This window comes from Cryptomeria japonica, chromosome 10, assembly GCF_030272615.1.
Source record: "Cryptomeria japonica chromosome 10, Sugi_1.0, whole genome shotgun sequence".
Taxonomy (NCBI): domain Eukaryota; kingdom Viridiplantae; phylum Streptophyta; class Pinopsida; order Cupressales; family Cupressaceae; genus Cryptomeria; species Cryptomeria japonica.
In genome coordinates, this window is record NC_081414.1 from 824,185,776 (window position 1) to 824,257,864 (window position 72,089).

At 35.4% G+C, this 72,089-nt stretch overlaps 1 protein-coding gene across 3 annotated transcripts; it reads left to right on the plus strand.

The window, feature by feature from the left end:
• Positions 1–24,681: 24,681 nt before the first annotated feature.
• Positions 24,682–44,825, plus strand: LOC131076864 (glutathione hydrolase 1). 3 transcript variants are annotated; one of them, XM_058014201.2, is made up of 8 exons: positions 24,682–24,815; positions 25,000–25,072; positions 27,680–28,035; positions 28,451–28,966; positions 29,063–29,298; positions 40,607–40,871; positions 44,188–44,325; positions 44,427–44,825. In XM_058014201.2, the coding sequence occupies exons 2-8, from the start codon at positions 25,066–25,068 to the stop codon at positions 44,682–44,684; spliced, it is 1,776 nt and encodes a 591-aa protein (XP_057870184.2). In that variant the 5' UTR covers positions 24,682–24,815; positions 25,000–25,065; the 3' UTR covers positions 44,685–44,825. The 3 variants fall into 3 exon arrangements, with proteins under 3 accessions (XP_057870184.2, XP_057870183.2, XP_057870182.2); XM_058014200.2 differs by having other exon boundaries at positions 24,794–25,072; XM_058014199.2 differs by lacking the exons at positions 24,682–24,815; positions 25,000–25,072 and adding an exon at positions 26,593–26,814.
• The last annotated feature ends 27,264 nt before the right edge of the window (positions 44,826–72,089 follow it).

The window sequence follows — 72,089 nt, forward strand, 5'->3', positions numbered from 1 at the left end:
TAATCAGGTTTCTTGTGCTTTTCTTGATAACTCTTGGTTTGTTCTCAAATACTGCTATGTGAATTACTTCATTAGAGGTCTGTGCTAGCTTCTAGTGGTATAATTGTTTGACCAGAATGGCACCCAGAAGAGAATTTGTAGGGAAAGTGAATTACCAGGACCGAAATATCTGTGATGATTTTTTAGAGCAATTAACCATGTCCACCAATGTTGGGGCTAAGGCCAAAGAGCTAGTACCTAAGAACCCATGTCTAAAAATTGGAGATAGCCTTTATGATAAGGGTAATTGGTTGAGGGACCCTGAAATAGGATTGTTAGTGATGCTTTGCAAAAAGGATTACAAAATCTGTTTGATGGCAACACACACAAGAGCACAAGAAACAAACGTTAGTGTTAGCAACAAAAGATTATCCTAAACAGGCATATCAAGAGAGATATTAAGCATGAAATAGAAAGCATATAAACATAGAATAAAATAGCTAATCAAGATGCTCATAGTTGCTCCTCCCTTGTTCCTCTCCTCTCCAAGTCCCAAATGAGTGTAGCTCTCAGCTTTTAGCACTAGCCATGGATGCCATATGGAGATTCAAGATAGTTGAATATGATAAGCAAATGCTATGCAAGTGTAGATAGTGATGCTATGAGAAAGCTCTATGCTAATGCCAGTATAACAACAATACTCTAATGCTTCTCTTTTTTTGCTTGAGGAGAAGGGTTCTATTTATAGAAGAAATGGGGAAATGAAGGGTTAAGATTGAATGGTTTAATCAAGGGCCAAGTTTGAAAGTTGGGGATCCATGTGCACAATTGGCACTAATAAAATGGTGACAAGTGCCAACATAGGATTGGGTTGAGAGAAGAGGTTGGAGGCATTAAAGGCCTGAGAAGACCTCATGGTTATCTAGAGGCTAAGGGTCAAGTCCAAATTAAGATTACCCACTAGATTAAGAGTTAATCCAAGGATAAACCTTTGTGCAAATGTTTAAGAGATAATCATGGTCAAAGCATTAATGGCCTGATGAGACCTTTGGGTTGGGTAGAGGTTGAGTCAAAACAAATGTTTTAACCATGTGGGAGGGTTTGAGGTAACCATTAATGGTTATTGGAGACTTTGGGGATTAAGTGGTTGAAGGTTGAAAGCCTTTAATGGTTATCAAAGACTTTGAGGGTTTGAGAAGTGACTTCCCTTTTGCTTAGGAATGTGACAAAGTTTAGAGAAGGGGTTAGGTTATTTAGAAGTGATTAGAAAATTCTAGAAGGGGTTTAGGCATGCAAGTGGATTTTGTAGGAAAATGCAAGTGGGAGAAATTTTGGTATTTTCAATTAAAGTAAAATCATTTATTTCAATTAAATGGTGTAATTTGCATTTGGATAAATATTCAAATAAATATTAATTTATTTAAATGAGAAAAATGAAGATAAAGCATTAAAATGCTTGAAGACTTTGAGGGAAACCATTAAAGGCTTGAAGACTTTAAGGAAAACCATTAAAGTCTTAAGAAGACTATAGAAGGAAGCCATCAAGTTTGAAGACTTTAAAGCCATCAAGTTTGAATACTTTAAGGGAAACCATTAAAGGTTTCAAGTGGGTGAGGATAAATAGGATTTTAAATAAATAATTTATTTAAAATAGTTGTGCAACTTGCTTTTGTAGGAAAATACAAGTGGGTGGAGGATAAAGGTGATTTAAATAAATTATTTATTTAAAATAATTGTGCAACTTGCATTTGTAGGAAAATGCAAGTGGGTAGAGGATAAAGGTGATTTAAATAAATTATTTATTTAAAATAATTGTGCAACTTGCATTTGTAGGAAAATGCAAGTGGGTAGAGGATAAAGGTGATTTTAAATAAATGTTAATTTATTTAAATGTGAGAGGTGGGATTTTGGGGGATTTAAATAAATATTAATTTATTTAAATGTGAGAGAAGATTTAATTAAACAAATATGATTTATTTATTTAATTAATGGTCTGAATTTGGTTAAGTGAATTAAATCAAATAAATTGAATAATTTATTTAATTAATAGGAGAAGAGGGTTAAGATGAATTAATTAAATATTAATTTAATTAATTCATTAATTGATGGTTAAATAATCAAATAAATACTAAGTATTCATTTAATTAAGTGGACAGATTTATGTGACTACAGTTAGGCTTAGGACTCTTCAAAGTCGGTTATGGGTAGAGGAATTCCCCAGCTCCTTTGAATGGCATATGGGAGCAGGATGTAGGAAAGCTTGTGGTCCCAGGTGTTTTTATGGATGTAGATCTATTAGCCATGATTGCACAGAATTATGACTCTGTGGCAAGATACATCAGGAATATAAAGGGATCAGTCTTGATTGAGATAAATGAAGATGAATTCAGGAAAGTGTTTAAACTCAGTGAGTCCTCCAATTTGTTAGAACCTATTGACTTTGAGTTGTTAGCCTAGGTTCACAACACACAAAGGGATCATCTTAGAAGTGGCCCATTGAAAGAATTATTTGTAAAGATAGGGGGGTTAACAGTTGTAGGCCCCAGTACAATGGAACCATTCTCTCTCAACCTATTCACTCTGAGAGCTAAGGGTATGTATTGGGCATTATGCTAGATTTTTGGAGAGGATGCTGAAAAGAATATTCCAACCCATTATATGTTAATGATTGCACAAATTCTAAACCGCTCCCTAGCAATAATAATTGATTATACCTCATACCTTGCTGATGCAATCCATAAAGGGCTAGTAGGAATAAAAAATGGTAAGGTGGATAGGCCATTTGGATAGTACTCCATGTTAATGCATATGTTTCTGTTCAAAGGGACTGATTATTTTGGAAAGGAGATGGACCTGATAAGGTCAAGGATAAAGAGGAGATGCCAGTGCAATTGTGGAGTACTCTTCTATCTTGGGATAGAGAAGATGCAAGTTATTTAAAGTTTGATAGATGCTTTGCATCTAAAATTAGGATTCTTCTATGCAGAGAAAACCCTAGAATTCCTAAGGCTCTTTTGGAGTTTCTCAGACCAAAGGAGTTTGCAGAGGATATCAAGATTGTTCACAATTGGGGAGACATGTATTTGTACCCTGTGTCTACTATTTTTAGAGTGTTTGGATTTAGAGGCACCCCCTTTTTACTACCCTATTAGGTCCCATTGAAGATAGGGATTGCATAAGTCCTGAGACAAATTGGGGGAGTATAAGAAGCAGAGCTAACCAATAGAGGTAAAGGGACTATTTTCCCAACTATTACCATGGATCACCATTTTGTGATCACTAAGGGTGGATGGAGATTTTTTGAAGAATTCTTTAAGCCATATAGGTTGTTTACTACAGTGTCAAGATGTGCAGACCTTGAGGATTTTTTCAATGGCATGTTCAGAAAAAGAGCAGTGTGCAGAGGTAGGCCGCATCAATTTTAGTTCCCAGAAGATCTAATTAGAAATGAATTCAGCTTAGATGAGAAAGAACTGAGGAAGGAGAAGTGGGTGGCATATAAGAAAGCCTTTGATTTTATCGATCAATTTGACACTAGCTATGACCCCCTTTCTAGCTTCAATCCATTTGAGGACAAAATAAAATTCCTGATTCTTTATTTTGAAGATCTCATGCAGACCTTAAAAGAAAAGAGGGAGGCCATAATGCAAAATGAGCCTGATAAGGCTAAGATGGTATTGGCTAGGCCTGCCTTTGCTAGGGATATCCTACGTGGTGACTATGTAATGCACAAAAGGTCAAAGTACACTGTGATAATGCCAGTGACAGGTGAGCCTTCCACTTCAAAAGGGAAGAGGAAAATTGAAGATGTCATTGACATCCAGGATTCCCCTAAGAAGCAGAGAGTGGGAAAGGAAATTGAAACTGATGAGCCTCAATATTCTCCATCTTAGTCTCCTATCCACATTGGAGATGAACAAGTTGTGGCTGAACAATTATTGCAATTAGGGACTCTCGGTGAGATTGCCTATACCTATGAGGAGACCCAAGAGGGGATGCCCGAAGAGCCACCTAATGCTAAAATGGATTTGACTGATGGTGAGTTAAAGGGCCAAGAAATGGACCTTACTGTTAAGCAATCTAGTGAAAAATTCCTGGCTAACAGTAATTTTGTCACATTAGGAGCTTTTATACAGTTTCTATGGAAGCAAAATATTGATCAATTCAAGACTAGATGTGAATAAAGGAAAAGTGAACAACCTCTTAAAAATACAACTTAGGTAGAAGAAGAGGTTAAGCAAGAAATGATGGAGGAGTTCAAAGCAATCACCCCTGAGAAAGGAAGAGAAATGGTAGCAAAGGCTGGTGTGGTGATTCTCCCTGAATGGGATATAGCCGATGCCTTGGTGCTTCATGTAGTGAGGAAAGAAACAAAGCCTATGGAAGGAGTGACATTCAGCAAGGATAATACTGCTCTTGTCATGTGGTCTTTAAAGAAGGATGAAAACAAAAGAAGGAAGGATGCATCAGATTCTAGCCTCTTAGGAGGCATGATAGTTAAAAGAGTCCAAGACATAGGGGTAGTGGAAGCTACAAGCACAGTCCTAGAGACTACAAAATTTAGTGTTGCGATGGCAGAGAAAGAGGCACAAGAAAAGGCTAATCTCCAATTGAAGTTGGAGACTATTTTAAAAGCTTACAATGATGCTAAAGAAGGAATAGCCAACAGAGACAGCATAATTGCTAGACTTCAGAGTCAACTGGCAGGTCAATACCATCCCGATGAATCTTCTACACTCATGATAGCCTCCTCTCCAGCAAGACCCCCTCCTACTAGTCCCATCATTGAATATCCCCCTTCTCCTATGCCTTCTAGTTCCCAATTACTTGAAAATGTCCAACATGAGTTGGAAAAATTGAAACAAGCTCAAACATTGTATGCAAACAAATATGAGGAGAAGGTGAAAGCCACCATCTTGAAGTTTGTTGACTCAGTCAAAACCTCCAATGTATACATAAATATGAAGAGGATTCTTGAGATTTTGATCAAATTCAAAGAAGAAGAAGCCACTTTGGAACCAATCCTAAATAAGTGGGTGCCTAGAGGTAAAGAGTTACAGCTCATGTGTTCTTCCCATCCAGATGCAGAAGAGAATGACAATCTAAGGTCCACATGTGAGTTTCTAAAAGAGATGAATATTCTTTTAGTGGAAGGAGCAAGTATAAAAAGAAAAGCCCAACTTTATAGGAAAGAATATTCAAATCATAAATTTGAAATGTTTCTAGGAGGTTTCATTGGTCCTGTCCAGCTAAAGGAAGAGAAGACTTGGTTAAAGGAGGTGGACCACAATTTGTCCCTAAGGATCAATCAGATTATTAGTACTAATGACACATCCTTATTTGTCCAAACAATTGAGGAAATTGAAAAAGTGAAATCTCATTATGGTTTCATAGAAACAGAGATTGGACATGTACGAGTCACTTGGAAGCGGCTAGAAGATATGAAACGGAAGGTTGCTAGTTTTACTTGGCCTAGTGATGATGTGTATCAGGAGTGGAAAGATAAGTATATGGGATAGAAAGAAGATGCTCAGGAGCAGTTATAGGAGGTTGCAACAGAACAACAAGCAAAGGAAGCCGCAAATGCTGAAAAGGACTTATAACTGCTTCTTGAAAATGACCAGTTGTTTGTAACAAACTTTCTTTTGAAGGGTCCAAAGCTTGTATGCATCCATACTATTATAAATGGATACCAGGACTCCTAAAAAAATGATCGCAAGTAATTGTAAGAAAACGCTGCAGAAATTTATCTGAGCATTTTTCTAGTCTTATGGAGAATACTTTGAGTTTTGTAATATTTTCTCAAAATTAATATCAATATATAGACTATCAACTTTCGAGCCTAAATTTTGTGTTGTCTTTTGGTCTACTTGCAAATATTTACTATTTTCAATATGAGTAATCTAGGGTTATTCATTTGAGTATGGATTGTAAGGCAATCTTAAATAGAGGTGTTTCTTAGCTTTTCTTTCCAGGAGGGAAATTAAATATGCATGAAGCATTTCTATTAGTAAATTCCTTGTGGGAGATTTTGAATTTGATGAATGCAGTCTAGTTTGATAAGGGTAAATTCTTATGTATGTCAGGCATATGTGGGGTTTTATAGAAGCTGAGGTGATGGGATATGTGGAGATATTTGATTGTGGGAGTATTGTTTAAACTTAGATGACTCTGTGGCCTAGATAAGGCACTGGTATGCATACAAGAAACATCTAGTTCTATTAAGGCACAAGCATCAAACTCAGAGGTTATGACTAAGATGTTTATAGAAAATATCATTGCCTACAAAAAATTCATGGGATCATTAGTCCAAAATGAGTGATCATAAAGTAAATTACAATTAGAGTATATATAATAATAATTTTAAAGTACCTGGAACCTTTTGTATCTTTAAGGGAAGCATTTCTTTGTCACTCACCACGAATGTGGCATGCAATGTTCCCGTACTAGCAATACAAGAAGATCCAGGAAACGATGCTATGTTATCAGCAGTAGTCACCTGTGGCACATCCTCATGTGCATCTCCTCCTACAAAAAATGAATCCACTATGAAATGGCATCTACCATTTGCAAGTTTTCTGCTGTCTTATACAATAAACACATGACAGAAGATAGAGCAAAAGAGGGATCTACCAACAGTGGGACACACACTAGAGGATGTCTGCATGCTACATGTTGCTAACATTGCAGTCGACAATACAAGTGAGGGTGACCTCTGATGAGGTGGCGTTGACATTTGCATAGTAACATTGACATCACCTAAAGAATAAAACATTAAATTTATGAAAAGTGCAAGAATTGTAAACAAGGATGAACATTTATTTTGAAAATTGACAGTATGACGTATGATGTGTTTTGGGTACTCAGAGTGATAAGCCAAGCAAGTGATAATACAAGAAAATTGTCATCACTTGATCTTGTAACACCCTGATCGTAGGAACGACTTTCATGAGGGCGAATAAATTGCCGTAAAAACAATACGTACATATTTTAATTAATGACATAAAAAGAGAATAAAATATAAACCATTATTGAACTTTTGTTATAATTAAAGCTTTCATTATTGCTTACTTGCAATTTTTCTGTTGTCTTATACAATAATTCCACCCTCTGTCGTATCTCATCAGTGGTAGGATGCACGGCTGCCAAAGCAACAATATCTTTTCTCATTTTTATAAGAGGCATTTTAAAGAATTTCACAAGGTCTGTGGGATCTTCAGGGTCATCATTGCTTAACCCTAACGATTCCACATCCATAGAAAGGTGCTCAGGTACTGCAACTCCCTTTCCCTTTCCCCGAACATCCACCTGTGTCAAGAATATCATTAACAATTACAAAATTAGTATAAATCACTAAAAAAAGGAACATAATAATGTAATAGTTTGCGTCTACCTAATTTGTACAATTACAATGAGGTTTACCTGCTCAGTAGAAGTGTTGCAAGGTACATCTCTGTCTGTGATATGTGATGGATCCATGTCGGCCTGTGACAATGAAAAAATATATAAAACGTTAGCGAAATTACATCATACACAACATGAACAACATGAACTTTTGTAGACAAAAAGAGTATTAAATATTAAAAAGATGTTGTCATCAAAATCATTGTAAATTTTTTAATTCCTTACCTTTACTTTATGTAGACTATGCAGGATCCTCAACTAAATGGTCACATAAATAGTCACATAGCTAATAAACAATCCAATTTCCATAAATAAACATAGTTTAAAAATTGTCACATAAATAAAAGGTGCATCATGAATTAATTATGTAATGGCATTAGAATTCAAAACAAAATGAATTAATTATGTAAAAAAAATTCTATCAAGAAGTCAATATTAAATAGATAATATAGTAATCGCATTCCTCATACATTTCATTCTTCATCATCATGAACATCAAGGTCATCATCACCATCATCATCATCACCATCATCATCATCATCATCATCATCATCATCATCATTTCATTCTCATACATTTCATTCTTCATCATCATGAACATCAAGGTCATCATCATCATCATCATCATTTCATTCTCATACATTTCATTCTTCATCATGAACATCAAGGTCATCATCGCCATCATCATCATCATCATCATCATCATCATCATCATCATCATCATCATCATCATCATCATCATCAATGTCTTCGCCATCATCATCACCACCACCTTCTTCTTCTTCTTCTTCTTCTTCTTCTTCTTCTTCTTCTTCATGAAACTGTCGATCGTGATCATCATCCACTTCATCTTCTACTTCTTCGGTATCTTCTTCTTCCATCACATTATACTTTATCAGCGTTCCTCTTGGATCATGTCTAACAACAAATGACCAACCCGGTTTATGTGGAACCTCTAAGTAAAATACTTGCTCACATTGTTCTTCTTCTTCTTCTTCTTCTTCTTCTTCTTCATTGTGAAACTGTCGATCGTGATCATCATCCACTTCATCTTCTACTTCTTCGGTATCTTCTTCTTCCATCACATTATACTTTATCAGCGTTCCTCTTGGATCATGTCTAACAACAAATGACCAACCCGGTTTATGTGGAACCTCTAAGTAAAATACTTGCTCACATTGGCTTGGAAGAACATAGGGCTCATCCCCAACTGGTTCAAATGACCTTGTATTTAGCATTATAAAACCATTATCATGTTCAATAACAGTTCTATCAGGATCATTTTTATTCAATCGTAGCCTATACCATTTGACGACGAACAAAACTAATTTGAAGGAATTAAAGTCACACTCAAGTATATCATCCAAAATGCCATAGTATCGATTTTGAGACTGTTGAAGATGAATGTCATTTCTTGATGAAATATTTGTCACCTCAAAGACTGCAGTGATGCCAGAATCACAAGTTTTCTTTGTGTCATCCAACTTTTTTATGCGAAATTTATGACCATTGCAGCACATAGCGTTGTGGTGTTTGACCTGCGATATGTCAAACATGTAAAATTTATTGCATTGTGAGTTGATAAACATATGGGTGATTAATAAATTTATACGTACCTGTTTATCTCTTAAACCATATGCTAAATCAATTTCCCTTTGTGTAACATTGGAATCTCCATTACGATGTGCTTCTTTAACCAATGAAGCCACAGCTTCCCATGTTAACGTGCATCCAGAATGTTGACAACATTCAATCCATACCCTTATCCAATCAAGATTGTTTGCAATATACAAATGTAGTGCATCCCACTCTCGACCAGCTGTACAAAAAATAAATAGACGTCTTACAATCGATTTATTTTGAAGATTAAGAATTAATTAACTACAATAACATCTTATAATTACCTCTCACTTTCCTCAATCTACCTTTCCCTGTCAAGTACTCCCCTTCAAATTTGTTAATGGTGTTGGGATCCCAAATGCGATCCACGTGGATCTTTGATGCAAACTTAGGAAGATATTAAAAAATGTACACCATAGTTTGGTATACCATATATCCCTCCACCATAGAACCCTCAGGATGTGCTCTTTGTTGAACCAAAGCCTTCAAAAATTTCAAATGCCTCTCAACCAGCCACATTGATCTAGTGTGTACAGGTCCACACAATTCAATCTCCTCAACTTGGTGTATGAGGTAGTGTTCTTGTGCATTGAAAAAAGCTGGAGGTAGACACTTTTGCATTTCACACATTAAATGAGGAATTTTTCTCTTCCAATATTTTATATCGTCTTTATGGATTTCTTTACATGACAACCACCTACAAGGTATTCAAGACGCAAAAAAATATATTACATAAGAAGTAAAACAAATCGCAAATATAATATCTATACAACGAACTAAACAAATATCACTACTTACCTCATGTATTTTCCAAGATCATATATGACTTGCTTGACATTATTGTCGAAGTTGTCTGGGAGAGATAGAGGTAGAACGTACTGCAACAATTATAAAACTATCTTTTCATTTTTTGTAACATAATGAAAAGTACATGCATGCGCAGTACTTAAATACATACTAAAAACACAAGAACATGAATTACCTTAATGAAGGTATGCCAATCATGCGTTTTCATCCCTGGCCCAAATTCACTTTTCTTTGATATGAGATTGTTTATGTTCGCAGCAAATCCTGTGGGAAATTGAATTTTTCGTATGACTTCTTTTATAGAATTGCTTTGCTGGTCCGTTAATAACCAAGGAAGCTCACTTATATTAATCTAGTCTCCATGGCTATTTGATTGAATGACATTTATCATTGCATGATTGGAATCATGAATGTCACTACATATTTTGACAATTTTTTCTTTGTCACGCCTTCCATCCAATATTTTCCATAATGTCTCTGTTATATTCTTTCCAATATGCATACTATCAAACAAGTGAACAATTTGTAACTGCTCGTAGTAGGGCAACCTACTAAATTTTTCGGGATAACTTTTTATTCCCTTAGGAAGGTGGTCATTTATGCCTTCATGACCTTCATGATCATCAATCACATCATCAGCAAACAAAACAAAATAGAAAAGGTGTTTTATGACAAACCAATAGATGGAATGGCATTACCTTGATGATTAATTCTATTATATTCCAACTTCCATAGGTGAGGTGTCATTCTTCGTGGCTTTGATGTATTCTCTTCTTTCCCATTGAAAAGATGTTTTTCAGTATTTCGATACTTATGATTTTTGTGGAGAAAGTGCCTATACTCATAAAACACCTGCTTTCCTAAACTTTTTGAATGACGAGATTTCATCTTTGGACCACAAACAGGACATGCAAATTTTCCCTTTGTTTGAAGACCTACAAGATAATGTATAATTGGATTAAATATGATAATTTTTTGAATTATAATGTTCATGCACAACTTAAACACTATAACATACCACAAAAATGTGTTAGCCCTGGGGCATCGTGTATTGTCCATAGAAGCATCGCATGGAATTGAAATTGTCTTTGTCCTATTAGTCTAGAGATGTCATACATAGTGACACCATTCCATAACTCCAGCAACTCGTCGATAAGAGGCTCAATATATACATTCATATCTTTAACTTGGTACTTACCTAATTGAATGAACAAAAACATTACATAATTATTATGACCATTTTACTGCAACATTTATAATTAAATTTAGACGACTATATTTAAATGATAAAATACCTGGAACAATCATTGCCAACATTATGTGCTCCCTCTTTATTGACATCCATGGAGGAATGTTATTGTTGATAACAAAAACAGGCCACACTGAGTAAACAGGTCTCATCTCTCCAAATGGATTGACATCGTCCACTGCCAATGAAAGCCTGAGATTACGAGGTTCTTCTTTAAAGTGTGGCCACTTTTCCTCTATGTCCATAAATCTTGAACCATCCGCAAGCATTCGAATAATGTCATCTCGACTTCTATTGTGTGCATGGTAATCTATAAATTGTGCCAAGCTAGTGCACTTGAATAATCGTTTCATATGTGGAATAATGGGAATATAGCAAAGAACCTTGCGAGGAACCCTTTTTGTTATTTGATCTGTTCGATATCTACTGATATGACATTCAGGGCATTCAGTTTGAAATTCATGTTGTTTGTGATATATAATATGATCATTGGGACAAGCATCTATTGCTTGATACTCCATTCCAATATCTTTCATAACGACAGATAATTCTCGGTATGAGTGAGGTAGAATATTTGATGGTGGTAACAAAAACTCACCTATCAATCTACAACAACAAAATATAATTTGTTATAATAAATAATATTAATGGTACAACATGATTCACAGTTTATTATGACATATATGACATGCCTTAACATACATGACATTGTTATGTTGGATAAACCATTCATAACCTTCAAGTTCACCAACAGCAATACATCGAAGAGAAGAGTTTCTTGTGAGCCTTCATAAAGGGCCTCAGATGCCTTCTTAAGTAGAGGGACATCATGAACAACATCAAGGTCATCTTCATCATCATGATCAGCTACGTGATTACTAAATGAGTCATGGATCAATGTATTTGTACCGTCATCTTCAATTGTGTTTTCTGGCTCATGATCGTCGATATTCACACCTCCATGTTTGTCCACTTTGAAAACCATATTCTCAGGGTTGTGTTGATCCATACCATGTGCTCTGGGGTGCTCGGCCTATATAAAATTGATATACATAAATAAACCATGATCATGATTTCATCATCACGTGATTTATTATGTATATAAATTGTCAAAACGATAAAATGAAAAACTTACCAATGGATGATAATCATGTCCACCTTCAATGTGACCATGCAGCCTACAATGTTTCTTCATTGTTTTGATTAGAAGTCTTCTAGTCTTTAACCCCTTACAAATTTTGCACGGACAATAACATTTTCCATCACCTTTTCTTTTCAAGTTAGACCACAATCTAGCAATTGTCTCCTTATTTTGTTGTTCGCTGATATTGTCTGACATGGTCTTTCTTCACAGGCAAGAAAATAGAAATTATTGTCTGACATGGTCTTTCCCTTAGGAGCTGGCAGATCCTGCTTCCATACTTTAATTCTATTTTCTCAAAGGACAATCCTAAAAATCCATGCATTGCAAACAACTTTTTACACCTTTGTTGGTTGTGGTGGCGTCACAGAGAGTTTGCATCAATAAATGAAGAACATGCCAATGCTTTTAATGCAGTAGTAGAAGTCTATCTCTTATTCAATATCTCTAGTGAAACCCCCATGATCTTTTGTTGGAGTAGAATTTGTTATATTCTAGAAAGGGTCTTGTCCTTTGTTGATGGGATATTCATCTACCTCAAGAAATAACTGTTCTTTTCTCCAACAAGAAGTGGAATTAAATGAAGATCTAGCACCATGAAATTAATCCTCAAAAGGATTACTATAGTTAGTTTTGGTAGATAATGATCTGGGTAAAATACTAATGTGGCTTTACGAAACATTATGTACTAGCTTAGAATAATCTAACAACTTTGGTGCGACATGCTACATCCAATTAAGTCTCCATCAGTATCTCTATTGTGTTTATGGATTGGGATTCAATGCACTCTTTTTATACACAGATTTTACATTCAACTGAGGAGGTTTGTATGTAGTTGTCTTTCGATTGTATCCCTATTTCAAGAATTTCTTCTATCAACAAATCATTTGTTGTAAGTTGTACAAGTGGAAGCTTGAACATGCCTTCCATGCTAGCCTTGTTGATACATTCAACACCATATTGTGCAACAAATCTTTAGAACTCCATTTTTCCGAATTGAAGAGTGAGTAGTAGGGACAATCTAGGACACTTACAGAGGTTTTGCAAGAGAGATAAATAGACCTAAATATTATGGCTTAATAATGATCAATAGGTAAATAGATAAGAAACTCTCAATATCAAAATGACTTTCTCAATTGCCTTTACTAGAAATGGATAGATCTGCTAATAATGGCTTTATGACTATATGTCAACTTTAGAATCAATCCAAGAAGAGCTAGAACTAATATGCGATATCTAGATTTATGATCTCTATAATATAACAATCCCATAATTATGTTTCTACACATCTATACCACAACACAAACATCATGCTAGTGTTCAACCATAACAATTGATATCCTAATTATAGAATGTGAAATATGCACATAACTATGAATAAAGATTAAGAAAAACAAAGAAAGATGCTTATTGCAAACATAAATGACTAATGGACAAGAATTGAATTCATTGTAGATAGTTTTGAATATCAAATTCACTTATTTGTGTGCATTTAGTAACTTATGTACTTGTGGCCAACCATTTATCTCTTTCATAAATTAAACACTTATTAATAACATTAAATGGCTGAGTAATTATGTTTTAGTTGAAATTGAAAATAAAATATTTTATTCCAGGACAACTCACACTATTCCCTATCATATTTTAGACTCTCAGTTTTGTTAGTAGTGGTTTGATGTCTTTGGAGCTGATCATTGCATTTCTTTAGTTACGTTTGCCAACCTACTCCCAGCCTGTGCCAAAATGGGAGCTTTGGAACAAGGTATGGACATCCATCAAAGCATAAAAGATAAAGGAATTTTGTCAGATGTAGTTGCAACTGCACAAAATGGATTTGTTGAGAAGGCTTTAGAAACTTTCAAGCAAATGCAATCGGCAAGTGTAAAGCCAAATTCCACGACCATTGCTACTATCCTCCTTGCCTGTGCCAAAATGGGAGATTTGGAACAGGGTATGGACATTCATTGAAGCATAAAGGATAGAGAAATTTTGCCAGATGTTGTAGTTGTAACTGCCTTGGTAGACATGTATGCAAAATGTGGAAGCATAGACAAGGCACGTGAACTATTTGATAGAATGCCTGAAAGAAATGTTGTCTCGTGGACTGCAACAATTGCTGGATATGCACAAAATGGATTTGTCGAAATGGCTTTAGACACTTTCAAGCAAATGAAATTGGAAGGCATGAAGCCAAATTCCACAACCTTTGCCAGCATCCTCCCTGCCTGTACAAAAATGGGAGCTTTGGAATAGGGTATGGACATCCATCAAAGCATAATGGATAGAGGAATTTTGTTAGGTGTTGTACTTGCAAATGCCCTACTTGACATGAATGCAAAATGTGGAAACATGGACAAGGCTCGTGAATTGTTTGATACGATGCCGCAAAGAGATGTGATCTCATGTGAACAATCAACACACGCGTATACAGGTGGAAGGGATTGCTGATACAAAATTGAACGCTCACTCCTCAATCACAATTCTATGGTTTTACGAGATTAAACTTTGACAATTAACCACCACATGTATATTTTTTGCAACATGAAATTAAAAACTAGGGCAATTTGAATCTACCTCATGCATGGGATTGCCTTCGACGCGGATTTGATGTTCTTGGGGGTTGAAGTTGCCACGCCGCCTACGCGGGATTGCAATTCACAAATGAATTCCCTACCTCTTTTTTATTTTGTAATGGCCGCTGTCGTCAGAATTATGACAAATGCGAGCACTTTTTTGAAAAAAAGAAAATTCTCATTGCTAATGCCTTCTTCGTCGAAACCAAATGGGTAATTTCTGTTGGAATTACGACGAATGTGGGCATTTTTCCAAAAAAAATCAAATTTGGCCACAATATACCTTCTCCGTCGGAAACCTCAGTCGAAAATCTAGTCCAAATGTATTAGTGTAATATGAGCTTGTTGCTAATCACAAGAGGCTTCACTTAGTGAACCTAGGTTATAGCATGTGCGTTCATGGCATACTAAAAAACCCCCATTTTTTCAAAAAATATTGCCCTAAACTCCTTTTTTGTCACCCCCTCCCAATACTCAACCCAAATTAAAAGCCCCCATATTTTCACCAAATATTGTATTTTTTCATAGCCTGAATTAAAAAACCCCCTATTTTCACTGATAGGCAATATATTGTACCCTCATTTTTGGGATATTAAAGCTCCCAATATGAATGCACGTGATATAATATTGCCTAGCCAGTGAAGCCCCCATGTTGCTAATAAAACTTGATTATCTTCTCAATTCAAAGGTTTCATTTCAGTTATGATTGAATCCTTGTAAATGGATGCATAGTTGATTTTAAGCTATCACCTCTCAATTAAGTCCTTTGTTGTACAAACAACGATGACCACAAATTGACCTCATGCACTACACAATTTTTTCCAAAAAATAGACCAAATTTTTTCCAATTGACCTTCCACACCTCTTTGGCATACCCATTGCACACCAAAGTGTAATTACTAGTTTATATTATTTTATTAAAATAAGAGTTGTAGTTAACATTACATAAATATAATTATTCTAATATAATTTTAAAATAACAATGAAAAAATTGTAATAATAAAAAATTCAAATATTTTTATTACAATTCAAAATTATAATAATTAAATAGTCTCTGCTCTGCTATTTGGCGAAATGCGAAATCAATACTCAGCGAACTTGGCAAGGTTTCCGGCGGGGGGTTGCAGGCAAGTCTTCGCCACGCGCCCGAGGAGCATCACGGTCTTCAGTCCGCCATGTAAGGGACATCCTGCAACAAACGAAAGGCGTTCGGTTTACAGAACGGGCGCATTTGGGAAAAACGAAGAAATTAGGGCAAAAAAATCCGAAGTCTTGTCACTTCCCTCCGACGGAAATTGGCAAGTCGCTCGATCAAAAATTGCCAAGAAGAAGATGGGCGAAAATAGAAAGTTGTCTTCAAACTTCGATAGGCATAAAACCACAGCCTCGAACCAATATCCGGCAACTGGGGCAAACATGGTGCCGCTCGGAAAAGTAAGATATTTTGTGCCAAAACCCAGATTAAGACCGAGGCGAATTTGTAATATCCCGGAAGATTTAATGGAACCCCAATTCAAATTATATAGCGAATGTGGGGTTTTTGCAAAATGGGCTGGAATAGGAGAAGATGCAGGAAAAATTATCAATTGGTGGACGGCCCAATACCCGGGACAGGTAAGTATCTCTATCTTGGAAAATAATTTTCTTTCAATCTTATGTGATAATCAAAACACAAAAAATGATATTCTCCATGGGAAGGTAAAACTGTTCAAAGGATATGGATTTTTTAGATGTGAATGGGAACCGAATTTTGATCCATACTCACAGAATGTAAATAAATGCCCTAGATGGATTAATTTGGGTCCTTTACCAGTCGAATATTTGGATTTTAAAATCTTAGAATATATCGGGGAACAGTTTGGCTCTTTTCTGGGCTGTGAAGGGCTAGGAAATGAGGTTTCAAACAAGAATATCAAAATATTAGTTGAAATTGACATTAAAACCACGGTCTTAGAACCCACCATGCTAGTATCGAGCAGGGGGGAATGGAGCATTCATCCCACCTTCTATGATGGGGTTATAAATGAAGCCGATATAAGACTGATAACATGCCCAGTTCTGATTAATAGTATCGAACATACGGAAAACCCTCTTCCAGAACAGTATAAAAATATCACTTCAAATGCGTCCCCCACACATGATAATTGCCCTCCTGTGGCTAACACTGAGGTAAATAATAACAATAATTCCAGTAACATTAGTGATCTAGATAAAATTATAGATGAGGCAAATTCTATAAAAAATGATGCCCTAATGGAGATGTCAAAAAGAATCTCCGATTCGGTGGATTCATTAAAACTTCCATCTGAATCAAAGTCAGTCGAAAATCTGGGACAAGATAATGAGGCAGAGCAAGATGAAATGACCTCTAGAATGGCTGTTGTTCTTGAGGCATTCGACAATAACGTAGTTGAAAATCTTTCCCCGGAAGAGGAAGCTGAGAAGAGGTTCCTAATTCAGGAACTCTTGTCTTCCATGGAAGAGGTAGAAAATATTGAGAATAGGGTAGGAGACATTACACCTATTCCTGTCAATGAATTCACAGTAGCTTAGCCCCAAATGGGAGAGGATGATGGAGATGGAGTGATAGTCTCCCAGCAAACCTTAGGGATAAAAAATATATATGACGGGAAAAACCTTCCTGACTGCGCTAGAGAAGCTAAAAGTAGAGGCAGAAAATCTTTGAGCGAATTAAGATTGCAGGATGGAAATGCAAAAGACCAAGGCAAGTTAACTGCCTTCTTTGATGCTGGGAAGGGGAAGGGCCTTCCCACGGCCCCATGAAAATCTCTTCATGGAATGTTAGGGGCATGAATGCCCCTAACAAACAGCGTCTAATAAGACGCAACATTACAAAATGGAAACATGACATCGTTCTCTTACAAGAAACTAAATTAGCCCAGGTTGAAGCTGAGGCTTTTAAAAGGAAATTAGGTCTTCTTTGCTATGAATTTGTGGAAGCCAGGGGAGCTTCTGGTGGTATTGGAATAATTTGGAATCCGCGGAATATTATTTTTCATCCTTTAGCAGGTAATAGAAATTGGCTATTAGGGAAGGTAACTAGCAAGCATAGCAATCTCACATTCACCCTAATAAACATTTATGGCCCAATCCCGGATGTCGAAAAGCGCAGGGTTTGGTCAAAAATCTCGTTTATGATGGGGCTAGATATCTCCTCCCCTGTTATTTTAGGAGGGGACTTCAATGCCATCCTGAATTTATCTGAAAAAAGGGGTGGTATTCGTAGGGAACCGCAGTCCTTAAAAGACTTTAGAGAGTGGGTTGCTCATAACAACCTGATAGATATAGAAACAAGTAATGGTGTGTATACCTGGTACAATAGAAGATCAGGATTTACACAAATCGCTGAGAGATTAGATAGATTCCTTTTTAGGGGGAACTTGAGCGATTTAGCAGTCAATCTATCAGCTTTGCTTCTCCCATCTTCAGGATCTGACCATTATCCTGTTATTCTTAATATTGAGGGAGAGGCTACACCACGATGTTGCCCTTTTAAGTTTGAAAAAATGTGGATGCAAAATCCAGAGTTCTATGATCTCGTCTCCAAGTGGTGGTCTGAGGTAAGTTTCCAGGGATCAAAGATGTTTTGCCTGGTAAATAAACTGAAATATCTCAAGAGCAAGTTATTGAAATGGAATAATGAAGTTTTCGGAAACATTTTTGAAACCAAAATATCATTAGAAAAAGAAATCGCAGATCTCAATGAAAAAATGTTTAGACTTGGAATGGATCAGGATAGCTTCCTCAAAGAAAAGGAGCTTCTCGGGAAATATGAGGATACGTTAACAAAAGAAGAAGTATTTTGGAAACAGAAGTCTAGAGAGAATTGGCTTCAAAATGGGGATAGGAACACTAAGTTCTTCCACAACAGTACAAAAATCAGGAGGAACACTAACAGTATCCTCAAGATCATGAGTAATAATGGTACAATTCTGGAAGATCAAAAGGATATAACTACTGAAGCGGTAAACCATTTTAAAACCCTGTTCAGTTCGAAATCTTCTCCTAAAGATGCCAATTTAACTTTGCTTAGGAATATTCCTAAGATTATTACTGAAAACCAAAACAAAGCGCTTAACAACAAATTCTCTGAATCAGAAGTTAAATTAGCATTGGGGCAGCTTAATCCTGATAAAGCTCCCGGCCCGGATGGCTTTCCCGCTTGCTTTTTTCAAAAATGCTGGCACATTATTGGCAAGGAGGTTGTGGAAGCATTGGAAGCGGTTAGAAACTCTGGGAGTATTTTAAGAGAGATCAACAACACTTTCATTACCTTGATTCCAAAGAAGGAGGAATCAAGTATTTTTGAAGACTTTCGACCTATCTCCTTATGCAACACTATTTACAAACTTTTTACTAAAATTTTAGCGAATAGACTGAAAGGCATCCTTCCGTGCATAATTTCTGAGGAACAGACAGGTTTCGTACCAGGTAGATCTATCTTTGATGGCATTATTATTGCTCAAGAAGTCATGCACTCGTTACAACAGAATCGATCAGCTGCTATGATGATCAAACTAGACATTAAGAAGGCATACGATAGAGTCGATTGGAGATTTTTGTGTAAATGCTTAGAATCCTTTGGTTTTTCAAAACAATGGATCAATTTAATCTTCGAATGCATCTCATCTCCCAGGGTATCGCTACTTATAAATGGATCCCCTGCTGGCTTCTTCCAGATATCTAGAGGGATAAGACAAGGAGATCCTTTATCCCCTTTCTTATTTATCATAATGGCAGAGGGCCTTGGGAGAATCATTACTCGTGCTCGGATGAATCAGATTATCAAAGGCATTAAAATTACTAATGGAATGGAGGTCATTACCCACCAGCAGTTTGCTGACGACACAATGCTGATGGGATGTGCGAATAGGTCTGAAGCCATGGCTTTCAAAAGGATTCTTGACATTTATGCATTAGCTTCTGGTCAGGAAGTGAACAAGAATAAATCGGAAATATTCTTCTTTAACACCTCGCAAAACATAGAGACAGATATTTGTAATATATTAGGGTTCAATAAAGGGAAACTTCCTTGTAAATATCTTGGGATTCCGATGGATAAGGGAAACAATATAAAAGCATTATGGAAAGGAATCCTTGAAAAGATGGATCTTAGGTTGGTCTCTTGGAAAAACAAATGTCTATCTTCGGCTGGGAGGATTACATTACTAAAAGCTGTTATGGCGGCTATACCGATATTCCAAATGTCATGTCAGCAACTACCTAAAGGTGCTCGTCTAGAAATGGTTAGAAAGATGAGGAAGTTCTTTTGGAATATGAACTCAGACAAAAAGAAATTTGCGTTAATCTTGTGGGATAAAATTTGCCAACCTATCAATAGAGGGGGAGCTGGCATCAAAGATTTGAGGGTTCAAAACATGGCTCTGGGGGCGAAGTTAGTATGGAAAATGTACTCGGAACCGGATCTTAAATGGGTAAGGATCCTCAAAGCTAAATATCTCACTAATTCCAATCCTGATAGTATACTAAGGATGGAAATATTGCCAAAGGGTTCCAAAGTTTGGAATTTTATGCTAGAATGTAGAGAGGTGATCAGAGATTTTCTAACTTGGGATATTGCGGATGGATCTGAGGCATTGTTCTGGGAAGACTCGTGGGGGGGTTATTCAGCCCTTGACAAGTCAGGAATAAGCGAAGAAGGTATAGAACTTTGCCAATCGATCAGGGGCAGGTTTGTTAAGGATTATATCAAGCTTATTTCCAATGACCCCGCTTTGGGCTGGGAGTGGAAACCCCTTGATGAGTTGAACTTAACAAATGATGACAAGGAAATCTTGTGGAATAATTTGAGGCATAGGTATTTTTCATTACATAGTGGGAAAGACAGGATTATTTGGGCAGGTAGTTCTTCGGGCATTTATAAAGTCAAAGAAGGTTACTCACTTTTGAAATGCAGAAGAGCTGCAACCAATCCTATTATTCCGATTAGCCTTTGCTGGAATAACGTGGGTCTCCCCAAAGCTGGTATCTTCTCATGGGCCGCTTCCCAAAAGAGGATTCTTACGTCAGATTGGTTCTTAAAATTTGGTTTCATGGGTCCATCGAGATGCCCTCTTTGCGAATCTGAGGAAGAAAATGTGGATCACTTGCTTCTAAATTGTAGTTTCAGTCAGAAATGTTGGGATTGGCTTTGCTCAAGCCTTGGATGGCCGACTCCGAGACCTAGGGATATTTCAGAATGGCTGATTAGTTGGCAACCTCCCCACACAAAGGATATTTATCACTTAGTGTGGCAAATAGCGCTGGCAATTCTCATATGGGAAATTTGGAAGGAGAGAAACAGGAGGATCTTTAAAGAATCAAAATTGAGGGTGGAATCCCTTCTAAATAAGATCGAGGCAACAATTGTGGAAAAAATCAATAATAGACTTAGACATGTACAGGAAAAGTCTATTAATTTAACCAGATGGGATGAGGTTCTTTGTGCTAAGTGGAGGGGTCTGATAATCCCCCCGTTTATTGGGAGAGGAGGTAAGCTGGCTGAGATAGATAGAAAGCTAACAAAATGGGTTCCCCCCCGAAAGGGCTGGGCCAAGCTAAACTTCGATGGTGCCTCTCGTGGGAATCCTGGTTTAGCTGGTATAGGGTGCGTTATTCATCAAGATAACAGTGTTCTGATTGCTAGCTTAAATAAGCCTATTGGCTTGGCTTCAAATAACTTGGCTGAGTTTTCTGCTCTACGGGAGGGATTGATTATAGCCAAGTCACTCAAGATTAAATATTTAGAAATAGAGGGGGATTCGTCGTTAACCATAAATGCAGTCAGGACTAGGGAAGTATCAAACTGGAAATTGAAGGCGGAATTAAAAAGCATTCTGGATTTGATCAAATACTTTGAGGAAACTTCGGTTAATCATATTTATAGGGAAGGCAATTATGTAGCTGACAAGTTAGCCAATTTAGGGGCAGATGGTAATTCGAATGTTTTTAGGAAGGATAGTCTCACGGATTAAGTTTCGGCCGTGCCACCCCTACATATCACTCCTCTCCTAGTCCTCTCCATTTTTCACATTTATATGCTCTAGGATGGGAGGCCAAAGCCGCCTTTTATCAATATATTGGCATTCTAAGGTTCAGATATATATATATATATATATATATATATATATATATATATATATATATATATACATATATATATATATATACATACATATATATATATATACATACATATATATATATATACATATATATATATATATATATGTACTCACATATATAGATATGTTTATATTTATGTCAATCCCATATTCATCGGATTGATTCATGTTATATGATGCATTCACATATATAAATATATGCATATATATATATTCATATATATAGATATGTGTATATATACACAATCATATATATATATATATATATATATACATATATCCATATTCTCATATATATATGTATATGTGTGGGTATGTATGGGTATAAATAGAATATTACACTTTTGCATGCACGCATATATACATATATAAATACAGAATTTATATATTTATGAGTATATATATATATATAAATATATATATACTTATATATATACATATCTGAATCTTCATATATGATTCTTTTTTCTGACTGTTTCCTTGACTACCAAGTCTATGAGTGAGTGCAAGGGGTGTTTCAGTCGTGTAGAGGGGTGATTGGTAGTAGTCTGGTCTCTCTGTTTTGGTTCGTGCAGGTCATCCCTCCAATGAATGAAATATGAATTATGAGGGTTCTGGGCTGCGAAGGTATAGTCTCTATTAAGGAGTAAATCATATCTTTCAATGGCAAACTGGGTCTGCCAGGCTTTGTGTCTTTGAGCTTTGGTTTATGATTTTTAGTTATTCGGTTTTCAAGATTATGCATATCGGTTATAGTTGATAATAATCCTATTTTTGGATTCATGCCTTGTGGTTAAACTGGGACAGTAATTTCTGGTTTCTGTGTCATGGTTTGCTGGACAGTAGAGGATCTTAAAGAACAGCTTAACATTCGATTTGTCTCGTTTTGAGATACCCTGTATATATAGTGTTGGGTCCATTCGGTTTCTTTCAATCGATAGATGTATGGTTAGCAGGTCTTTTGTTGAAGTTATGTGGTGGGTGGTAGAAGTTAACTCTGAATTTTCATGGTTTCAGTTAATTAGTAAGCTCTATTGATGTAAACATCTGGATAGACCCTCTGCCCTTATGTTGTTTCACTCCTTTCTCATGGCATATTGATTTCTGGGTACATCTGTATATTCTAATGATTCTAGCAGACTCATTGATAGTTTTTTTGCTTTCTGGCATTTAAATACAAATACAGATGCATATGAAAATACTTACGTTTGGGAGAATCTGATATCTGCAGAGTTAAAAGTAATTATGAATCTGAAAGAAATTGATCCTTTCCATTAGTAGGTAGAATTGTAGCCTGGATAATCTCTTAAATTGAAACCCAAAAGGTTAAGATGGTTTCAAGCTAAGGGATATCCAGGCTACAATCCTCTTACTTAAATAGTAAGATGTAACTATTCATTGTATGATTACAGCAAATTATTATGTTTACTATGCTTCTAACAGTCTGGCAAAGTATGTTGCTATAAGGTCTTGCAGATTCGGGAAACAGGTCAGAAGTCAATACTCGATGCTTTTGTGGATTTACCAATGAGTGGATGATGGATTCAACCGGAAAGTGCTGAAAGATTTAATGTACAGAAAGAATCTAAAATGTCTTAATATGTCAGCCTCCTACCTCTGATGAGGATTTGTAAAAATGTATAGTTGGCTATAATATCTGATCCCAGAAGGGATCTGGGCTAGACCGGAGGTTTTCTTATCTCCATTCTTTCCTACCGGTGCCCACACTGAATGGAGATGTAAAATTTTTTATAAAATAATAATAAAATTTTGGCTTCGGCCTTTTATCGATCAAAAAAAAAAAATTATAATAATTAAAATTAGAACAAATATTTTTATTACAATATTATGATGGGAAGTACTCGCCACTATGTGACATTGTTATAAGATGAATTGAAAAATAAATAACCAAGTACAAACCACACAATGAAAACAAAAACCAAAAGAATCCAAATAAACATGATTTTGTTCTATGTTCTTCAACATTGGGAGCTCATTCTAATCTATTACCTTTTCCAAAAATAAAAAATGAAAAGATGTTAACTATGAAAAAAAAAGTGTTCCTCTATTATTAATTTTTTTTTCCCCTTTCCCTAGAAATCCGGCCATATCCACTTCATTTGTAGACCAATGATATGGTTCATAAATAATTTTAAATATTATAAAAATCATTTATCTTTATTTCAAAAAGATAAATATGAAAAAAATGATTTATAAAAAATTTATAAATCTAATTGGTACCAAATAGATATATTAATAACCATTATAATAATAATAAATATTGACTTCTTTATATTTAAAGACAAATCAAAGAAAACAATTTTTTTTGCCTCTAGACTTTAAATTTAAAAAATTAAACTTTTAAATATTGAACCATTCAAACCACCACATGAGAAGGACGAACATAACATTTTGAAACCAGAATAGCTATAGTCAAAGAGACAAAACTTACTCTAAAAAAATATACTTATCCAATTAAAAGAAAAAACAAAACAAAACAAAAACTGGAAGGATACAACTAACTCTACAAACTACACCTATCCCAATTTAAAATAAAAAACTCACACAAAAAAACAACAACTATAAATCTTTCTGATAATTCACAGAAACTAAAATCCTCAGTGGGCAAAGCATATTAAGAAAGAATCTTGAAAGCGTATGAGACACTGCAAACGCTGTTAAATAGATCTGGACAAATTGATACAATGCTCACACGCAAAGTTTAATTATACGTTACATTATTTAGGTCCAACAATTCTAGGCAACAGCAAATAAGAAATCCGTTCTGGTTAACATGTCCAAAATGGGCAACACTTACAAAACCATGTTAAAAACATATAAAATATTTGCATTTGATGTACAGGTGAGGAAGTCATGTTCGTTTCATGGCTATGCAGGTAAATAAATTCAGTTGTGTTTGTTAGCCCACATGTTTTGCATTGAATTTAGTGTGAATTCATGTTTTTGTCTGGTTTTCTGCATTGAATTTTGTGTCAATCCATGTGTTTGCCTGGTTTTTCGCATCATCGTCAGAGATTTTGACTAAAAGTTTTCTGCTACAAATCTCCATGAATGTTAAAGCCCACTATAAAAAGCAACTGATCAGGAGAATTACTCACAAACAGATTCAACTTCGGGAGAATTACCATGACAAGTGAGTGATCTTAGCCTTCAATTCTTATTGATATGATTTGAATTGTAAAATCGTTGATTGGTGCTACTGTACACTTTAGTGCATGCATTAATTTCACTTTTTATTTAGTTAGATCTTTTCTAACTATTTTTTAGATAATAAGTAATGTTATTCTGTATAGATCAGTAATGATCTACTCTTGAGATGCTGGCTCATTTTTGGTTTATGGTGTGATTTGTTTCTTCAAACAGTTTAATGGAAGATGCCGGTCCCTCTTTGATTTATGATGTAATTTGTTTTTAAAAACAGTTCAATATACAGAAGTAGTTAACATTGATCTATTTTTTATTTTTAACAGTTTGATAGACAGAAATAATTAATTTTTATCTATATTTCACATACAGAAACAGTATTAAATCTTTGAAATGTATTAATGCATAAATTATAGTGTATGAGAGTGATTTATGCATCAGTGGATACCATTTCCAAGATACTGATCCTTTCTAATTTATAATGTGATTTTTTTCATTTTAACATGTTTTTCATTGATAATAATATAAAAATTATATTAGGTTTGATATATGATGTGATTTATTTTAAAAAACAGTTCAATATATAGAAGTAGTTAATATTGATCTACTTTTTATGGTGTGATCTACTAAAAATTGACGTCATCTCCTAAAAAACTTAGGGCAAAATGCAGCAAAAAAGCTTGCAACAAGGAAATTGTAGACTTTTTGAGAGGACCGATTTCTTATCATTGTAATAGTCTAAAGAGAAATTGCCTTTGCTATTTAGCCCACAATATTGAGTGTGCTCGGCATCTATATTACCTTACTTTCACTAAACAATTTAGACTGGCTATGGTATCAGCAATATAAGCAATTTTAATTTCAATTTTTGTTCAATTTTAAAGTTAATGTTAAACTTTATCACTGTTCTTGTTTTCAAAGTTAACTGTCATGATATGTTTTGGAAATTATTAAATATTATTTATTAAAAAATTGGTGTCTCCAAGTCCCAGTGTCTCCTATTTTTGAAAATTAGTAGTACCATTACCAGTCTCCTGAGTCTCCAAGTACCCCGTCTCCTGGTAACCTTGTTTTAAACAGTTTGATAGACAGAAATAATTAATTTTTATCTATTCTTCACATAGAAATAGTATTAAATCTTTAAAATGTATTAATGCATAAATTATAGTGTATGAGAGTGACTTATGCATCACTGCATACCATTTCCAAGATGCTGATCCTTTCTAATTTATGATGTGATTTTTTTAATTTTAAAAGTAATTCATGTTTTTCATTAATAATAGTATAAAAGTTATATTAGGATTAATATAAAGAGGTATAGGTCATGATTTCAAAAGTAAGTAGGTAGTGACATTTCAACATTTTGATTTGATTAATCTGACATTTGATTTTCTCATTTTTTTAATTTTTTGCTCATAAGGAAGGTAGGTCAATAATTCATAATTTCATATTAATAAAAGAAAGTAGTTTTAATAGCATATCAAAAATAAAAGATAAAAGTTTCTATTTTCTGAAGAATTAGAAATCTTCATTTTCTTGAACCTTGGTATGAACTGCACATAGAGACACCATTTGATTTTCTCATTTACAATAAATCAGAAGTTTCTATTTTCTGGGGAATTAGAAATCTTCATCACACACTGTTCAATAGCATATGCATGGAAATTTTAAGGAATCGTACAATTTTATAAATGCAGAAAGCTTTGACCAACCTCCTATTAACATACCCAGGTATGGCACCCAGCTTGCTTTTCTTGAACCTTGGTATGAGCTGCACATAGAGACACCATTTGTGCTTTCTTGTAGTTTACAATTAAGGCTTGAGGGTAATCTGTTCTGCTACAGTTTATTACGGTTGGCAACTTATTTTATCCTTTATTTTGGTGCCTCCAGATGGGGGAAGTCCCTACGAGTTAATTCATAATAGTTTTGGCAGAATTTGTGGAAAATATAATAATTGACCAATAAATTTTCGCTGAAATGGGTGGAATTAAGATCATTTCAAAAATGAGGAGAAAAATTTCATACCATGTCTATGACTTTAGTCCATGGAATTCTAAATTGTGCAAGCTGTGTGGCGAATTATTTGGACTACACCTGAAGATATTTGATCTCAATGTATGAAAGACCCCAATGACGTTGATGGCTCTGCCGACAGATCACATGGCCTCCATATTTCTGAGCTTACAGTATTGTCTACCTTAAAAGGAATGGCAAGAATTTAATTTTATATTTTCACTGTATGATGATACCTAATTACATAACTTGTATTCCTGCTGATATTATTCCCTTTTGCATATAATGACATAAATGTGTGTTAATTTTGACGCGATCAATGATATCCATTAAAAATACACTGTTGATGTTTGAAATTGTAAATCTGAGCTATTTGTTTCCACATCACACAGAAATATCATGCATATAATTTAACAGCATTTAATCAGAACATACATAAATTGGGTGGCTTTAATCTGCGATTACTTCTGAGAATTTGCTAAACTTTTACCATAACCATGATCACATTTTACAAATTGAATTTCCTCACAAATTCAAAACCTCTTTATACTGTTTTTAACTTGACTCCATCTAATTGCAGAACTCCTCGAATCTTTTACCTATATAGCCATCTTATCAGTTGTACTTTGGGGTTTGGAACCATGCCAAGCCAGTGTCAATGTGTACAATCATATTTCATCTGGAAGACGGGAGGTAGTTGAAGCACATAAAGGAGCAGTTGCTGCGGATGATGGCCGTTGTTCTAGAATTGGAAGGGATGTTCTCAAGGAAGATGGCCATGCACTAGATGCTGCAGTTGCAACTGCTTTGTGTTTAGGTGTGGTGAGCCCAGCCTCAAGTGGTATTGGTGGAGGTGCTTTTATGCTCGTAAGATTGGCATCTGGTGAAGCAGAAGCTTATGATTCACGAGAGACAGCCCCTGCATCAGCCTCGGAGGTAGATTTTTCTTCTTCCTAGTGAAATTCAGCAAAAAATATCAGTAATCAGCAGCATTCTGTTGTGGCATGAGAAGTTAAATTCTCTCTATTTTTCAAGAATTTGCTTAAATTTGTTTGCTGAGGATATTTTTATGAATCTGGTATTGCTTGAAATTTTGCTGTAAAATGCAACTGTAAGTTTATTTTGCCTGAAAAATTATGGTGAATGCTGAGCTTCCTCAAGTATTATTTTTCAAGTCCCGAGTATAGCATCAGGAATGTTTGAAGACTGTTTTGCTAATCTTTTGATTTCTTTGAAAGATGGGAAATATTGATTCTTGAAAGGGCATCACAAATTTTGGAAGTAGGATAAGGTAGGCACAAGCCACAAAGTCAAACCATAATTTTTTTGTGGCAAATCTATTCTTTTGCAGAATATGTATGTTAACAACCCTCTTTCAAAATCAAGCGGTGCTCGTGCGGTAGCTGTTCCAGGTGAGCTTGTTGGCCTTTATCAAGCATGGCAGAAATATGGTAGAATTCCATGGAAGAGACTCGTCCTTCCTGCAGCTCATCTTGCAGAGAGCTTTATTGTCTCTCCTTACCTTGCATTTCAGATGAACGATTCAAAAGCAGCAATATTTGCAGACAAAGGACTTCGTAATGTTTTTACATCTAATGGAAAGCTCTTGCAAGCTGGTGACAAATGCCACAATTTTATGCTGGCAAAGACCTTAAAAGCCATTGCTGAGTATGGACCAAAAGTTTTCTATAATGGCACTGTCGGAGTTAATCTGGTAAAAGATGTGCGAAAAGCAGGAGGCATTTTGACTTTTAAGGATCTACAAAATTACAAAATTAGAGTACAAAAGCCTCTTTCCGCAGACATCATGGGATATAAGATATTGGGTATGCCACCCCCATCTTCTGGTGGTGCAGGAATGATATTAGTGAGTGCACTATGTCCATTTTAGTGGGCACCAAATGTAGTTTTAAATTAACTATAATTTCTTGGAATCCTTGCTGATTTCTGGCTTGGATTTCAGGTTCTGAACATACTTGCAAGCTATGGAGTTCCTTCAGCATCCTATGGAGTGCTGGGCCTGCATCGAATGATTGAAGCATTTAAGCATATGTTTGCCGTGAGGATGAATCTTGGTGATCCAGACTTTGTTAATGTTACAAATGTTCTAGCTGACATGCTGTCTCCAAAGTTTGCTGCAGAGTTGAAGAAAACTATATATGACAATATGACCTTTGGTCCTTCTCACTATGGGGGCAAGTAAGTTTTTTTAACAATTCGGTAGTTCTCGCACAGATGCAGATTTTTTTGTGTGTTGCTTTTTGTAGAAACTTACTTTCTTTGTGGTCATTTCGTTGTTTTGCAAGAAATTTCTGTCCATATATATATTCAGTAACTTTCCACTCATGACCAGGAAATATAACACACTTACATACTTTAAATGCAATTTATAGCAAGCCTGCCAGATACATATGATATATTGTCTGCAGGAAATATTTTCTTTCATTTTGGTAGCGGAGATGTAGCTTTCTACCGGAGTTTTCATTCTTTGTGATCATTACATTGTTTTGTAATGAATTCTGGGTCCATAATTTTCAGTAATTTTATTAGTAATAAAGAGGAATTATAACACACATTGACAAGCCTTGAATACAGTTCTTATCAAGTGTGCTAGAGTTGTTTTTAAAATTTATGTTACACCTAGTTTTCAGGATGGGAAAGGAAGGGAATTGGTGGAGATTTTCCATTTCTGGGATGGATTTTGGAGAGACCATTTTTTAGGGAATGCACGGCCAATTATTAAAAAAAAGAGGGAAATCTTTAATATATAAGAAATTTTAAATATAATAATATTGATAAGGTATTCATCATATATATTATAATATCTAATACAAAAATTTAGAATGGATTTCAGATTTGAGATTTCATGAGTCAACAGACAAATTAACAAAATTTCATTATTTTCTTTTTATGGAAGGTTTTTCATCCACAATGTTGTTAGCTCCGATGCAAAGAGCAAGAGTCTTAGGCTGAAACCTTTTCGACTAAGAACCACAGATTGAGGGGTATCCATTTGTGAAATATCTCTCTTTTGAAATTTATTTTTGAAAAAAAATAAATTTTTTGAGTTAACCTACAGATCCCTAAGAAAAAGGTATCCTGTGAATGTTTTCTAAAATTTATGCAAATTGAGAATGATGAGGGGACATTTCCAAGTCCTCATGTCACTAAAACGTTCACTGTAGGGGACAGGGTCTAAAAATGCAGGGGATATATGTCCCCGGAATACAGAGGTTATAATACTTCGTTTTCTAGACATCGTACTTGTAAAGCCTATTTTTGTTCGCAATTTGATTTCTGGCTTATATGGATGCTCATCTATTTCGTGTAGAAGTAATCGAAAGCACAATAATTTCAAACATGGCAGTCAGTTCAACTATTGGGAGAACTAAGAAAAATAACAAAACAATATAATTATATATTGATATCTTATTGCATAAACGGAGTCTTAGAGTGCCTGAGACATCTTCGCTATAAACTAAGTTCTTTTTCATTGAGACCTACGTGCTTTGCGTTGACCAAAGATGAACTGCAACAAACCCGTGCAAGATCAGGTGGTCTACTCCGTGGTATTTATAGTGAATGAAGCCCGTTACATCCCACACATCATACATTGAAATAAAATTTTAAATATATATTAAATGCAAATGAAATGAATAATGTCGTTCAAAATGAGAAAGTAAGTCCATGGGTATGTGGATATGTGAATGAGTAATGAAGAAGGGTGAGAAGGCTAGAAGTGATTCTAAAACATGGATCGATTAGAAAAGACCTTAAACTGGTATATTGACGTTTTTAGAAGGTACGACTAAGAGCTTCCAAATGGTATCTGATATTGAATTATTATTATTTGCTAGTCCAAATTTCTGTTGCAATAAGGGATTTAGATGTACTGGTGAAATCAGGAGGGGATACAGTGATTAAATGGTGTGATCAAATTGTCCCAGTAGGCTGACGTGTACAAGGAGAATCGCCCCTCTTCCCCCAGTGAAAGGACACAGAATATCTTCAAACCTGGCATTTTCCATCATTGCAAATTTGGTCTGGGATATCTATTTTTCTGGGTACTTTGACTTAAGGATATCCACTATTGGTAGATTTCCAGTAGTGGACAATCATTTTGGCCCAATTTAAGCTTTTTCTACCTCTTCAAGATTTGGTCGAGATGCTAACATTACTAGCAAAATGTCCTACAATGTTTAGATGAAACTCCCTCAGTTCAACTTCGGAGGAGATGTCAAATTCTATATTTGCCTCAACCAGCATATAATGGCTACAACAAAACATAGTATTACTTGTTCGTCTAGATTATAGAATACTCAACTTACATATACATCATGCCTGGGATTAACAAGGAGCCGATCAAAAGATTTAATGACTTCAAGAAGATACCAGTATAAAGAATTTGCCATAATGGGGAGAAACCATACAATGTTTAGCTAATGTATTTATGCTAGAATTATATGGCTGTCAAAGAAACATTAATATTTTTGAAATTTATAAGCAGAACCTGGGATGAATGATAATATTGATTTGATCTGAGATATCTTCATCTCCTACCTGAGATCTGACATCATGCAAAGCCATGCGTGAGAGCACAAGACATTTGAAAATTCAAAAAACCATTAAGTTACCTAAAGAACAAAAGTAAAAATGCATGCTCTTTCGAAGCAGCTTCTTTTGCCCATTTGTATTGTTTCTAAAAATAAAGTAAATTCGAACCAAGAGATTGTGTTGCAGATCTTTAAACCCTTGAAGTAAATATTCCCAGTCCTGATCTAAGGGTCACTTGTATCACCTCTAGAAGCTCTATATGGCTAAATAGATATCCCTTGAATAGTGGCTCCAACATTGATATATTGACGAATTGACATACACTCAAGCCTAAAACTAAGAACTTAGCTCTCCCCCAACCCACCACTTACGAGCAGCCTTACTAGCCATGATTGGATTTGTACACCTAGTAACCTATATTAAAAGGGAGCATGATCATCTTCATAATTTATCCAAAAGTGCTCTCGTTATTGAAAGAAAGCTAGACAATTCCTACACTAATTGAATGCAAATAGTTTCAAATCTACACACTATTCAACAAAGAGTCAATGCACAATGCAAGATATGTCCTTGGAAAGCCCTTTCGAGAAAAACTCAACCTCCAAAACATACTCAATGCATTAATCAACAAAAATAGGTTAACAATAAACTCGGAGTATTTGTGCTCTCAATAGGAAATAATACATGAGATCTTCAATCTTGTGTTTGGAGTCAGATCTGTAGTGTAACCTGGATTTGATATCATCAACTTACAAATTTTATCCTGAGTATCAAGGCAAACCAAGAAACTATAAGTGGTTTCCACAGCCATGGCTTAATCCAAGGGACCCAATTTGGGCACGCAAACTGTTCTCTTTAAATTCCAATGCCTCTTATCATGAGTCCACATTTTAGGAATAGAAGGTAACCCCCAAGGTCAATTATTCCACTCACCAAACTTGGACGCTCCAATCTGGTTCATTTAAACCTCTTACAAGATCTTACATATGCAACTATTAGCCAATTAAAGATGCTTCACTTAGTCCACTATGTAACCCCCCTCTTATATGTTTTTTCACAAGTCATAGATTCTCTTATGCATCTTATAATGTCATAGATGGTTTTACACATCATAATACAAATGTCAAGTGGTATAATGTGTCATCCAAGGAATTTTGACATTCCTTCCAAGTGGGGAATTCTCTTTCATGTGGCCCCATATGTACAATACACTAAAAACATTAAATAAATATACTAAGATTGCAAGATATACAACACCTAATCCTAAATAAATATATAAATATACTAAGATTGCAAGATATACAACACCTAATCCTAATATTCTGCCTCTTGTTTTACATTACAAAAATTAAAAAAAGGAGTTCCAAAAAATTAATAGGGACTAAAATGCCCATAGCTAGCTTGTACCAACTATGCCACAACTTGTTGCATTCTCATCCAACTCACAACACTACTAACCTGGTTAGAACAATTACTATGATATGTCTTTAGCTATCCACACCTCCAACTCAGTCTACATCAATGAATCCTTGCATATCTTTTGTCTCACTCGCACTAGATCCTCCTTGACGATGGATTGATGAAATAATCCTATAGGATTGTTAAGTGGCTATTGCAGATTGCTATAGGACTGTTGAGGGATTCTTGCAAGAACGGTATACGACTATTGAGGAATTCTTACAAGACTACTATAGGGCCACTAAGGACTCTTGCAAGACTACAACATGACTACTAAGGGAATCCTACAAGACTACGACAAGATTGTTGAGGGACTCCCACAAATCCATTGAATGCTACAAGTTAATTGCAAGTCCCCTCACTCCTAGCTAGGGACAACACAACCCATAGCTCAGGAATTTTTTTATAGCTAAAATGAATATCACTTCCAAGACACCTACCTTTCCATCTCCAACAACTAGCTCTGAAACCAACAAATACAAAAACAATTATCTCATTCCAAAACACTCTAATTGCAACAGTGCAAGATCCGTGAGTTTCCCATAGGAAAATTAACAATATCCTCATTGTCAAAAGACCATCCATCTCCAATTAAAAAAATGATGAACAGTCATCTCAAGCCAAGACTACGGCTACAAATCACGAGTCTACCATGGTACAATGGTTAATATCTTCAAAGATAGAAGATCAACTATCTTCGATTGATAGATCTACAAACAACTATGTCATTGCACAAAGCTCCTACTATATATCATGGCAACATAGTTCATATACTCAAAACCTTGAAGACCATTAAAGTTAAACTCAACTATGCTGCTACCAAAACTCCCACGACATGTGATTCAAAGTTTCCCAAGGTAACATGGTTTGCTTAGCACTCTTAGATCTAATACTTGATTAAGATATTCATTTGAGGCCAATGGGTGTGTCATTAACGTGCAAACCATGGCCAAATATGATGCTAGCATACAGCTTGTATAATTTTATCTTTGACTCTTGTTGGTAATATTTTTCCACCTTTGATCATTTTGTATCTCTTCTTCCCAAAAGCTAGATCTACACATTTGCATTGACAATCTTGCTAAAAAAATACATATCTAGTTAGCCCAGGAACATGAAGAGTCTAGAGATTGAATTCATTCTCACATATCTAAACATCATCTTGACCTTGCCTTCACTTATAACCTTATAAGAAGATTTATCTCTTAAGAAGACGTCACTTCTAACAAAATTTTGATACTTAGAGAACCACTCCTTGTAAGGATTCATGTGACAAGATGCTCCACAATCAATCAACCATGCATGCTTCATACATGATGAAGCAAGAAACACATCTTCACCTTCATTAGAGGAATCTCATGTTGGAATCCAAGAACACTGAGAGGGGGGGTGAATCAGTGTTCTACCGGAATGATCAATTTTAACCTTATTAAAACATGCATACACCAACCGGTATATCGGTACATATAAGATTGAAAGAAGTAAAGCAACCAATAAGCCAATCACACAAATGAATACCATAACATAGAGAATTATACGTGGAAAACCTCAAAGAGGAAAACCACGGTGGGATTTGTGACCCACAATATCAATCCACTGGCCATATGAAGAGATATTACAAAATATAGGGGCCTGCACTTGCAGGAAGGCTTACAGCCTAGAGCACACTGCTCAATCACAAAAGGAGCCTCACTGACTACATACAAATCTAGACTACAATCCGGAGAAATGATTGAACTGCAATTATAGCATCTTTTATGCCTAAATACAGTTCCGGTTAAGCTCTGTCTGTTTCGGTCTGAAACCCTAAACCCTTACTGGAATACCCTCTTACAAAATCTTCGCATTACAACCTTCCATACATTTCCTATTACATATCCTTACATCATTCAAAATGATCTAATCAACTGATCTATATACCCTTACAATCCATCATGCCTTATGTCAGCTTACAAAGATAATTACAAAATGAATATACATGTCGGCTCAATAACATAAAACATGAATATCAAAATCAATTGCCGATGCCGGACCTCCCAAATGATGTCGGCCTCCAATACCGATAACCTGAATATAAACCATGTCGGCCAGCATTGCCGATAACCAAAGAATTCCTTCCAACTTGCTGGTGCCGGTGAAGTGCTTGTCGGTACACAACTAAACTAAAATATGAAGCCAGAACATGTTGCCATGTTGCCAAGTTGCCATCAATGACAACATATTGAAACATACCAAATGAGTGTCAATTGCCAACATCTTATTCCATGGACGGAGTCTCATCAAATTTCTTTTCTTTCTCTTTCTCAACTTTCTTGCAATCTCTCTTAATGTGTCTAGTCTCCTTATAGTACCATCATTTTGCCTTGAATTTTTCAAGGATTTATATCTACACTTCTTCTTGTTCTTTCCTCTTTTCTTTGAATGCCCTTTTGATGATCAATGTATTTTAATGGGTTCATAATTTTTTTCTCTCATTTATTCCAACAACATGTTCCCAACTTAGTCCTCAAGCTTCAACTTAGAGACAACACTACTGATTTCCATCACAAGGTTGTCCCATGAATCTGGCAATGAACATGACAAAGCAATACGTTATACCAACTAACCAATAACAATTGTGAACTCTTAAAATGCTCTATCACTAATTCTCCAGCACTGACAAGGAATACAACCTCTTTCGAAAAAATTGTTTGCTAAGGATTTAGATTGGTAGAAGGTGCCAATCTTATCCCAAATCCTTGGTAGCATTTTCTATAGACACGTATAGGAGAACTATATTTGAAAGGCGTAGGTAGATAGTGAACCTAGCCTTTTGGCCAGATTTGTTTGAATCATCTTTCATTATAGTAGGTTTCTAACCAATGATTGCAATCCACTAGTCATGATCTACAAGCAAATCCTCCATTTTGAGCTTTTGTAGCTTGATGTTTTGACCATCGAACTTCTTGATCTCCATCTTTTGTGTGCTTGCCATTTTTTATAACTGAAAAACTAGAGCACCTATGTGGGGATTCCATTTAAATAAGGATTAGTACAACACAAGGATAGCATACCCCTTTCCAAACTAAGACTAGGATCTAATACCAAATGAAAAGACACTAGACATTTCCTACACTAATAAAATGTGAGAATCAAAGAAAATAAGTCTAGATCTACACGATACTCAGTAAAGAAACAACACACAACAAGACATACCTTAGGAAAATCCTTTCAAGAAAAACCTAGCCTCCAAAGCACACTCAATCTATTAACCAAAAGTAATAAAATTATGACACACTTATACTATTCATGCATTCAATTAGAAATACACGAAATCTTCAACACAGTGTCTAGGGTCAATCCTACAACATAGCCTTGCTTTGAAATCACTAACTTTATCTCAAGCATCCAATATATAGACCAAGGCAAACCAAGAAACTATAAATGGTTTCCAAAATATGGGTGAAAGCAAGGGATCCAATTTGTGTGCCCAAATTGTTTTCCCCAAATTCTAATGCCCCTCATGATGAGTTCAACTTTTGAGAATAGTATATAATTCCCAAGGTCAAACATGCCACTCACCAAACTTGGGTGCTCCCATTTGGTCTATTGAAACGTCTTACAAGTTCTTACACACATCATAGATTTTATTACACATCTTACAATGTTATAGATGCTCTTGCATATCTTATATGACATACATGCTCTTACACATCCTATACATACCGTATTACAAACATCAAGTGTCATAAGGTGTCATCCAAGAAATCTTGAGATTCCTCTAGAGTGGGTGCCCTTTCCCTTGTGGGTCTATATCTCAGCACATTACAAACATTAAATAACTCAATGTTCCTCTTATTTGCAAAGTGTATAACCTCTAATCCTAACAATTATAAACTTCATCTAGATATTTCCCAATATTTTTCTGTTAGCAATTCTGGTCATCAAAATATTCTGTATGAAGAGAGACTCAAAAGAGGGTGATTGTATCGTCAAAGATAACTTTGATGGTAACCAAATATTTTTGGCTGAGGCTTTTTTAGAGATCCAAATATTGTATTGTTTCTAAGGGTTATTCTACAAATCGTAGAGAAAAATTCTTCCTTTAATTTGTCAAAGGAATGCTATTAGAGTAAATCAATATTTCTATGTCCAAATTATTAATTCCAAACATAAAACTTAACTTCTCAAGAATGATCACTTTTTTTCATTTTCTACTTTGGTTTACCTAACTTGCTCCTCAATCCAATCTCATAAAATCTAGAGTTTTGGATTTCCTGTAAAAGTATAACCACATTTGTCCAAGGCTCTTATCCTAAGTTGTTCACAGTGTTGCATTAGATCTTATGAGGGATCTACTGTTTTCTTTCTTAACTTCATTAATTAGAACTTTCAAATATATAAACCCTCCGTGATTGGAGTCCATTTGCAGCATCTGTCTTAGAACGTAAAAAGGATGTCTGTTTCTGCTTTTTCAGTGACTATAGTGAGGTCCTCGAAAGCATCAACAAAAATATCTTTACAACTCATGGTGCCATATTTTGATCCTTATATAACTAGTTACACCAATGTTCAATTGACGAGTGTGCATTCTAATTTACTTGTGTCCTGTTTCAATTCAATTTTCTATTGAAACCAAGATATGTAAGGCAGAAAACTGATGTGTGGTACAGCTATAGGCTACCATCAACATCTTTATGCTATAAACCATATTTCATATACCTTTATGCTACTATTGATGTGGGAGTCTTCTCATACACAAATTTGATGGTGTAACATGAAAAGTATTTGACACTTTAACTTGTATGTGACTGTTTTGAATTCCACTTGTTTTTGTAAATCAGAAACTATGTTTAAGAAAAACTTATCATCAATCTATGATATTTGCCTAATTGCTAGAAATGAAAGCATTATAAATGAAATAAATAATTGAATAAATAGAAAACACAAAGAGCGTCATAGCAAAAGGGACAGAAGATATGCCTTGGAGAAACCTAGAGTGGGAAAACTCCAGCTTGGATATGATGTGATATCTTTCAATATCACTAATAAAACAAGGTTACAAGCTCAAAAGGCAATTGGCTACTACAGAAATGCATCTTTTTTTAATCTGCAGCCAATTCTATGCCCTTCGTATAAATTCACTTCCGACAATTACCTGCGTAGGCCTGATGTGCGTGTAATATCCCTTGCTGATTATGACCTTAAAATGCTGAAGATAGGCTCAAGGAATATTGCCAAACAGTTGTCCTTCACCTTCAAACCTGTTATTAAAATCTGATTGCTTTCCTGATGTTTTCAGCCAAGGTATTATATCAAACAATTCACATTTAGACTTTAGACTTGTTGTTCTGTGTTTCAGACTGTTAACCCTCACACTGGGAAAACTTTGCATAACTTTGTGTGTTATTGATACCGATACACATTTGCAAATGATGTAGAAGATATACACAAACTAACAAGAAGAAATACATCCCAAATGCAACTCAAATATGAGATGAACATTACATGCTTCAGAATAACAAACTAAATATCCAATACTGCTGTCATTAAGATCTGATTACAATTTCAGACTGTTACAAATGACACAATAGCACTGATTTCTCAGACCTAATTGACTTATGAGGTATTCACTTGCTGCCCTACTTTTCTGAACATAAGGTACTCAGAAAATTAGATATTACATAGGCAAATAATGATCAAGAACCTGGTTATTTGATGCCACAAGGAAGAGTACATCCCGGCGACCATGTAGGAGCTGTCACATGAATTTTTGAAGGCTTCAATAGTGAAATCGCCCCACTAGGAGTATGGCGCCATATGCCCTTGAGTTGCATATGTAATAACAAATAAATACAACACTCTCTCCCATCCAAATAATGATTGAAATGATTGCCAAGGCCAGCTGAGTTGAATGAACAAATGCCCACAAAATTCTGAGCAACCAGCAATGAGTAATGAGTGAAAATGTGTGACTCAGTAGGTTTGATCGCCCTCCATGGCAGACCATGATTTGGACTGAAAATCACCTTCAAACTCCTCCAAACCACCACCAAAAATACCTCCAAGAAATTGCCTAACTCCTGATTAAAGTGCAGATATCAATTGATCATGAATCTGAAGCATTCTCCCCATTCGATCTCCAATCTGCTATGCAAGATGACTTCAGAAAATTTGGCCCATGGTCACCAATGAAGCTCAATTAGAAAGACTGAAATGTCTTCCTCTCAGCCGCAAAAACACAATAAGCTCCAAGTTGAACTCCTGAGGTAGAGCTCACAACTAGCGATAATTCAGAAGATCTTTCACAACCTCAAAATCGCATTACCAATTGAAAGTTTCCGCTCCCAATGGTTGAAGATTAACTGCATAAACCCTTGGCTCAACAAGCTATCAAACAAAGAAATATTCAACAACTGGATGCCCAACAATGAGGCTGCCCCCTCTATTTATTCTTTTCCTTCAAGAGGTAGGCCTCCTTCTAGAAGAAGTAAAATAATATTTAATTGAACTCCTAGAAGTGACCCTTAAAAAAATAATATTATTTAAGTGACTTAATTATTTAATGGCACTTTAGATAATTAAAATATCATTATAATATAAAGTGCAATTAACAACACCGTGACATCATATGCGAGAATACATTATCTCACCAAAAATCATATAAAAATAGAATGTGAAGCCACAAGCAGCTGCCCAAGCGATCCTCTCATCAACTCCTTGGCCTACGAGGGTCAAGAAATAGGCCAAACCCCTCTGCGGACTGATCCTCATGAAAATGGGGACATTACAGTGTGGTGATCTCCAAGACAAATAGCTAATAAGAAACTTTTGGATAACAATTCATCCCTTCTTGGTGCTTTTTAGGAACTTCCTTATAAGATGTGGTACTTGGTGCAAAATAGTGTGCAATGAAAAGATATATATTTTTTTCCTAGGGTAGGAAAGGCCTCCAATTGTTATAGTCAGACTTCATGTGCTCTTTCATTGATATTTCCCTTAAAGAGTGTTTCTCTAAGACAATCTGCATTTTCAAGTGCTTTCTTCTGCCAAAAACATGTTTTCCATGATTGCAAGACACATCACACATCAAGCAATGATTGAAAATAAAGATAATCCTTCTGTCAAGTAGTTTGATGTTGCAAACAAAATTGTGGGCTTCCTTATCCTCTTATCAACTTCTCATGAGTGAGTGCCATAGATAGAATGGCAACGAGACTGTTGATTTAATAAGTTCAGCAAATGGGTCAATATTCAAAAGTTGATATTTACTCAAGGTTACATGCAACATATACTTTTATTTCTCACCTAAAAGGATATTTTCTCATTGGTTCATGGCTTGAGATGTTCACTTTTATAAATTTACAAACCTAGACATGTATTGTATTTAGCCAAATTGGGATACAATACATACACTGCAACTCTAAATTATACATTTCATAACATTTTGGCAAGAGAAATTGGATCTCTACTGTACCTTCTAAAGTTTCTGACAAGATCTAATTTTCTTTTACAGGTGGAATGAAATTGATGACCATGGCACCAGCCATTTTTCCATTGTTGATGTAGATCGTAATGCTGTTTCCATCACCAGCACTGTAAATGCTTACTTTGGGGCTAAGTTGCTTTCTCAGAAGACAGGTATAGTGCTAAACAATGAAATGGATGACTTCTCTATTGAAAGCAACAGCTCTGGCTCTTCTCTTCCACCAGCTCCTCCAAACTTCATAAGACCATTCAAACGTCCACTGTCTTCTATGACTCCCACAATTCTTTTGCAGGTGATGACAGCTTTTTCCTTCATGTTAAGATTTTGATTTCTTTTCCAATAATTCAAGCAAGATAATCCATCAATCATTTACCCCATTATTTTCTTGTAATTTACCAATATAGCAGCTTGATAATTTAAGGTCTATTGTTCCTTGATAGCTATGCACTGACATGCAAGATGGCTGTGTACTTATATACCATCTATTAACCTAACCACCAAGGTCTCAAAGAAATTCAACATCCTATTTTCCACTTTTGGATTGATATATTTATAAAATGACAAATCTAGATAGAAAATAGTCCTATATGCAAACATTAGAAACAAAGATTGTCACATGTTCATCAACTATTAATAAATGGTCAGGCATGCTGAAATTGGATCAGTTAAGTTAGTGAAATTATCTTAACTTAGTTACATGATGTTCCCATGAAGACTTAAACTTGTACTTCACATTCTAAATGATTCATTCTAGCAAGGCAAGGAATATAACTGAGTTGCAAAGATCAGATTCTCAGGGTAGAGCAGAGACCTACGCTGAGTGATCCAGACACTCAGAGGGCGAATGTTACATATAAAACAAGTATGGGTAACGGATTCAACACCAGTTGAATTCATTTGGGGGTTTCCGAGACAAGTTTGGTGGCAGCTAACCCATCCCAGTTTTTTTTGTCGGTTACAGAAGGCTGTTGGGCTCCTCTCCAACATTAGTTTTCTTCTTTTTCTTTATATACCTCCATGTGAGCCATTGTAACATTCTGAGTCTTTGCTTGATTTTTCTTAGAAAATTGGCTGAGTTAGGTTATTGCTGTTTTAGCATAGGAGTCTTAGAGGAGTGATAGTGCGATTAGTGTGAGCAATTGCAAGGCTTCTATAGTGTTTGAACATTACTAGTCTTGTGCAAGAGAAGTACATGAATGCCTTTGAGAGGTCGTCAACCATTGTAATAGCATACGAAATAGTGGCATGAGAAGGAGATCCTTCACTTATTTGGACTTTTCTCCCTTTCTGGGTTTCTCCAAGACTCCGTTGTTGCTTTCATTCCTATGTGTGTTCAACGCTGTCTACTTGTTTATACTTTCTTCTATTCCTTGTTCATTGCAATTAACACTCAATGTCATACACAAGGAGTGTTTTTAATAGAGAAATGAGTCACATCCAAATCATAAAAGGGCTGGTAACATATGGTCTGGTAGCTTAGTGGTAGAGCATCCTAGCTATGAATAGGAGTTCCTACATTAGAGTCCTAGCTAGTTCATGGAAAGTTTAGTATGGTATTATAGCTAAGGCTAGGAACCCCACACCCATAATGTGGCTCAAATGGATGTTCAAGAAATGAGCCACACCCGAATTATGAAAGGACTAGTCACAAAGTGGACCAGTAACTTACTGGTAGTGTCACCACAGCAACAAATGTGAGGCCCTAGATTTGAATCCTGGCTGGTCCATAGAATGTTTAAGATTTTTTTCATAATTCCACACATGAAACTACAACATCATCAATCAATTTACATACTACAAATCACCTATCACCTGTAGTGATCTTCATATTTTGGCTATCCTACTTTCCTTTTTCTTCGAAATCGTCACTATATGTTAACTCTCATCCTTATGCATTTTATTTGGAGAATGCATCTTTATTTGGGAATATTTCTAATATTATTTTACCCTTGTCAAAGCTAAATGCTTAAACTTTCTTGGTTTCAATTCTTCAATCAGGTTTGATATCATGTATTCATAATTCTTTTACAAGTAATTGAGCCGCAAGGTTGACATATAAAAGATGTTTTGAAATAATCAATAGGGGTAACAGAGTTGCAATCATATGTGAGAACCACAAAAGAAAGTATGTGATAATTTGATGTTTTTATACATTGTTTAGAACACCATGAACTTAAAGTAAATAACTCATTCTGTACTTCGAAACATTAGGACATTCTAAAATCTTTAACATCTAAATTCTTGTTATTGCACTTTAGTTTTGAGTTCAAATCTAAAATTTTTGAACTTATGCCTAGGTGTTCGTATGGTGGAGATGACTACAAGTTGGTCTTGAGTTAGACAAAGAGATGCTTGGTCTTTATAGCCTACAAGTCCTCTTTGATTGATTGGAATTGAACTTTGCTATATTTTATTTATTTGTGAACCCAAAATCTAATAATTTAATTTATAGAAATATAAAAGAAATGCTGAACACGCTAGATGTATCGTAGATACCCAAAAATTCAATGGCCAATATAAATATGAAGATCAATCTAACGTTAGTTTCTATGAACCTTTTTCTTGTAAAATTGAGGAAATTCTATCGACTTCTATACAAAGAACATGCACAATTGGCTTAATTTAAAACTAGTGATGAAATCTAAAAGTAGTGTGGGGTCTTATGAAAAGTAACCAAAACATGAATTAAAGATTGGTAAAGTATGAAACAATAAAACACTAGTCCAATTGAAAAAAGACTTCTAAAACACATTTACAATTTGTCATCCATTGCTTATAATAGTTGTAGATCAAGTTGGATATTTTTATCCCTGCCTAGAAAACTTAACCTAATAAATCCTTTGGTTGAATCTTAAATACCAACAAGTTTCAGACCATCAAACTCTCAAGTATGTTAGATAAGTAACTTTGCCAACAAATTACACGACTAAATTATATCTCTCATAGCACTAGCAAAACTTCTCATCGCCATTGGGTGGTAAAAGGAAGGGAAAGTTTCTATACCTTGTGAAATACTAGTAGAAAGATCCAACCAAAGGGTGGAAGCGCAAGAGAACAATTCCTAGTATTCACTTTGAAAATCCCCGACAAAGAACAAAAAATGCAATAGAAAATTGTGTAATTATTATTTTTATTAGCAGACAAGAAAAATATTCAATGCTTGTCATTAGATTTGAATTCTAAGGAAGAATGATTTGGGTACCTTGAATTTACTAGTGTTAATGATGTTGCTATGACAAAGATCTTTCCAGTACTTATCAATGTTTTTGTTTTTTTTAAATCTTGAAAATGTATCAATTTTTTAATTTTAATTAACTACTTACCATATTGTAATGACATAATCATGTTGTAGACACCTAGATAATGTCAAATTCTGATCTTTAAAAAAACAAAACAAAAAAAACCTAAATTACTATACACACCAAACAAAATTCAAAAAACTTAAAAGAAAGTATGCATTCAATGTTAATCTTGAATTTGATATCTTGATCAATATAGTACTCTTTTTTATAGATAATTGCATCAATTGTCACTTTTCAATGAAGCAACATGCAAGATCATCAGATCTTACATTTGTTGTTTTGTGTCTTCACAATATTTGCTAGCAGGATGGACAATTAAGGGCAGTGCTTGGGGCAAGTGGGGGAATCAAGATAATTGCTGCAACTACTCAGTTATTTTTGAATTACTTCATTAAAAAAATGGAACCATTGGCATCCATCATGGAGCCTCGAGTTTATCATCAGGTATTCCCTTTTTGTTTTTCACTTCATGAATGTGATTCTCAAGGAGCTTTCTGTACGTTCCACGAGGCTACAAATGATTAATTTTTTGTGATGAATCACAGCTGATTCCGAATTTTGTTGACTATGAGAAGTGGACAACTGTTCTTGGAGACCATATCGAACTCTCAGAAAAGATAGTAACAGGATTAGAAAAACGAGGTCACAAACTACGTGGAGTGATTGGTGGATCAATTTGCCAAATGATTGTTCATGACCTCCATAGTCATACAAGAGTTCAAAATTTACCCAAGAATGTTGTGCATGGAAAGCTCATCGCAGTCAGTGATCCAAGAAAAGGTGGTTTTCCTGCTGGGTTTTGATGGTTCCACTTTATACAAACATCTAATTTACTAGTTTAAGTTATGCTTAGAGCAATTTAGAGGCTGCATTCTAATTTGAGTTATCTTTTCCAGCAACAATTTTTTCTAAAAAATAGTAGTCAACAAGAACATGTTCCAATATGACCCAAAACGCTGATAATAGTTTTCTTAAGGAGAAACAACAGTAACAACAATGAGTTAAAGTACTAAAAATAGGAATTGCGTTGCTTACATTTGTTTAACATACCATCAATCATAATATTCATATACTACCAAAATTTAAAAATTTAAAGATTCTAAAAAAAATAATACACATTATTTTTCTGAGTTATTTCCAGATATGCTCTGGGTCTTCTTCCATATCCCCACTGCTATTAAAATCTCAGATTGCAACACAATTGACAACCTTGACAATCTGGAGTGGCTATGAAACACGTTTAAAAATGACAAATATTATCAAGCATGTCTACAATGAGAACAATATTGTCAATATCTTTAGTAGCAGAACATCCATCGAATCATCATCATTGTCACTTTTTCAATGTTCAAGCCATCCGCCATTTCTAAACATATCAATTCACCATCTGCATGAGCAATTTTTTTATTTATACAACATTACTTTGTCTTACTCCAATAACTAATAAAATCTAGCTTATGAAATATTCAATGTTATAGTAAGCTACAAAATAATGGAAGGGAAGGTGAAAGTAACACACCTCAAAAGGTGTCTAGAAAAAATTCTTTTAATTAAGGCATAATTGCAACATATGAGTCATATTATACATCTTAAAAAATTTAAAAATCAATAATGTGAATAAAATAAATTAGACTAATACAAGGATAAATATATTTTGTACGGGGGAAATTCTTTTGAAAGAAAAAATCCACTCCAAAGCTTTTTTAATGCACAATTTAAATTTTAATAGAACATTACCCATAAACTTGCAAAGCAAGCCTTTTTAAGCATTTCACAATCATACAATTTAGGAGTAATTTTTGCAATAGTCTAATGCCCTACAAATTTAACATGCATGCAACTCCTCGAGTACTCAATTTATCTAGTCTAATGCCTACAAATTTAACATGCATGTGCAACCTAAATTACCCAATTTATTTACAACTGAACAAATTGGAAACTGCAATTTAAAATACTGTGTTAAAATTCCCACAAAGATAGTGCTTAGTTTTGACCTATTGTCCAATGCCACCTTGGAGATTTCTACTATGTGTTAAAAATAGCATATTCTCTTATGCTCTTACAACTATCACTACTAACTAAATTTATGCACCCAACACGAGTGCCCAACTTTTCATTATTTTTCATCTCAAAATATGCACTTGTCTAGTGAAGATTGCAAATTAACCTCCCTCTTACAAGCTCTTCACATTATATGATTCCATAGTAGATTTTTTAAAATAGGGCAATCTATATTTGCTAAATATAAACACCTTAATGACATCTCACAACACCTTACAAAGCATTGACATGTGGCACATAATGCCGACTCAAAATTCATTGCCCCATTTTTCATATGATTCTAACTAAATAATAATAATATGTGGGAAAATGCGAAGCAATTAATAAACAAAGTCAAGAATTTCTTCAAGGTTTAGGCACTTTAATTCCCAACATTTTTCTACTTGTCAACTACCTTGAAGAACCAAGGGAAATCCATGATCTATAAAATCTTATTATTGGGGTGAAAAAAAGACTCCAAATGCATGAGTTGTTGTCATATACTCTATCTTAATATCGGACAAAGTAACTACAACCCATTGTTTTCTCATCTAGCTTATTGTACCGCCATATAAAGTAAACACATGCATTAGTGGATATGTTATTATAGACATCTCCAACCCAATTTGAGTCCACATAACTAAATATCTAGGGAATGCATTTCTATAAAATTACCTTGATAACAAAAGAAATACTCTAAGGTATCCTACAAGTATATCTAAATACTCTTTTAATTGCATCCTAAATGAATTTGTCTAGGATTAGATATAAACTTTCTAAGCACTCCCATTTCTTGGGAAATGTTTGGTCTAATAAATATCATAGCATATATCAAACTTCCAATTATAGGGTAAGTGCACAAAGATGGTGGTCAAAAAGGGGGTATAAGTGGACATTTTTTTTTTTTTTTTTTTTTTCTGAAATCAGGTGAACTTGAACTTGGAGGCAACATTTGAAAGTCATCCACTCAAGATATGAAGATAATCAAAGAACAAATATTGTAGTACTTTGAATCTAGTTTCCAAAATACTAAACTTTTTTCAAAATTGGGTAAGATTAAGGGGTTCAAATCCTTTGCGCATGAAAAACAGACTCTGATTTTTTCAGAAAAAACATAACATAGTGTCTGACGTGTGCATCAAAAAAGTCAAATTTAGATTTAGTATTTTGACAAATCCTTTGGTAGAAAGATAGTTGAGAGTGAGCACTAGAAGATTTGTGTTTTTTTGTAATTTTTTTTTATGATTTTTCAAATCGAGCACATCCTGAAAATTAGGTACTTGTTTGTGCGCGAAGCATAAGTTGCACTAAAATAATCGAAAATACAATTTTTTTTTAAATTGTAAAGAATCAAGTGCACTATAATAATATATAATTTTTTAAAAATTTGAATAGGTATATCAAAAGTTATTAAAAAAATGGTGCATGTATGTCTGTGAGAACTATGGAGACACTGGTAAAAGAAATTCAATAATAATATGTTATTGTTGTTCAAATTTTAAAAAAATTATATAGTTAGAAAGCTTAGAAGATGGGTGAAAATATGGTGGCAATTTTAGAAATACCCACTTGATGAAGTGTAAACCTGGTGATGACAAAGTCGAGAAACCAAGTTGATAAAATAAAACACGTCAAAAAGGAGGGAAAAGGAGGGAAATCAAACTTCCAAACCGTAGATTTGTCATCTAGGCCTATTTCCAATCCTAAATAGTCAAAAGCGTGTACGAGGTACCTATGGTGTAAGAAGTGCGTTCAATCTTAACTATAAAAAGCACGTACATGCTATTTTTACTATAAATAGTGCGTAAAACGCTTTTTTTACTATAAATAGTGCGTACACGCTTTTTATGTTTAAATTTTGGGAGTGTGTATAGTATGATATTGTATATATAATATGTGTATATACGTATAATATATAATATTTTTATATATATGCATATAATAATATATAATATATTAAGTATATATTTACACACATATGTGTGTATGTATGTGTATTGTCTCCCTCTCTCCCCTTCTCCCTTCCTCCATACCCCATCTCTCTCTCTCTCTCTCTCTCTCTCTCTCTCTCTCTCTCTCTCTCTCTCTCTCTCCAATATATCTTCTTTTTGTTTGCATATAGATGAGGTGATAAGAAGATTGACAAGGCGGTCAACTTTTTTTTTAACCTTTTAAAGAAGATAGGATATAAAGTATAACATTTGAAGAAGATGAACGTATTGGTTTCTTTAGATCACGTGGATGTATTGGTTGGATAATCTTTATGGGTTGTATGGTGTACTAAGAGGTCATATGGTGTCTTACGACCCCTTAGGACTCCATATGACCCCTTAGGTGTTGTTATGGGTCATATGGTGTCCTAAGGGGTCATATGGTGTTTTATGATCCCGTAGGACACCATATGACCCCTTAGGACTCCATATGGTGTCGTTATGGGTCGTATGGTGCCCTAAAGGGTCAAATGGTGTTCTATGACCCCTTAGGACACCATATGATCCCTTAGGTGTCATTAGAGGTCATATTGTTTCTTAAGAGGTCATATGGTGTCCTATGACCCCTTAGGACACCATATGAACCCTTAAGACACCATACAACCCATAATGACACCATATGGTGTCCTAATGGGTCATAGGATGCCATATAACCCCTCAGGACACCATACGACCTATAACAACACCATATGGTGTCCTAAAGGGTCATATGGTGTTCTATTACCCCTTAGGACACTATTTGGTGGCATTATAGGTCCTATGGTGTGCTAAGGGATCATATAGTGTCCTATGACCCCTTAGATGTTGTTAGGGGTTATATTATGATCTAAGGGTTATATGGTACATCCTATGACCCCTTAGGACACCATATGGTGTTGTTATGCGTTTTATGGTGTCCTATGACCCCTAAGATACCTTATGACCCCTTAGGACACCATATGGTGTCGTTAGGGGTCACATGTTGTCCTAAGGGGTCATATGGTCTCCTACAACCCCTTAGGACACCATTTGACCCCTTAGGACTCCATATGGTGTCGTTATGAGTTGTATGGTGTCCTAAGAGGTCATATACTGTTCTATGACCCCTTAGGACACCATTTGGTGTCATTATGGGTCGTATGGTGTGCTAAGGGGTCATATGGTGTCCTATTACCTCTTAGGACTCCATATAATCTCCTATGTATCGTTATGGGTCATATGGTGTCCTAAGGAGTCATATGGTATCCTATGACCCCTTAGGACACATGCATGGATCCCTAGGATACCATATGACCCCTAAGAATACCATATGACATGAAACAACAAAAAAGGGATACCATATGACCTCTAAGATTACATTATGACCCCTAAAAATACCATATGACATGAAAAAACACAAAGTGGTGTCCTCCAAGTTCAGGCTCTCCTATGACCCCTTGGGACACCATTTGACCCCTTAGGATTCCATATGGTGTCGTTATGGATCGTATGGTGTCCCAAGAGGTTATATAGTGTTCTATAACCCCTTAGGAAACCATTTGGTGTCATTATGGGTCATATGGTGTGCTAAGGGGTCATATGGTATCCTATGACCCCTTAGAACTCCATATGACCTCTTATGTGTCGTTATGGGTCATATGGTGTCCTATGACCCCTTAGGACACATGCATGGATCCCTAGGATGCCATATGACCCCTAAGAATACCATATGACCCTAGAGAGGGAGAGAGGGGGAGGAGAGGGAGGGAATGGGAGAGAGATACACCTAAGAGAGGAGGAGAGTGAGATAGAGACTGAGAGGGAGAGACAAGAGATAAATGAGAGAGAGAGAGAGAGGGGGGGAGAAAGAGATGGAGAAAGGGAAAGGGAGGGGGAGAGAGAGATGGAGAGAGAGAGAGGGAAATAGAGGGAGAGATAGAGATAGAGAGTGACACAGAGAAAGGGACTCAGAGAGAGAGAGAGAGAGAGAGAGAGAGAGACCTAAGAGGTGGAGGGAGGGAAGGTGAGAGAGAGAAAGAGAGGGTGAGAGATAGAGAGATTTTGAGTGAGAGGGAGGAAGGGATGGAAGGAGAGTACAAGAGACTAGAGAGAGAGGTGTGAAGAGAGGGAGAGAGTGAGAAAGAGAGGTAATGAGAAAGGGAGAGAGGGAGGGGGAGGAGAGAGGGAGAGAATGAGAGAGAGATACACTTGAGAGAAGGAGAGAGTGATATACAGTGAAAGAGGATGAGAGGAAGAGACTTCAGAGAGAGAGAGAGAGACTTAAGTGAAAAGTAGAATTGGAGGGGGGGAGGTAGGGAGAGAGTGGGAAAGAGATACACATGACAAAGGAGGAGAGTGAGATAGAGGTAGAGAGGGAGAGAGACTTGTGAGAGAGAGAGAGAGAGAGAGAGAGAGAGAGAGAGAGAGAGAGAGAGAGAGAGAGAGACTAGAGAGAGAGAAATGGAGCGAGAGGGGGAGAGAGAAATAGAGTTAGAGGGAAAGAAATACTTGACAAAGGAAGAGAAAGCGGGGGGAGGGAGAGGGATAGAATGAGAGAGAGAGACACTGAAGAGAGGGGGATAGAGTGATAAATAGAGATATTTGAGAGAGAGAGAGAGAGAAAGAGAGGGATAGATGAAAGAGAGAAAGAGGGTGAGGGAGATGAGAAAGAGAGAGAAGAAAGTAGAGAGGGAGAGATACCCTAGAGAGGGAAGAAAGTAGAGAGGGAGATGCGTAAGAGACAAAAAGGTAGGGGTTAAGGAAGAGAGAGGGGGAATGTAGGGAAGAGATGAGAGAGATAATGTTGATATAAGCATGCTGATTATTGAAATTTATAAGTCAAAAAATTAGAATCTGCATTATAACTCTTAGAGATCTGGAACCACTCTCAAACGTCCTGACAATATATACATAAAATATAATTTAAAGTATAAGAAAGATAAAAGACCTAATGGAATGCTAAATGAATTGCATTTTATGTATATATCCTACCGAAAAACCTAATGGAATGCTAAATGAATTGCATTTTATTAATAGACAAATGCGTATGCGGTTTAAAAACTAAAATCGCGTATGGGGCTTTTAGTTTCTAAACCATCTACGTGGTTTTAGTTTTTAAACCGCGTATGAGGTTCTTAGTTTCTAAACTGCGTATGTGGTTTTAGTTTTTAAACCATGTACGCGGTTAGTATACTTTAAACCCCATATGCGGTTTACTTTGGTTAGGCTCGGCAAAACGAGCCTAAACGCGTATGGAGTTCTTTAAATTTGAAATACCCCATGCGCGTTTTGTTGTTTTTCTTGTTTTTTTTGGGTGTGTCCACTTTTCTGACCACCATCTTTGTGCACTTACCCTACACTCTAATAAGGTACCTTTCTTATGTCTTTAAAATCTAATAGGTAAGTAGGACATTGTGTAACGAGTAATTTCATTTGCAAAGTAATAGGAATGTATAATAGTATAGGATCTTACATGTTAAACCTTTGCAAAATTGAATTCACATACTTACTCTAGCCATGCCATAGATTTGTATTTGATCTCTCTGTTTATCTCCATACCAAAAATTTGTTTAACTAAACTTAAGTCTTTCATTTCAAATCCAACTACAAGTTGAGACTTTAGTTTTAAAATTAATTATATTTCTTTTCCAGTAAATAACATATTATCAACATATAGTGAAATAATTAAAAAATTATTACCATCATATTTATAGTAAACATAGTGATCCAATTTAGAATATTCATATCCTAAACTAAATATAAATAATCAAATTTTAGGTGCTACATCTTAAGAGTCTGTTTAAAGCCATACAAAGATTTCTTTAATTTATAGATCAAAATTCCCTTACCTTTCAACTTGAAGTGCTCTAGCTATTTCATGTAGATTTCTTCTTTCAAATCACCTTGAAGTTTCAAACTTTTCTTTAATTTACAAACCAAAATTTCTTTTCTTTTCACCATGAAGTGCCTTGGCTATGTCATGTAGATTTTTTCCTCCAAATCACCATGATTTTTTCATGTTTATTTCTTTAATCTCTAAATCATATGTTATAGTGGTGAAAAGGTAGAAGATAATTGATGCCATTTTTAAAGATCTCATTATAATCCATCTCCTTTAATTTGAGTAATCTTTTGCAATCGTTTGAGCCTTGTACTTTTAAATATTTCCATTGAAAGCCAATTTCTTCTTGACTACCCATTTACAACCAATTGGTTTGTTCCCTTCAAGGAAATGTATCATTTTTTAAAGTGTTACTATTTATGTATCATACATCATAAATACCTAAAGTGTTTGTATAGTTCTAGGCTCATGAATGTTCACATTTGAAATAAATATACATCTTCAATCACTAGGTGAATACTATTCTAGTAGTTGTTTTAGTTTGGTTGACTTTTGAACAAGCTAAATTAGAGATTCTACCTCCTTTTTTCAAAATTTGGAGCTTGGGGTAAGTGCACCAAGATGGTGGACAAAAAGGGGGGTACAAGTGACCTCTTTTTTTTTCTTCCTAAAATCAGCTAAACCTAAACTTGGAGGAGCAATTTGAAATTTGTCTAATCAAAATTTGAAGATACCAAAAGAACAAGAATTGTAGTACTCTAAATCTAGTTTCCAAGCTAAAGTTTTTTAAAAAATAGATAAGATTAAGAGGGTCAAATATTTCACGCACACAAAAGTGTTGTTTTTTCTAGAAAAACATAACATATTATTTGGTGTGTGTAAAAAAAGTTATAGTTGCATTTAGTATTTTGAAAAACCCTTTAGTAGAAAGATACTTAAGAGTGAGTACTAGAAGTTTTTTTTTTAATTTATTTTGTAATTTATTGTTGAGTATTTTTTTAAATGATTTTTTGAGGTAGACGCATCCTAAAAATTAGGTACTTGTTTGTGCATGTCACATAACTTGCACCAAAATAATCAATTTTTTTTTTTTTTTAAAGTGTAAAGAATGAAGTGTAGAACAATAATATATAATTTGTTTCAAATTTAGACAAGTAGCTCAAAATTTATTAAAAAAATGGTACACATATGTCTTTAAGAACTCTAGAGACATTGGCAAAATAAATTAAAAAATAATATGTTAATGTTATTCAAATCTAGAAAAAATTATATGGTTAGAAAGATCAGAAGGCTCTATCATAATTCTCTTGCTATCTCACACTCTTTCTCTCCCCAAGCTCTAGACTTATCCATTTCAATATTTCTCTCCTTTTCCTCCATCTCTACTTCTCTCTATCTCACTCTCTACTCTCTTCCTAAGCTCTAGATCTTATAATTTATCAGACAGTCAAATTTCAATAATCACTAAGCTCCTACTATGATTCTCTCTTTCTCTCTCTAATTCACTCTCTTTGTCTCCCTCAATATCTAGACCTATCTCTCTTCCTATCACTCTCCCTCTCCCTGTCTCTCCCCCATCTCTCCATATCATCCTCTTTTCTCTCTCAATCTCTAAAACTATCTCTCTCACCCTTCTACTCTATATCTCCCCTCTCTTTTCTACCTACCTCACATGCACTATCTCCTCTCTATCTCACCTCTCTCTCCCCCTCCCCAACTTTCTCTCTCCTTTCCTCTCTCTACTTATCTCTATCTCCTCTCCCTCTCTCTACATACCTCCCCTCACTCCCTTCCTACCTTTACTTATGTACATACCTCTCCTTCTCTTTCGTTCTCTTTATCTTTGACCCACTCTCTCATGACCCCTCTCTACTTATCACTCTCAATATTTCCCTTTGTACTAACCTCTATCTCCTCTCTCCCTCTCTTTACATACCTCTACATCCTTCTCTCCCCACCTCCATTTATCTCTCCCTATCACTCTCCCTCTCTCCCCTCTCTCTACTTCTTACTATCTCTCTCCTCTCCACCCCAAGATCTCTCTCTCTCTCTCTCTCTACATCCCTCTCACTCCCTCTAATTTTCTACATAGATCTTCTTCCCTCCTCTCCCTCCCCTTCTATCTCTACTCATATATATCTCCCCTCTCCCTCTCTTTATACATACTGTAGTATCGTAAATTGTACACCTTCATTAGTGTGTACAATTGCATACCCTCCTAGCACTCATTTTATTATTTCTATTTCCTTTATGTATTATAGGACCTTTATTGTAATTAATTAATATCTAATTCAATATTATGGGTCTTATTCCACTTTATTACATCATCACACTCTTACTTGGGCCCTTAATTCTAGGTGTGCCCTATTGGGAAAATGGTGTCTCAACCTTGCACATTACATGAGGTTATTATTTATAGTAATTTCTTATTTGAGCACAAAATGGTGTGAAATACTTCCCAATGCTCTAGATTGGCTAGAAAAGAATGCCCATAAGTTTTCATCACAAGATCATAGCTAGTTTTGATTCTTGAAGATATTAAAGTTTTCATTTTGGAAGGTGCGATGAAAAGTTTAAATTTAATTTTGAGAAATTTATACCTTTTGAAATGCCTTAAAAAGTGTGTGTAACTAGCATACAAGGTTACAAGGTGATAGAGAACTTCATGAGATTTATGGCGCTTCAAATGATTCATCAATTGGACACCCAGTTCACAAGTTATGGCCTCTAGAAGTTTGGACTCCTGAAGTAGGAAATATAAAATGCATCAGACACATAAATGAGATGTAAAAGGGAGGAAAACGTGTTGATGTGTGTTTTGACATGTCATTGTTAGACTTGTGTGAATATTGTTGCCATTGATGTCAAACTAGCTATCCGGTTTGGACCAAACAATGTATGTTGCCTGGATTGGTCTGGATATTGGTCTAGATGTTGTATACAGTCAATATGTGTAGTTCTCTTGTTATGGACAAATGTTGTTGTCATGATTAGATGTTATGATGAAGTATGTTGAAAGTAATGTGATGTGGAAATCTGTGGAAGTTCTTGTTCTAGAATTTTGAGTTCTCATTTCAATTATGTATCCCAATATTAGCTGCTATGGTCAATATTAGTAGTATCTCTTCAATTTTTGTGTTGCGGTATTCTTGGTACATGTGGAGTCTACATTTTGGAGATATTGTGCTTAATCTTTTTATAATGGGTCGATATTATTGGGTCCAGATAACCTTGCCCCATTCCAGTAATCTCACTACATGCATTGACAAATGAAGTATGTAAAAGGAATGTGTAAAAATCTTGCAGAAGTCAACATGAGCGTCTTGATAGCGTGTTGGGCTTGGCTGACACACTATTTTGTATTTGTGTCCTCTAGTATATATATACATATACATATGTAGTATTATGAGCATGGTATGGAAGGTGTGTGTAAGAAAGAGTTGAAGAAAGTACATGAAATATGCAAAAGAGAGTTAGCAATAAAAGGAGCAATGTGTGAAGTGTGAGTTGCAGAAAGAAAATGAAGATAGTGTAGCAGTGGTGTAGTAGTCCTTCACCAGAACTACTACATGATAGTTTGACAAAGATCTCTAACCAGATTTGTTGTAGGGTTTGTGAATTGTAATTTGAGTTTAATCGTAGAATTGATCTCATGCATTTGGAAATGCAATCCTTTTTAGTTCAACATTTTCTTTTCTGTTGTAGTGAACATTCCAATTGTAAGTCATCCCTTTGTATCTTTACAATGAGCAGTCCAACAGTGAACCACTTTTGTAAGCTGACAGTGAGCCACGCCTTTTGTAAACACCATATAACTAGTTATATTTTCCTGAGAGTTAATGCTCTCCATGGTTTTTCCCATTTGGGTTTTCCACGTATAAATTTGGTGTTTGTCTTGTGGTTGTGTTCTTCATGTTTATTCTACATTTGCTATTTTATATCAATTAATTTTGTTTGATATTTTAGTGGAAGATTAAAGTTAAAAGAAAGTTTTTAAATCTGTGGGAATATTGATTCACCCCCACCCCCCTCTAAGTATTGTGATGCTTTCAACCTAATCAACAGTCATAGGGCATCTATATTGGAGATAAGGTCGCTCTACTTTATTGGGTGGTTTTAGCCCATAGTTTTGTAATATCTTTTGACAGTTTCTTGTAGTGTATCTCTTATATATGAGGTGCATGAGATAGAGGTTGTGTGTAAGCATCTTATGGATATTGAGTTACCTTTGAATCTCTGATTAGTGGTACTCTTATGAAGATCTTTCTTTGCAAGTATATTATAATCTATTATTGATTATTGAATAATATATTGAGCTTCTTTTGGAGTGTGATGTTTTTCTCTTGAAAGGGCTTTCCCCACATAAATCACTGTGTTGTGGTATACATGATATTATGTTTATTTTTGTTAAGTTTATGTAACTGTTGTTGTTTGGTGTGGAGCTTGATCAGTCTCCAAGTGGGAGATTGTTGATATGTGGTGATTGATCATGAAAGTACTGTACACTCATCATGTATCCTTTTCGGTGGGCCCCGAGTGGGGGTTCGTGGGTGCAACCCCCGAGGAAAATATTTTTGGCATTTTTTTTGTTGAAAAAACTAACATTGTAAGAAAACCCTAAAACTAACTGATTTTGAGTGTTGCCCTAAAAATCGCTTATTATAAGCAGCTGGAATGTAAAAGGCAGTGTGTTGTGTTGTATTGATTTACTGGATAATAAGAAAAGATTGGACAACTGTGTTCTGTGGATGTAGCCCATCTTGGGTGAACCATGTTACATCTCGGTGTTATCTGTGTTATGCATTTTTATTCATCTTTTGTGTTTGTATCTGCATATAATTATTAATTTGTGTTTGCTCCAGATATGTCTAAACCCTAACAGTCATAACGATCTGAAAAAGTTTTGCATTACCCTCCTCTCAAGATTAGTGTAGGAAGTTGTTCCACTACTTAACTTCCTTACAAGTAGTATCAGATCCCGATCACCTTTGGTTTCAGTTGTGGGTTGGTGGGTTTTTTGAACTAATCCAGATTTGAGTGGGAGCTTGTGCAGAAGACACTTTTTGATCTTGTTGCAGGAATTTTTAGATGGCAAGTTCATCAGGGAGAATAGAGGTGGATAAATTAAATGGAAGTAATTTTGAGATGTGGAAGGTGAAGATGGAAGATCTGCCAATAGATCGATATTTGTGGGATGCTGTTGATGTGAATGTCTAAAGACTTGCAGATCCTATTGCATCTATTCAGTATGTTTTTATGGACCGAAAAGATAAGGGTCTAATCAAATTATGCTTGGCAGACTCTATTTTGATCAATGTCCATGAAGAGAACTCTGCACAGAAGCTATGGACTAAGCTTGGTGAAATGTATCAAGCGAAATCCTTATTGAATAATATTTTCTTGAGGAAGAAATTGTATTCCTTGAGAATGGAAGAGGGTGGATGAGTTACAAACCACCTAGAAGCATTTAATATGTTGGTGGCTCAATTGGCATTTTTTGGTGTTAAGATGGATGAGGAGGAGAAATGCTAGATCTTACTTAGTTCTTTGTTTGATTTGTGGGATTGTCTTGTTATGGCTATAGGTAGTACTTCTATTGTTTTGAAGTCTGAAGATGTGGTGGGTATCCTTCTTGGTGAAGAGATGTAGAGGAAGGTATATATCATTTCAAAGGAAGCCCTAGTTCATGGAAGACCTCAGGAAAAAGGCAAGAAGAATGAGAAGCGTAATAAATCCAAGTCCAAAGGGAGATCAAAATCTCGTGGAAAGTCCAAACTCATCTGATAGAATTGTGGTAAACTAGGACACATCCATAAGGATTGCAAATAAAAGAAGAAGTACGATTTGATTCTAAGTTTGAGAAGGAATATGGTGATGCATTCATTGTAACTTTGGCTAGTCATGTAGGTAGTGATGCATGTGTAGACACCTAAAAATGTCTCATTGATGGAACACTAACTATTACTCTTATTAATTATTTAATTAAACTAATTCTTTTTCTTCTTAATTAATTTAATCCCCATTTTCATCACATTTCACACTTTACTAATTATTCTTCCTCAATCATTTCATCAATTAATCATTTCCTTTAATATTAATTAAATAATTACATTATTTAATTTCAAATTTCACACTTTAATTAAATAATCTTTTGTTATTTAATTAAATTGTTCAATTTCTATTTCTCATAATTGAATATTTTATTTAATTAGCTAATTATGATTTCAAAATTAAATGAATATCTTTATTTGTTTAATTTTCCAATTTCTAATTCCTCAATATCCTCAAAAATGGCAACTTTCTGATTTCATAAATATCTTTGATTTTCAAAAATTTGTAATATCTCAATACTCTTAATTTTTAATTCAAAGTTGAGATATGGATCCTCAAAAATCTTCTTTTTGCAGTCTCACTAATTTTTTCTCTTTCTTCTTCACTCTTCCTTGAATGGCAACTTTGTTGTGCACCTAATCTCGACCGTTTGATCAATCAAAAATCATTTGAATCTCGATCATTCATTCTTTGCTTCTAGAATCTATAAATTGAGAATCGAATCCTCACAAATTTCTTAATCAGTATTCTTCGAAGTTATCATGTTATATCTATGCAAGAATTTTGGCGCAATACTGAGAGTCAAGCAACACGACTACACAAAAGAAGCAATCCAATCTATACCTAGAATAATGAATCACACATGTTAATTAGATAATATGGTCAAAAGGTTGTGTGTTTGATTCATGTCAGGTACACCATTTGTTTCACAGGAAAATTACACATTCAATGAACTAGATTTAATGAGTGAATCACAAACTCTAATTTAATTAAGTAACTCCGTAATAACAATGAAAATCAGAATTAAACAACAAAGAAACAAAGAAATCTATCTAAAGCCCCCTTTGTTGCTTTGCTCCATAGCATCCATTTCTCTTCTGCATAATCGTGTTGCATGGCTATCATTATTGTGTTGGGATTCCTACATAGATATGACACAAGAATAGTGATTCATAAATCGAGAAGGATAAATGTCCAATTTGTAGACTCTAGATGAGATGAATGGATGATCGAGATTGAAAAGACTTTTGATTGATCAGATGGTCAAAATTGCATTCACAACAAAGTTGCCATTCAAGGAAGAGTGAAGAAGAAAGAGGAAACATCAGTGACACTGCAAAAAGAAGATTTTTGAAGATCCATATTTCAATTTTGAATTTTAAATTAAGATATTAAATATTTTTGAAATCAAAGATATCTCAAGAGGGAAAGTTGCAATTTTCAAAGATATTGAGGAATTAGAAATTACAAAATTAAACAAATAAAGATATTCATTTAATTTTGAAGTCATAATTAGATAATTGAATAAAATATTCAATTATAAAAAACTGAAATTGAACAATTTAATTAAATAATAAAAGATTATTTTTTATTTTATTTTTTTTAAATGGCTGGTAAACTTTTTAACATGACTGGCGATACTGGCATGACACGCCCTCCAGCTCCACGTGAAATGCTTTTGACCCAGAGCTATGAACCGGTGAGGCCACAACCGGGGGACCTCAACCCCACACTTCACTTGTTCAAACCCCCGAGCACAACGACCCAATGAAGACACACGGCCTACGAGCACAATGGCCCAGTAGGGGTTTGAACCTTGGTGGCCGCTTCACCAGCGAAGTGTTTTAACCGCGACACTACATGTTCGAAGACAAGATTATTTAATTAAAGCGTGGAGATTACAATTAATTAAGTAATGTAATTATTTAATTAATATTAGAGGAAATGATTAAGGAAGAATAATTAGTAAAGAATAAAAATGATGAAAATGGATTAAATTAATTAAGAAGAAAGATAATAAGGTTAATTCAATAATTAAAGAACTATTTAATCAACAAGAGGAATAATTAGTATGATAATACAACATTTTTAGGTGTCTACATTTGCCCCTCTTTGAGACAATGTTAGAACAACATTGTCTCAAAGAAAATGAAAAACAATCTTCCCCAACATGTGAAAAAAGAGAAATTTATGCCCCATCATGTGAAAAAAATGCCCTAATATGCTGAGAGACGGAGGTAGGATGCCCCCTCGAGAGATTGTTTGTACATTAAAGGCATGAATGATCTCTCGAAAGAAGAGAAGAATGTTAGATGAGAAATGAAAGAATGATTAGTAAGAAGTGAAGATTGTTAGGAAATATAATTGATATATGGATAGAATAGTTGATGTGATGAAATGATTTGAGATGGAATTAGGAGAAATGAGAAGATGAGAGAATGAAAAGAAAAGATGGATGATGATAAATCCACGAACTTGTGCCTTTATTTTTTAGCACAAAATTTTCATCATTGATCCTTATTATGTATCAATGGATCTTTGTACACTAGGGTATGAGGAATCAAGGTGCACATGATATCCCGTTATAGAAACAAACACTTAGCATACAAGGAATGAACCCCTCCATTTTGGGAATAGTGCCAAGGGTCGAGTTATGTGTGATAGTCACAAGAATATATATCCTTGACTTTGCTAGTTTTCATAGGATACTTGCCAAATGAACATACCAACACAAACATCTAAGGTACCATTTCCCTAGAACTTCATTGGTTCACACCATAGATAGCAAACAAAGAAAAAGATCATGCTCATCACGACTCCTCTAGTCACTTGTGGACATCCTTGAGTAGCATAGGAACATGACCTTTCACCAAATGATAAAAAGATAAAGACCAACTAGGAAAAAATCCAACAACCATACAGATCTATGCCTTTGTTTTGATTGCTTGATGCGATGGTTGATAATGCCTAGTTTCAGAAAGTTTGGATCCTATTTAAGACTAACTTGTCTAGTTTTGAGCGTATCCTCTTCTATTTAAGACAAGATAATGATCATGTGTTTTGGATAATTGATATGATTGATAAGACAATTTGATCAGTTGATTGTAGATGTTGATAAGATAGTTTTATCCTTTGTGAACTTCATGCAAAGTGTTTGTTGGATATCTATTAGGGTGTTTGAGTCTTGCAAGACATTTTATTACAAGTTTTCGATATTTTTTCATTTTTAATTTGTTTTTGAGTTTTTGATGTTTTTGGTTTTTTTGAGATCATATTTGAATGTTCTTGGTATTTGTTGAGGACAATTTTCTTATTTTTAGGATTTTTTCAGAACTCTTTTTTCTGATTTTTAGGATATTTTTAGGACATTTTTTTATTTTTAGGATTTTTTCAAGACTTTTAGCTATATAAAATTGTCATTCTCCAATCTTGTAGAAAGAATAATTCCATCGATTGATAATGATAAAGGAGATGCCCCTAGTGTCTGAACAATGGTAGAGATATTATGGATGGATGAATGGACTGACAAATTGAAAGTGGATAGAGGAAAGATAATGGGAGCTTATCATGGCATTGAAGCTACTTTGGTTGTCAAGGACTATCCGATGATGGGATAACATGTTTTTTCCAAGCTAAGACGATAGCATGGTGCATTAGATGGTATGTGTTCCATAGGACTAGACATATCAAGAGATTTTTGAATGCATTTTATTATGTGCATTTTTCCTTAGCTTTGATCAATACCAATGAATGGATATTGAATATGAATGGTAATGGGACATGGAAATGATAAGCAATATCAATAATAGATAAGAGATATGAATAGGATAATAGATATGGATTGAAGGGTGTAGACAAGGTGAAGTAAATAGGACATATGGTGTTTAGGAAGATCCTTATCCTTGTCAAGATCAAAGGTGGAAAAGGGAATATGGACGCAGATAAGGATGAAGGACATGAGGGATGAAGGATAATGAAAGACAATAGGATAGGATGTGACAGGATAACATGAATAGAACTTACACCCAAGTATGGAATGCAAGAGTATGAAGGATTAAACATGACACTTTCTTGACAGGTTTTCATCATGGTACTTGCCCAAGGCACTTGTTTGCTAGGTTTTCACCAATGGACGATTTATTTATTTTTAAAATCCCTTTTTCAATTTTTTTGTACTTTTTTAAGGATCATTTTTTTTTGACATTTTCATGAAACAAAATGGATGCATGATAGGACATAGAAGAAGGAATCAAGAGTCTTGTTATTTGGATGGTACCCTTGAAACTTGTGCTGCAATAGACCATGGCCATGAAGTTATGCTCAAAGATGTTGATAGGATAATGAAATGGATGATTGGATGAAATGGGATATAGATTTATGCAAAGGATTGGATAAGAGGGATGGAAGGATGGAAAATATGTGTTGTGTAATGGATTGGGTGTTAGAAGATTGGTGCATGAGTAGAGGAAAATGCTGGTAAGATCGACGTTTGCACACACCTTGAGGGGTAGTGGAGTAGTGGAGGAAAAGTGAATTTTGGATTTGGACATTTGAATGGAGAAATAGCTATAGATTTTGGGACATAAAGACCCAAAATGGAGTTGAAAGGTGGAAGGCATTTTGATGGAGGGATAGAAATTTTGGATGCCAACTTTGATTTTTCTTTAGGATGTTGTGCTTCGAGGAGCCGCTTGGGAATCCACATAGTTTTTGACTTTTCTTTATTTTGTAGTTCCTTGGAACAAATTGATTCTATAATGGATTTAGGAATCCATATGCCTTTTGACTTTCCTTTCTTTTTTGCAAAGGGCATTTGTGGCCTTTGAAATACTTCTTTTTCTTTTTCTTTTTGGATATTATGATGCTTTGTTTTTACATGTCGATTAGATTGGACATGTTGATCCTCAAATACCCGTGGATTGTTGGACTTATAGATTTCGTGCTTGGCATCCAAATTGCTTGGAAGAGGAATGAAATTTATGGGTGGATAGGGATGATATGATGGTATTTCATATGGGTGGATGTAAGTAGATGGTGGGAAGGTTCTTAGAGAGGTGTGCCTTTGCTGATCTTGATTTATGATAGGATATGTGTATGGAGAGCTAGTTGATGGAGGAATTTATGGACCTAAGATGGATGGAAGGGATGAAGGGTTTGATTTTGGGATATGAGGACCCAAAATGGATTTGGATGATGGGGAATATGCATGTTTGGACTTAGATAGATAGATGTGGGATTTAGTAGGGGTATCAATGTCTTGAGAGTGATCTATGTAGCCAAGGCCATGACCATCAATATTTGCTTTGATGTGGAGGGGTTATAAAATGCCTTGTTCATGTATGCCTAACCCTTTGCCTTGATAATGCATTCTTTGACAAATCTTTTCACCAATGGGATACTTTTTATTTTTGAAACAAGATGTGAATCCATTTTTAGGGGGATATGGTATGGAAAAAATGATAGGCTCATGGAGTAAACCAGATTGGATAAAGGTTGAGGAACCCATTTAAAATTTAAGGTGTTCATGGACAACTTGCATAGAGGCACTGGGATCATAAGGGGGACTAGGAGGATTGATGGGATCATCTAGCAAGATGGAATCTTGTGGAAGACATAGAGGATTAAGACATGGAGACAAAGAGATGGAGGGACCTTGATAGGGATATGAAGGGATAATGGGATCTTGTTTAGGAAGGTGAGGGGATACTTTGATCTTGAATTGGAAGAGGATCATTGGAATCCATTGTAAGGGTATTCTGATTTTGAATGGAATCATTAGGAAGGATGAAAGGGACATCATTGTGAATGGAATACAAAAGGATGAGGGGATCTTCATAAGATTCTTGATAGGTGGGATCTTGATAAAAAATTGTCTTAGATGGAAAGGTTTGTTCTTGATCTTGATTTATGCAAGGACTCATATCTCCTGACTTTGGATTATCCTCTTGACATGGGGTAGGAGCTTGGATATGTTTGGGGTATTCTAGGAAGGAATTAATCTTTTGACACGAGGGTGATAGAATTTGCATGGGACTCTTTGGAACAGGATCATATGATGTGATTAGGTCGTGCATCTCTAAAACATGGAAGGAAATTGCATCATGAATTGGATTAGCTTGGAAACCTATTGTGGATAGCCCTTGGGAGGTTGCCTTATTAGATAGAGATGGTATGGACTGCTCTTGTGTGACTTCAGGGGATGGGGAAATGGTGGAAGATATGGAGGCTAACTGAGGGTCAACTTCTTCATGAAAGAACAAGCCTTTTCTAGACACCGGTATATGATTTTGATCTTGCTTAGAAAACGTGTCTTGGGAAGCCTCTGTAAAAAGGTTTAGCATTTTATTATTCTTCGGAGTAGCACACAAATTATTTTGAGGCTTGGACATGACCAAATTTTGATTTTGGTTTTGGTAGAATGAGTTTTGATTTAGACTTTGGTTGAATGAGCTTTGGTTTTGGTTGAAAGGGGTTTGAATGTTGGGTCGATGTGATTTATAGGATGGTATAATCTCATAAGAAAAAGAAGGTTGACATGACTCTAATGTTGGTTGAATTGAAGTATGAATAATTTTGTTGGAGAATGAAGATTGGAATGTTTGAATGGTCTCACAAGAGAAGGAAGGTTGGCATGATAATGATTCCCTTTTTATTAGAGTTACCATGGTTGTGATTTCCCTCATCATTTTTTGTAACCAGTCACTATGGTTGTTAGGACTAGTCATGTCTTGGGACGATGTGGAGATTTCAGCTTTAGTAGTTTGAATATCTATCATTTGTTGTTGCAAAGTATTAATTTCTTGAGCTAAAATTTCTATGAATGATGATGGAATAGGAATGGGAGGGATGAATTCTTCACCTTCCCTACGAAATGCATAACACCATTCCATACTGTTTTCTTGATTGGTTTGGACTAAGTTCGATAATGTTGAAGACTTGGATGACGATTTATTTGGATATGACCTTGATACTTGGATATGGAGACACAAGAGGGGAGATAATGAGACTGGGAAATGAGATGATACAAAGACAACTATTGAGGTTTGGATACTTGTTCTGATGTTTGTTTTTGTTATTATTTGTTGTTGACATTTTGAGGAAAGTAGTTGTTGGAAATTTTTGGGATAATGTTACTAACAACACTCTATTTCATGAAGATCACAAGAGATAAGATGTTTTTATTTTGTTTTGCAATAAAGACCTTATTTCTAACTTTGTTTGTTTGATTGAATAGGTTGTTGAAGCAAATTGTTTTGTTGCTTGAAACATTGAAATGTTTTGAGACAATTGATTGTACTAACAGTTGTTTGAGTTGTTTGACAGATCTTTGTTGAAATATTTTATCTTTATTGTCTTGTGATTTTCAAACACAGAATACAAAATGGTTGGTTGATTTTGAAAACAAAAGAACACATTCATGTATAATCTTAAAGCTTGTAGATACAATATTTGTTGAATCTCCTTTCCCAAAATACCACATTCAATTGGATAGTTAGAAGCTTGGTAACACTGGCTCCCCTCCACATCACTCACTTCTTCGAGCATACCAAGCTTCGAATTCCTGGTTCATCACTTCCCAAGAAATTTACTATCTCTAATTGAGGGGTACATGAGGGGTATCTTTGGCATGTACATATCACAACGCCTGAGTCAACAAATAGATTTTTTTTGACAAACTACAACAATGGCTCTTTTAGTTTAGGACTCTCTTTCAGGCATCCATTTACGCTCTCTCCCTCAAGAGGCCTCCTTCCTATAGAAAATAGGTACTAGGGAGGTCGGCACAATTAGGCAACCCGTCGTGAGGACTTTTGTCTCATGTATTTTATATAGCGGCTAAGAGGTGACTCAGCTTAAGAGCCCATTACTACTTTAGGTTGTTCTCCCCTCAATGGCCTTATGGGTTCTCAATGGGATAGGCCCTCTACCTACTAAAATGAAAAAACAAGCATCGTTTGACACTTTTATCATGCACCCAAAAAAGGGGAGAGGATAGTGTGTGCCAAACTGTGGGTCCACTCTATAGACTGAACAAATGCTCCAGAGACAGAAAGAAGTTCATTTCCCTTAAAATAGCAGTGTGAGCTAAACTATGCATAAGATAAGCTCATGTCCATTTTAAACCCAAAAGGAAAGATAGAAATGGTGAAGTATGTCATTCAAAATACAATCCCATGTCCATTTTAATCCAAATCTAAAAGATAGCAATGGTGAGTTAACTACTACAATAATTGGTTTTAACATTTAGTGTTTAACCATTGTCCTACACTAAATGAGTTAGTAGTTTGAGTAGGAATTCTTTGACCGATCGTACCTCCCTGTTTCTCTTGCCACAGACTACCACAGAAACATTAGTAAAACTAGAAAACTAAAAATATGAAAGAAAACATAGTATAGAAAACTTCCAAATTCATCCAATGAATGGGTAGTTATGTTAAAGCGAATGCGAGTAGAGTTTTCAACAAAAGTGAATTTTTGTGTCAACGAAGGACAAGCTATAGAGGATAGGTTAGTCACACCAATAATAACCCAAAATTATTGATATAAAAAATGATATAAGACATCCCTTGAGTGAATTATTTATGATTTTCTCATAGATTTGAAAAAAAAATCTTACTAAAAGATCATCTTGTATGGAAAAGATATGAGAAAATGAAGTTTTGACAAGAAGGTGTGACTTTAAAACTTCATATTAAATAATACTGATATTTGATTAACTGACAACAAAATTTTGGCTATCTCAAGCAAATTTTTGCATGCAATGGGTGACAGAAGGAAGATGGGCTCATGGGAAAATGTGCCTTGGGATGATCCGCCACATGTTCCGCAATGGGTGTATACCAATGGTAGATGGGAGGATAGGGCATTTCAGGTAAAAACGAAAGGGGATTTTAATGTGTTTCGGCTAGTCTTGAGGTATTTTTTAGGGTTTTTTCTGGAACACTCGCAGTTTTCAGTGGACAGAAAATCATAACAGGAGGATAATTACTCAGGGTCGGTTCAATAATGGGGTAATGCAAGGAAAGGTTGTGAAAACTTTTAAGGGGAAATGGGCTAAAGGTCTAGGTGAGAAGCGAACATTTTCTCAGGTGGTTGGTTTGGTGAATGTAGAACATGCAGATAGGGCTTCTGTTTCTTCAAAGTAGGAGGGGAGGAAGGTAAATCTAAACACTAAGGAAGCTATTCCGGAGAAGGAAAAGGTAAGTATGATTCCTACTGTTCCTATCAAACCAAGGGTTTCATCATCTTAGGTTTGGGCTCCAATTCTTTGCATTGATCTTTTGGGTTCTTTTGTGGACAAGAAAGCATTTTGCTTACACATTAATGCTATTTCTAGGGAATTTTGGGGTGACTAGATAAGCCTGTTAAAACTTTATCATAAATTGCAAAAACGATGGGCAGATATGCATTACTTTCAATTATTGTCTGCAAATACTTTTATTATTGTTTTTGATTCTTCTTCTGTTAGATATGAAGTTTTGAGATCTTCGCATCAGTAGTTTGGGAAACACTTAATTTTTGTTTCGGCTTGGAAACCCTTTTTCATTTATGCTTCATCTAGTTCGAATCTTATACCTAGGTGGTTGGGTTTACCTAAAATTCCCTTTGAGTTTATGGACCCAGATGTCCTCGAGCAAATTGGGAATGCATTTGGGACTTTTTTTTCTTCTAAAATGGACTCTGTGGAGGGGGAGGTTCTAGTAGAAAATTATGTTTTAACTAACCCTAATATTGTGTGCCCCCGTACCTGTAATATCAAGTCACATGATGGTATTTGGCGTCAAGCTATTGATAAACTAGATTCAAAGCTTCGTAATTCTCCTTTACTTTTGGATACTCCTTTCCTTATGGATTTTAAGAAAAACCCAGACACGCGTGGTTCAGCCCCTAAACCTTCTAATAAAATTTCAAATTTTGGGGGTTCAGAGGTAGGAGTTGATCATACATCGACTATGTTTTGCCCTGAAATTTTTAAGCAACATATACAGGTTAATGACAATAATACTCATAAGGGGGTTTTGGAAACTATGAAATTTGTGAATTTAGATAAAAATGCAGCGGTTCTGGAAATTAATAAAGAGGCACCCACCATAGAAGTTCCTATTGATGCTTCTTTAGTTTAGGAAATTCAAAATTTAGTGTCTAATAATTCATCGCAGAAGGTTGAAGTTAATGTGGATAAGGACACTATTTTAGGGATTAGTGACATGACCGAGGTTATTATACCAGATGAAAATCTGGTTCATCAAGTCTCTGAAATTTTTAATAATCATGCACCTCACATAGATGAGGTTCTCACTAATAGGGTTATCTGTTCAATTGAGAATGATATAGGGGGTATAAATGTTAGGACCCGAAGGCAACTGAGAAGGGGGGGAGGGTGAATCAGTTGTCTATTAATTTCAACCCAAATATAAGTTAATCAAACTTGATGCATAGTACCGGTAAACCAAAGTTAATGTCGGTTGACAGTTTAACAATTAATAACAATACCAGTGAAACTTAATACATGAACAAAAAGAGAAATAACATCCACAACACATAACATAGATATTTGTATGTGAAAACCCTGTAAGGGGAAAAACCATGGTAGGAAACCTTACCCACAATCAGATGATACTACTATAGATAGTATGTGTGTACAAATGGGGTTTGCACATGCACAAAGGCCAACTTCCTAGAGCTCACTGCTCAATCACAAAATGAGAGTCACACTGACTACAATAGGATGGTTAAATCCTAGATAATGTACTGCTCAAAATAGCATCTTCATATGCTGGATTCATTACTGGTTAGGCTCAAATTATCTCCTTCATACCTTCCTTGAATATTCAAATGATGTCTACGTGAGTAGCTCTGCTTATATTCGCATATACCAAATATCAACACCTTATCTCATCTCCTATCTTATCCTCTATCAATCTCACAATTGAGATCTTACATATATACCAAAACCTAAGACAAAATGTGTAGGTTGGCTCACTAAGAATATTACAATTAAATTAATTACAAATGAATCAATATGTGATGCATCATGTCAGCACAATGCATTTACAATAATAACCAATCAATAAATCATCTCCATAACATGTCGTGCTGATCTGAAATAGATAATGCATGTCAGTCCATAACCTAGACCAATTTGCCGATAACAACAAATATGCCAAACTGATTAGATCAATAACCAAATCTCCAAAACACATGTCCAAACCATGTTTTCAACATAACCAAGTAATCTCAAGATGATAACAAGTCATCCTTTGTGTTGGTGAACAATATAACTTGCCGGTGAACTAGATACCGGTGACTGTGCATAAGTCACTGAACATGCCGGTGAACATAACCAAAGATCTCTAGAAAGATAAGTGTTGACATCAATGACAAAACCAATGCAACACATCCATAATACCAACAATCTCCCCCTTTGGCATTGATGGCAACACAAGATGGAAAAACCATCTAAGTGCCAAAGCAGAAATGCCAATAAACCAAAAACCAACAATCTCCCAAAGAGATCAATTTGCAGAAATAAAAAATATAGAATATCTCTCCCCCAATGAATAATCTCTCCCCAATGGATAATGTGTTTTTCCATAGATATCTCTCCCCCTTTGACATCAAATGCCAAAGCAAATAGAAAAACCAGATACAATCAGTTCATAGAATTCAATACAAATACCAACTACTCCCCCTGAGAAGTAGCTCTCCTCCATCAAAGCCGGAAAAAGGGTTTCTCTGTTAATTTCTATCAGTCTGATGCCAATCTCCAACTGTCTAAGTCTCTACCGATGAGGGTATAATCCCAAGTTGCTCTCTAAGATATTCAAAAGTTTCTTTAGGTAAAGGCTCAGTAAAGATATCTGCAATCTGCTCTTTAGTATTCACATAAACCAATTTTACTTCCTTTGCTTCAACATTCTCTTTCAAAAAATTGTATTTGATAGAAACATGTTTAGTTTTAGAGTGAAATATTGGATTCTTAGATATATCAATTGCTGCTATATTATCATAGTAGATGATTATAGGTTCTTTGCATTTTACCTTTATGTCCTTCAACATTTGCTTAATCCATAATACCTGAGTACAATTAGTTGTTGCTGCAACATATTTTGATTCTATTGTTGATAATGATGTACAACTCTATTTCTTGCTCAACTATGAAATCAATCTGCTACCAAGAAGGAATTCCCCATCGGTGGTGCTCTTTCTTGATAACTCAATGATGAACCACTAGTACCAAACCGGTACTGAGAGGGGGGGGGTGAATCAGTACAGACACAAGGATGTGGTCCAAAATCGGTTTGACAGAAAACACTCACAATGACTGATAAACATAGCTACTGGTAAAACAGAGTGCAACCAGTAGCATCCATAATAACTCAAACAGTCATGAACCGGTCACTAACTAAGCTTTTCTCTTAGCTCAATACCACATTATCATAATATTCTCATGCATGAACTAGTAGACCTAACCATCAAATCTTCACAACAATGAGTTCAATATGTTTTATAGATAGGCATAAAACATAGAAAATTCATGTGCTTAATAGATAAAACAAAGCATCACAAGACAAAAGCATTTCACATGACACACATATTTTTCATGTGGAAACCCAACTGGGAAAAACCACGGTGGGGATGAATACCCACAAGCTTCTTTTTGAACTCTTTAGAAGTCCGCTCTATTAGGAGCCTTGTCCGATTAAGAACATTACAATAGGTTCTGGTAGGAACCGTTCCTGTTAGGGATCACCCGGTTAAGGGTTAAACCCGATAGGGTCACCTTGTTAGAGGATTTTAAGAACTCAATAGCTGAAAGGATCTCCTAAGCTTCTCTAGCTTCTCAGAACTCATTAGCTTCAAGTTACCCGGTTAAGGGATTTACAGCAAGCCGGTTAAGACCACCCGATTTAGGGGATTTTGAATCAAGCCAATTAAGGCTACCCTGTTAGGGGATTTTGCAACTGTTGAAATGGTTAGAGATCAATAGGTATTACAATGATCTGTTAATAGTACTTAATACTAATACAGATCCGTTTAGGCTCCTCTTTTCCTTCTACACATACACTTTGCAGGTATCTCTTTTCTCCTATGGTCTGGCAAGAATCTTGTATCACTTTCGTTGGATACACACTCACAACTTTTGCCAACAACTTTAGATAGAGACCTAACATTGACCTTATAGGGAACATACAGGTTGGTAGCAAAAACCCTAAACCCTAAACCTGTTAGGTTGATAAATTCAAACGGTTTGATCCTGACTGTTGAAACATACTGCATTTAATGCACCAGTCTTGAGTCGATCTCAAGACATTCTCCGTCATCCATTATCCACCATTTTCATAGCGGTTGATAACCCATCACGCGTTATCACTATTTGATAGACTTCACACATTCCTGAGGTAGATAGGAATAGTCTTCTTCATGCAAGATCCTCCACGCACACAGAGCTTACGTGGCAACACGATCTATCCTCCATCATACTACTAACTCATCACACAAAGATCACTGATTGAGTCACACAAACTTGAGATACTCCAACCGGAAACCCCAAAGTGGAAGCTGCCTTACCAACTGGTAGTCATATAGTGCTTCCATGTGCCGGTTCCCATAACTGCATGCCAGTTCACTTTGAACAAATGTGCCGCTTCACTTTGGCATATACCGGTTCACACATATGCCGGTATCTCTTTCTTCACTTATCTCATGTGCCGATTCACACTATGTCTCATATTGACATCAATGACAACACACAATATCATTATGTCTTCATGCCAGTTTTACATAAGGCTGATGCCAGCTCACATAATGCCAACAATCTCCCCCTTTGGCATTGATGGCAATATACAAAAGATATCTTCTCTGCTTCACATCTTCTCCCCATTTGCTGTAGATGTCTTTTCGCTTCACTTCTTCTCCCCATTTGCTGCAGATATCTTTTTGCTTCACTTCTTCTCCCCCTTTGACAGCAATGCCAAAGTGGAGGTACAATCACCACTGTTTCCTTATGCTGCTCCCCCTGAGGAGTAGCATCCTTAAACACACCAATCAACCAAAGATTTTTCTATCTAGTACCCGACTAATGTGGAACAACCACTTTTAGTTCACCTCCTGAAGGGGCAATACCCCTAATTCACCTCTCAGATGCACAAATGTTGTTTTTGGGAGAGGCTTGGTGAATATGTCTGCTAACTGCTCCTTATTGGACACATGCTCCAGTGCAATCTCTTTATTCTGAACCTTTTCCCTCAAGAAATGATACTTGAGCTCAAAATGCTTGGTTCTAGAATGTAAAACTAGATTCTTTGATATATTGATAGCACTTGTGTTATCATAGAATATACTTACTAGTTCAGGTACAGGGATCTTGAAGCCTTCTAGTACATGCTTCATCTAGATTGTCTGAGTATAGTTCATGAAAGCTGCAACATACTCCACTTCCGTTGTAGACTGAGAGATGCAACTCTACTTTTTACTCATCCATGAGACCAGTTTACCACCGAGAAAGAATGCACCACCGGTTGTGCTCTTCCGGTCATCCACAT

What these genes read in the sequence shown, in the direction of transcription:
- LOC131076864 (XM_058014199.2), top strand. Translation starts at nt 26,775, where the DNA reads ATGCAGAAAGCTTTGACCAACCTCCTATTAACATACCCAG. An exon ending in CCTCCTATTAACATACCCAG is followed by an intron (nt 26,815 to 27,679) that starts GTATGGCACCCA and finishes ATCTAATTGCAG; the next exon opens with AACTCCTCGAATCTTTTACC. An exon ending in CTCCCACAATTCTTTTGCAG is followed by an intron (nt 40,872 to 44,187) that starts GTGATGACAGCT and finishes ATTTGCTAGCAG; the next exon opens with GATGGACAATTAAGGGCAGT.